The sequence below is a fragment of the Pholcus phalangioides genome, unplaced genomic scaffold (assembly GCF_987345545.1).
Source record: "Pholcus phalangioides strain wild (caught in Gottingen) unplaced genomic scaffold, Ppha-v1.0 ptg000013l_1, whole genome shotgun sequence".
Classification (NCBI taxonomy): Eukaryota; Metazoa; Arthropoda; class Arachnida; order Araneae; family Pholcidae; genus Pholcus; species Pholcus phalangioides.
Genome location: NW_028301606.1, coordinates 1898388 through 1955269, shown reverse-complemented (window position 1 = coordinate 1955269; position 56882 = coordinate 1898388). Strand labels below are relative to the sequence as shown.

General features: G+C 32.7%; 1 protein-coding gene across 5 annotated transcripts; it reads right to left on the bottom strand.

Annotated features, from left to right (window-relative positions):
- Positions 1–2069: 2069 nt before the first annotated feature.
- LOC149078463 (F-BAR domain only protein 2-like) lies at positions 2070–55914 on the bottom strand. 5 transcript variants are annotated; one of them, XM_089240567.1, is made up of 27 exons: positions 55620–55787; positions 47203–47294; positions 47021–47095; positions 43674–43815; positions 43161–43232; positions 42042–42122; positions 39479–39503; positions 38759–38838; positions 36316–36414; positions 36024–36120; positions 33931–34113; positions 31280–31402; positions 25082–25126; positions 23235–23325; positions 23062–23086; positions 21837–21897; positions 19375–19413; positions 18259–18392; positions 11777–11856; positions 10948–11126; positions 9337–9482; positions 6936–7147; positions 6690–6845; positions 6379–6511; positions 3889–4091; positions 3512–3741; positions 2082–2254 (listed from the first exon to the last, which is right to left on the bottom strand). In XM_089240567.1, exons 1-27 carry the CDS (start codon positions 55647–55649, stop codon positions 2208–2210), a joined length of 2880 nt encoding a protein of 959 aa, XP_089096693.1. In that variant the 5' UTR covers positions 55650–55787; the 3' UTR covers positions 2082–2207. The 5 variants fall into 5 exon arrangements, with proteins under 5 accessions (XP_089096697.1, XP_089096693.1, XP_089096695.1 ...); XM_089240569.1 differs by having other exon boundaries at positions 34012–34113; XM_089240568.1 differs by lacking the exon at positions 25082–25126 and having other exon boundaries at positions 55620–55866.
- Positions 55915–56882: the final 968 nt, after the last annotated feature.

The window sequence follows — 56882 nt, the reverse complement described above, 5'->3', positions numbered from 1 at the left end:
ATTGAAGAAATTGTGTGCCTAAATATCATTGAGTATATTTTTCATCAATATTTGAAACATTTTATATGCTGTTAAGAAGTCTTTCTAAATATATTATGATTTTTTAGTATACACACAGCTTAATTAAAAAAAAAAGTATATATAATCCAAGACAATTTTCCCTCATTTTGTATCAACAGTTGCAATGTTTGATTAGGTCATGAAAAGAAAGGACATTGAAACAAAAACAATACACAAGAGAAGCTACACATTAGTGATAATATAAACAGATCTTGATCAATTAGCTTCATTTTAATTAATAAACATTTCACATTTACTTAATGATTATTAATAACTAATGGCACGGTAAGAGCAAATAAATGTAAAAAAAATGAAATACCTACTATTACAATTGGGAAAAACCTTAATACATTGGTTAAGAGAAATAGGAGAGGGTCAACATTTTCATATAATTGTTTTCTAATTTAAAAAAAGCTAAATGAAATTTTATAAAATTAAAATCCCATACTAAAGAACTCAATCCTGTGCACCAAACAAATATACCCTATATTTTTAACAAAGATTCTTCCTCTGGTAACACATTAACTATTAGAAACTGAATAAGGAGCAAAAAATAATTTTAAATATAAAAAAATAAATTGATGTAATATTTTATGAAAACTTAACAATATCATTATCAGCCAGTACAGAACAAACTAACACCAAAACGATACAATTACTATCATTGTGTGGGGAGAGTAAACCTTTGTCTTATACACACTGAAGTACTAACAAATGAGCTTGAATAAAGGCTTCGATTCAGAACAAGATATGGTTGACTAAGACTTTAAATTACTAAGCTCAACTAAGCACCCATGGAATAAGAATCTATCTAATAAATTCAATGGAAGGTTTCAACAACAGAATTCCAAAATATGTAAAGCATATATAATATGAAGGTCAAATAGAGAACTTTAGAAAAAGAAAAAAAAAACATGTTTTTCTTTTTCTAAAGTTATGTTATTTGAAAAGAGGGGAAATATTATATAGAATGCAAACTATTAAAATCTTTCCCCTTACAGAGTTATTGCAAAATCGTAGAAAAATGTTTAAAAAAATCCCTCAGATTATCCCTCAGATTGGTATATCTTCTGTCCATTGATCAGCAAATCTGACCATTTATATAAATTAAAAAACAAAATGAAATCAGTGTGGATACAGAACATCTATTGATGAAAAATATATGGAGGAGTGGAAAGAGATTGAAATTAAAAAATAAATGTACAAAGGAAAAACATTTAAAATGCCCTAGATTCATAATAAGTGCACACATATTTATTTCTTATTTTTCCTTGGAGGAGAATTTTTCAGAAATAAGATGTTTCATGTAGTCAGAGAAACAACAATATTCAACAACCTTACCACATTCATTCAGCACCAAACCAAAACTGAATTCATAGCTAGTCTGAAACATGGATTTATGGTATTTCATGGATTTATTACTGTATAATGATATGTCATAAAAAATAATAATTTACCATCTCACACACAGTTCAAAATATTTTTTTCTGAAGACAGGTTTGAAAATATATATGTATTATCAACACATTTACAATTTTATTGCATGGATTCTACAACTGTAAAAAGCTAAACATTTAATATAATTTTCAAACTAGAGAAGGAAGAAATTGCATATATACTCGTGATCACAATATTTGCATATCAGAAAAAGAGAGGGTTTTTCATTTTGAGCTAAATATGTTCTTGAAAATTTTCTACTTTATCTGTACAGAATACATAAATAGGCCTATATAAAAACAATTATAATGTGGATATTTGACTTTAAAAAAAATAGAGCATATATTTACAATGTGAAATTTAACATTTGAAACCCCAAAAAATTTCAGCTAAACATTTGCCAAATAAAATGAGTCTAATGACTTTATGGGAGAGAAAAAAAAACGGTTTTTTTTTTCGATTTCTTAGTATAAATGATTTTTTTGTACTTAAAAAATTATTGGTGAGAATTCATTTATAAAAAAAGTGATGCATTTAGGCAGGCATTTTAAGCTTTTCTTTAATTCTTTTTTAGTTCCCTTTGTTTTGTATTTCAATGTAATGTGACACACATAATGAAGATGACCAGCAACTTCAGTGTATTCCATTTTGATTTCACCTAGAGTTTCCATAAGAATACAAGTACCCAGATTTGGAATGATTAAAACCGTTCACATATAATTTGCTGTGGTCAAATCAGATTCACATAAATATTTACCTGAAAAAAAAAAAAAAAAACTTTCACATTTTATGTAACAAAACTTCATCATAAAACTAGTTTGTATTGATATGCATAGACATTTTCTAAGAGTTTTTAGTTTTTTTTTCATAGAGCATTTATTTGGGTTGCTGAAATTTTATTTGACATCATATATTTATAGGGATTATAATTTTTTTTTCAGTCACCTAATTGGGTAGTTTGTCTGTCGTAGACTTTGTATTTGACAGTAAAAAAAACTCTCTATTATTGTTTTATTTCATGCCATTACAAGCTCAATATAAGTTGTTTTTAATCTTTCTTATGAAAACTATACGACCTATAATCATACATTAATAAAAATATTTTTAAGGTTAGCCTACTACTACTACTACTTAACAGTACATACACCTTATACACATTCACATTGCTCTGCGGAATTTCTAACAAATTGGTACATGCTGGAATATGTGTTTTGAGTGCACGTGTGAGACCCATAACACTTTTATGATGTAACAGTTGTGCTTGTTTTGTGTTCTCTTGCTGGTGCAGCCATTTGTTTTAAATATTTTGAAGTGAAGACGGTAAATGCTTGAATTTTCACTTTATGGAAATATCATGTTGAAGGACTGCCTGCTCAATTTTTAGATTATAAGAAATTATTATTATTTAGATTATAATTGTGAGTGCTTAAAGACTGTTTTCTTCATGCAAGATGGTAGACCAGACATAAAACTGCTTTGTGCTCACTTTGGAGATGTTTCAGTAATTTTAATAAGTTTTCAAATGCCTGGTCGCTTTGTTCTCATGACTTGAACTTCTATAATTTCTAGTTGTGGGATGAAGGGGAGATTCCTGAAAGATTGTCTATGGAGAAAGCACATTGATTCTTCCTGAATTGAAAGCAAAACATAACACGGCACGTTGCTACAATTCCTCATGAAACCCTTCCCAGCTACTGTTGAACATGTTATATCATGCTTTCAATATATGATTAAAGAAATTATAATGAAAATAAACAAATACTGTGATTAAATAAAGCCATATATTTAAAATTTGTGTTTCCTGTTCTTTATGTGCAACTTTTTCACCCGGTAGGCAAAATTTGAACCATTATTTTTTTTAATTGTAATTTTCTCCTCCACGTGGTCTATTTAATGTATATATTAAGTTCCAAAGATTATGACAACCGGAACAGGCTCTATATGGGTTTGAGTAGGGTCTATTTAATTATAACTCTATATAACACATGTTCAAACATCAGAAATGAACACATACCAGCCGAAACTTGTTTTTTCACAAGAGACAGTCTGTACCCTAAACCACACAGCTCAAATTCAACACCAGACAGTGATGTGCCATTGCACAGGAATTGGGCAGCTAATGCACTTGGGGTAGATGGTCCTGACTTCAAATCAAACCTTGCACGTAATGAACCCAACCCTCCACCTTCTGAGCAATGAGACAATTCGGGCAGTTGCCAAATGGCTCTGTTGAGTTCACTATTCCTAATAAATTGAAATACAATGATATTTAATATTCCAGGCAGATATCGAAAGAATATATTAATGGATTTGAAAATTTTTTAAAGAGAGAGGAACATCAAATATAGCGTTTTAAGATTTGTACTATGTAATAAGATGCAAATAACTTACCAGACAGCTTTGGGTTTCGATTGCAGGTCAGCGACTCCACCATTTACTGGCACAATAATATGAATGTTGTTTATAGGCACAGTGGAAGACAGAGGAGTTGGGTTGTACTTGTAATCTATCCTGAGATCTGTAGACGTCTGCTCACACTTCCAATAAGCAACCAAATGAAGAGGGGTACTCTTTGCACCATGTAATGCTTTTATCTGCTCCCAAATAAAATGGAATAATTAGGTATGTGATACTGACAGTACAGTAATACACTGACTTACCCAACTCAGAGTAATGCAAACTTCAGTGAAAAATGTGAAATCCTCAAATTCAAGCATGATCACAGAATAAAAGTTGAAGTGGTTATGATTATTAAGTTATAATTATATAAGAAAAAATTATATTAGAAGAGTTTATGTACTAAACTACATTGATTGAGAGGTATAAGCTGGTGAAATTGTTGAAGCTGAAAGCTTTGCCATGGTTTTTAGACTGTGAATACAATACAAAAGATCTTTTACAAAACTTCCAAAGGCTGGTGAGGAATCTGCCATTTTTATAGACTGATCACAGTTTCATACATGAAGTTCAACCTTACTGCCTCAAAACAATTTGTTCAATGCAATGCTCATTAATGACAATGCACCTAGTTGTCTGCAACTTTACTCATGCAGTTCGTAATTTACTCATTGAAAAATAATCGGTGAATTGACAAGTGTAACTGAGAACAAAAAAAAAACATTTTATGTTACCTATGAATAAACGAGTTTGGGTTTTAAAAAGTGAATGATTGGAAAAAATGTATGTTATTAAAATTTTATCATCAGTTACAAAACTGTTCCCAAATTTTAATAATTTATAATTATAATATAATTGATCTTAGCTGCTACATTATTCCACTGTCCTGGAATCAGCATCACTGTAAAATTTCTTGGCCATGTTCAAAGCCTGATTTATGGAAACAGTTCATGATCATCCATTATAAAACTGTTTCCCAAATTCTGCTTATCATTCTTATGCTATCAAGGAAACAGACTTTCATTAATGTATTACAATCTGAACTTTTCATACTCTTAATGACGACAAAAATATTCAGATTTTTAAATCTTACACCTTGATCTATAGGTTAAAAAGCATGATCGGTATTAAGTGATACACAGTCTTGATGCACTCCAGCTGAACAATGTCAAAATGAACATTTATCAAAAAAAGAGTAGGAAAAAAACCGAATTTTCAAGCTTTTATTATACCAGGATTATACTATAAATTTCTTTTATAAAAATTACAACCACAATAAGATTATTGGTTGTTTTTCAAGTTTTGTAAAAGATCTTGTATCAAATTTTTATTGCGTAATCCCCACCTGTCTTCGAAAATTATTGCTCAAAAAGTTGACAGAGAAAAGCAAAGTCTGGCTTCTTGTAGAATTTTTCAAAAGTGAATTTGCGCTCACACACAAAAATCACTATTCCCCCCCCCCAAACTTTGAATTGTCCAAAAACAAAATTGAAAAAGTGAATTAAACAAGAAATTTGAACATTAAATTAGTAACAAAACTTAAAGGTAGTTTGTAAAAGTTCAAACTATCCAAAATTCAAATTAACCAAGTTCTACTGTAAGAGATTTTAATTAATTCATAAATATACATTTCTTCACGTAACTATTTTTTAATTAATGGTAGCTTACATAAAGCTGCTGCAATGTGTGTATATTTTTAGATAAGAATAAAAAAGCCGTCTTGAGTTTTCCAACCAGTTTGACTTTGCAGCTTGCAATTCAGCATTCAACCCGCAAAGTCAATGGCACTTAGGCAAAAAAACTCATTATACAAATACAACGCCACAACAGGCAAATTGCCCAACGAGGTGGCTGACTTAAGAACATCATGGATCCCCTACCTACTACTGCTACACCCCCCCCCGCGGAACCCCCCAACGAATCGGTACATGCGGGAATGTGCGTGTACGTGTAGTGCAACCTGACGTAAAGTTTGTTTCTGTGTAATGCTTGTTATGTGTAGTGCTATCATCTGCCCCCAGTTTTACTAACTATGAGTGAAGTGTTATGGTTGAATGATTTATCGTTGTAGGACTGTTGCTCTCTGTGGCGAGACTTTTTAACGGGGAGATCGGCTCGCATTTGCGCCTTGAAGTTGGGAACCACAGAAAACCAACTTCAGCCGACCACCACTGTGGGGTTCGAACCCGGATCCTCGCATCACGAGTCCGGCACTATAACCACTCGACCACCACAGCGGCAAAATTTCCGTAACAGCTGCTTGTTTTAAGTAAGCAACTAGCCATGTTTGAAACAAAATACTCTTCTTATTGGAGCGACAGTGACGGAGAAGATTAGGGCAATGTGCTTGATAGTTTGAGCAATGAACAACAGCGCATAATATCCTAAAAAATTACAAACACTAATTGAGATGGTTTTTCAAATCTCAGGACGAACATAATTTCTGTCACAATCAAAAATAAAGAACTCATGGAAGGTACCCACATGATATTTCAGAATGTCTATGTTGAAATATGATGCATTAGGAGTTCGCTCATATTGCTTGCGAAGTAGTGCAGTTAAGGCAGGCATATTGAATTCATATACCATTTGGTCTGAAGTTCTTTGACTAGGATCTCTAAAAAACACACAATGAAATCAGATTTGAAAAAAAAAAGAAATGAAAATACATATAAAATAACTTAATTACATGGTTATTATTACCATTTGCCTTCTATAAAAAGAAAATTAAAACCATCTTATGATAGTTTGTATCGATAAAGTACACAGCATACATAAGAAAATAAGGTGCTTACACAGTGATTAACTGCTTATTTGGCAATATATTTTCTAGTTTGCTTGCTTTACTGATAAAGAAAGAAAGCTGTGCTGGGGAAGGATTGTTAGCAAGTACATTTACAATTCCAGCAGGAAATGACACTTTCATATCTCCAGTCAACCTCACTTGACACCTAAATTATAGTTAATAAAAATTATGTTATACAAACTACAATGAAAACACTTATGCAAAATGAAAATATAAGAAAAAAGAAGAAACATACTTAGTTTCGTCAGTACCCCGAAAACAAGCATTGACTACTTCGCTGAAGGCTATAGCTAATGGTATTGTGTCACACATGCCTATGGTTAAAGGTGATGGTCCTCTAGATGAACCGACTGGCATAGAAGTGGTTTTAAAATCATTCGTTAAGCTACCTACGCTTTCTGTCCTGGTCATGTTGTATGGCAATGGAGACATTCGTCCACGTGGACCCTGTGAATTTAAAAAAAAGGGAAAAAGTATCAAATCAAAATATTCTGAAAGTAGCATTTACAGAACTGCATTAATCAGATTGAAAAAAAGTTTATTTAAATGAGTTTATAGACTACTCAATAGGTTGTAAAACTTAAGCTCATTTTAGATGTCGTCAATTTCATTAACATATGATAATGATGAATTGTAAACATTTGAATGATACAGTAAAACCTTGTTAAGTCGTCACTCATATTATCAAGAAATTATGATGGCTTAAGCAGAGTGACAACTTAAGCAAACTGCAATAAGTTTCAATGTGCATTATTGTGAAAATTGTATAATTTTAAAGGAATGTAAATTTTATTAAAATATGAATTGAAATTACACTATTAACAAAATTTATAGACTACAAAAAAAACGAAATTTTTACCTTTTTAGAGCTTTTATTATGGTAAAATAACACTGGTACACTTACTCATGATACAAATACAAGGTAAACTTGAACACAGGGCCAATTTTAACTTGGAGTGGGGGTTGTCCTAGGCAGGCAAAGCAGACGAACTCAACTTCGGGAAAAATGCCTGGTTTTTTCAACAAAGATATTTTGTTTAAATTTGAAGCCCCAAATTACAGAGGTTCTGTGCAGAAATTATGGCCAGCTCAAACAGTCCCTGAAGTTTTAAAACTTTTTTCTTTTTTAGTTAGAAAATGAACTTCCCCAGTGTTAACTTCCATCACTTGAGTTGCTCCATTTTGGTACATAAGACTTTTATGATCACTTTTGAACACATGGCAAATCAAGCTCTTTCTTTAAAAACAGAGCCATAGAAATCCTCCCTTTCCCTCTCTCTCAAATTTTACATAGTGATAAGTTACCCAAAATTAGCAACGAATAAACAAGGACTTAATAACATTGTTATCTATGAAAGCTGGATGGGACTGAAGAAAAATGACAGCTTAACTAGAATGATGACTTACCGAGGTTTTTACTGATCAAACGGGAACATACATTAAATACATGCAGCACAATTATACACATATACTAGCTATAATACCCGCTGTTGCCCGGGTTTTCTTCAATGAGGCTTTTTGGATCACGTGATATCTCCCTCTTTCTTTGAGGGACATACAAACTGTGTCCAAGTTGAACTAATATGGTGACTTACTGCACGACTCATGGAAATAAACAAATCTAGATTTAAAGAAATTTAGAAATGAATATATATATTTTTCTTTTTCAAAGGGTGCCAAGTATTTCGATTCCCCCCCCCCCCGAAGTTCTAGTTATTCATCTGCCTGTTTCTGCTTCAAAAAATATTAGAGCTGTGGAATTTCTTTCATGTACTTTATAAGCCCACAATTAATTTTAAAACAATCTAAACTATATGTGAATTTATGCAGTTAGACAATAAGGAGACATTAATTTTCATACTTGAGAAGATATAAATACAAAGTTGAAATCAATGTTATTGCATGGATCTCAACTCAAAAATTGGTCTGGCTAATCACTTCATATTTAATCTCCTGGGCTTCGAATATCTCTAAGCGAACTCAATATTTAAAAAATCTAGAATTCAATAAAATTTTTAAAATTATTGATGTGTGGCTGAAAACCCTGCCAAATTTCCGCATTTCTACAGTAAAATCGACAATTTTAGCACTGATTTCTATGAGGATCACCCTTTTCCTGACTTTCAAAGCGATGCTGATGATGATTATGACGTCTATTCAAAAAGCCTCATTACTGAGAGTATATTGAAAATGTGGCAAACCATTATAAAGGCATAAACTATTATACATATACTAACAGGATTAGAGAAGTGACAAACCATTGTAAAGGCATATACACGTCTGAAGCGCATTGCTAGGGAACTACAGTAACCAAAGTAAACGTTCGGAAAGTGATTGTTGAGGCCCAAAAACCCTTGTTGCCCGACTGTTTTTTGCCCATTTGGGGCATTTGCCCTGCTTTGACGAAATTTTAAAGTAGCCTATCATTCAAGTCGGGTCCCATTTGGTATATATGCAAAATTTGATGACAATCGATTTAAAATTGTAGATTTGTATAGGGAACATACACACAGAAAATCAATTTTATATATATAGATCACTGCAAAGATGAAAGTTTTAGTAAGAGCAGGCACCAAACACAGTCATATGTTCATAAATGTTATTGAAACAGAGGTTGAATGTAACTAAAGAGGTACCTCAATCGCTCGTCTAGAAGCTGGCCTCGGAATAGCTGGTGGTATGATAGAACCAGTAGGTGTACCACCTCTACTATTCGATGGCTGTCTCTGAGGTCCATTGCTGAGAACATCCAATTCAGTTTCTGTGGATGTTTCTGCAGCAGCTAAAAATAATTGATAATAGATATTAGATACACAGTCAAACTCTTATTATTTGGTTATAGAATGCCACCAAAAATTTCATGAAACTTTTGCCATTATAACTGAGATGCTGTTACAACCGAGATTGAAGTTTTTTAAGGCTTTTTATGTATGAAAAATGCAATCAAATGCCATACATGAAATTATTTTATTATGATTACACTGACCATATTTTAAGGGAAGAAAACTGTAAATCAGGAACATGAGACATAATTGATTTTTGCCAAAAATTTTATGATCATCGGTGAAGTTGATTGTTATTGCTTATAAAAAAAACTTGGCAGGCAATAAAGTGCCATGGCAAGGCACAAGCATATTGAAATGCTTTTCTCAAAAAAAAAAAAAAAAAAATCTAACATGAAAAAAATATTGAAGATGAATATTTATATTCATTAGAACACGATTTATTAGAACTATGAAAATTATCTTCATTATTGGTTCCATTAAAGATAATGAATTGATGATTCATTGACAAAAAAGGACATTTCTATGAAAAAAAAAAAAGCTGGAAAGAGCAAAACTTCAGAATACAAGAACTTACTGTACTCAGTCATATGACCACCCAAATTAAAATGAATAACAAAATAAATGAAGTTTTTCCTCAACAATTGAAGATCTTTAGAATAACTTTATTAAGATTCTATCTCACCTGCAACAAATTTTTTTTAAGGTTTAATTCCAAGGATTCTGAGGCTTGCCCTTTTTACAAAGGATGGGAATTAAAAAAATGGGTAAGTTAAGTTGTCAAATGCATAATAAATCTATTATTCATCATTAAGCATCAATAAAACTACAGAAGAATATTCCCTCATTGTGCTGAGATACAATTCTAAGAATTTCTGTAAAAAACATCACTACTAGAACAAAAGTGACAAAAAATGTGTTATCTCTGAGGTTATTGCATTTTCATCAACGTTATAACTAGAGCTGATTTTTATGACCAAAACACAAGGATGCAACTAGGGGGAGCAGGCTGGTCTCGTGCCCTGGGTGCTGGACCCCAGAGGGGCCCAAATTTTATTCTCAAACCTCTCCTTCAACATTACAAGGGAGCGCCAAAATGCACACTTGCCCCGGGTGACCAAACATCTAGTCGTGGCTCTGCCAAAAAATGAAACATCATTGTGGATAGGTTAATAAACCCGAATTTTAAGTTTTTAAACTCCAGTCAGCAACGATGTTTCATCTTTAGGTAATAAAAATCTGAGTCCTAGTTATAACCAAGGTTTATTAACATTCTTTATGGGAATCATCTGATCACAAATTATTGTCGTTATAGCTAAGGTGCCATTACAACCAAGGTCATTATAACCAAGTTCAATCTTCGACTGTATATTATGAGGGAGTAGTTTTTAAAGAAATAAACCTATGAACTCCATAAAAATCGTTAAAAAGATACATAGCAAGAGAGTAAAAAGAAAAACTAACAATTACTGGTCCTGGGCAGTGAAGTTTGAACCTGATTAGTCTCTAAAACGGAAGAGGCATTAGGACTGTCGGCAGTTGGAGGAGGACTGATGAACCCACCAACAGGAGCAGCTCCTGTTGGGGTAGAGGCACTGGATGCACTGGGGCTGAACAAGCTGAACACATCTCCCTCAGCCTTACTGTAATATAACATGAAAAATTAACAAACCTTGAAATTCACATAATTGAATTGAAACATTGATAATTTTTAGAGTACCGTATATACTCGTGTATAAGCCGACTCCCCCCCCCCCCCCACTTCAGGACCACCAAAACCACAATAAATTGAAAACCTGTGGCAAGCTGACCTAAAAAAATCCACGCATTTCAGAGAAAAAAAAATTCTTAAATTTTCATGCAAAATGAATAGCTTACGAAAATTTACAATAGAAAATGATTTAAACTTTTTAATTCATTTCTTCTGAATCTCCAAGCTCATTGTACCAGTTTCTCAAACAGTGCTACAAAAAATACTACTGATTGCGGGGGTTGATATTTTCTCATCAAAAACTGACCCCCCCCCCCAACATGAGGAACAAATTTTTCCACAAAAAAAAACTTGGCTTATACACAAGTATATATGGTATATTAAATTCAGTGCAGAACAAATATTACTTGAACAAAACAAAAAGAGACATTGATTTTTTATCAAAAACAGAAATAGTTTTAGATAGCGCTGATGTGAAAAAATCATAAATTTTTCTTTGTCCTTCGAGTATAAGACAGTTGATGAATATCAGAGCTATATGTTCTTATTCCGTGAACCCAAAACATGAAAGTAAACACTTACTTTAGTGGATTTGTCATAGAAATAGATCTCTTCAGCTGACCTTCAGGTGTTGACCCATTACTGCTCAATGGCCTATTTACCTGAAAAAATACCAATATATTTTATTCAATTAAAAATATCTATACTTTATTTTTTTTTATTTATTTAACACCACGCTACAGAAAACAATCCAATTACAGCAAGGTATGACTGAAACATTGTAAATATAATAAAATCAAACAGAATAGAATGCAATACACAGATATAAAACATATAAAATAAAAGCAAACACTAGTCAATACCAAATAAGTAAAATAAAGGTCTGTATAAAATCACCGGATCAATTAAAAATGAAAAAAAAAAAAATAAAAACACACGAGACGATTAAAAAAAATGAAAAATGAATAAACAAAGAAAATCTAAATATTACTACAGATCAAAATAAGCACATTGAATTAAATGCATTAAATTGAAACGGAAATAAAACACATTATCTCCCAAATGAGCCTGTCGGCTGAGTGGAAACACATTTTGCAATAAAAATTCCCACAATAGTGTTTTCTGCACTTTTCTTAAAGTTCTTAAAGGCTGTTCTGCAGTAGCACTGATTGTTCTGTGATGTACGTCACAGATTTTCGCACATTCTGCTTTGATACATATTACATTCAGGAATTGTGAAATCTTTATGAATGTAGTTCTACTGATATCTCTTGTTTATCATTTAGTTTTGTATTCTAGCAAATTCATAAAATTAAAAAACCCTGATAATGAGAAAAATAACGACTGAAAACTAAATTTTTAAAAGATTTGTATTCATGCAGCAAATTCTCCATGTTGTTTTGCGTTTTATATGATATCATATTTGATGATACTAGTTTAAAAAAAAGGGGGAAAGGGAAGAGAACTAAAGATAGATAGATACTAGGGGCTTGAGCTATGAAGAGACACTTAACAATATGTTCACATTGGAAGAATGCAGGTGTTAGATATGATTGAAGTGTTTAAAATTTTCAATGGGAGGAATAAAATGGGCCATGAGTTATCAATACACCATCAATCAACTGCTTGGACAAGGGAACACCAGTATCAATTGGTAAGGGGATAATTCTAGTTTGTGGTGTCACAGTGAGTTTTTCTATGATAGGGTTGTGAACAGGCCCGTCATTTGGGGGGTCAGGGCCACCCCCCCCCCGGCTTTTGAAAACACACTAAAAATGGTATATCATAGTTGCCAACTTTTGAAAATGAAAATTTGGGAGATTTTCGAGCGAACCCGTATTTTATGCTAAAACCACTCCAAATAAATACAAAAGGGATTTTTCCAAATAAAATAGGGATTTTACACACACACCTTTGGGGTCATTCAAGTATTACGTAAAAATTTTATTTATTTTATTTTCGTAAAAATTTGGGAGATTTAAGAACTTTTCGGGAAGTCGAGGGATGAAGCTAAAATTCGGGAGACTTGGCAGCTATGGTATATGTGTACACAAATATATCTATTCTATAATATAAAATCACAAACAAACTCGAAAAGGGCCTGTTGCTAAGCAACCGAGTGACGGAAGTCTGTTACGGAAGTGGGTTCGATTCATATATCGATATGATATCATATATCGATATTGGGTCGATATTCACATATCGTGACCCATCGGGACCATGTTATGTGCATGTACCAAGAGGCTCCTACATCCTACAGCAGAGCCCTTAGGCTGGAATTTAGATTTCGAGCCCCCAAACCAGCTTTTCAGGGGCCCCCCTGTGATTAATTTATAGTGTGAAAAATCAAAAAGTGAAAAGAATCGTTGTGGCCCCTGTCAGCCCTTCCTTTGTGGGGGGGGGGGGGAGGTCCATGCCGAGAGGTATATATATATGTGTAATATATACACACAACAGCAGTGCTCCCAACACAGGGTCGGGGTACCCGGGGAAGATTTCACGTATAAGTAAAAAGTTTTCATTTCCAGGGGCCCTTGATGGATCTCATTGTTTTCTTGCTGCTTTAATGTTGAAAAATTTCGATAGTGGAAGCAAAAGATATATCCAGTCTGGGGCCCCACCAAAAGTATGCGAATTGGTGTCCCGGGTAATTGGTTGGAGGGTCCTGGATTTTATTCGTTGGTAAAACGAATACAAATGAAAATTTTTCATGGTACTCGCTCCGGGGGATGACCGACAAGCTTCCAAGTCGGGGGCCCCATGTTTACAGGTTTCATTTTGGGGGCCCTGGACGAATCTCATTCTTTTCTGTTGTAGAATTCGCAACAGCGGAAGCCCGAGATAAAGCCAGTCTGGGGCCCCACCAAAAGTATGCGAATTTGTGTCCCGGGTAATTGGTTGGGGGCCCTGGATTTTATTCGTTGGTAAAACGAATACAAATGGAAATTTTTCATGGCACTCGCTCCGGGGGATGACCGACAAGCTTCCAAGTCGGGGGCCCCATGTTTACAGGTTTCATTTTGGGGGCCCTGGACGAATCTCATTCTTTTCTGTTGTAGAATTCGCAACAGCGGAAGCCCGAGATAAAGCCAGTCTGGGGCCCCACCAAAAGTATGCGAATTGGTGTCCCGGGTAATTGGTTGGGGGCCCTGGATTTTATTCGTTGGTAAAACGAATACAAATGAAAATTTTTCATGGCACTCGCTCCGGGGGATGACCGACAAGCTTCCAAGTCGGGGGCCCCATGTTTACAGGTTTCATTTTGGGGCCCTGGACGAATCTCATTCTTTTCTGTTGTAGAATTCGCAACAGCGGAAGCCCGAGATAAAGCCAGTCTGGGGCCCCACCAAAAGTATGCGAATTGGTGTCCCGGGTAATTGGTTGGGGGCCCTGGATTTTATTCGTTGGTAAAACGAATACAAATGGAAATTTTTCATGGCACTCGCTCCGGGGGATGACCGACAAGCTTCCAAGTCGGGGGCCCCATGTTTACAGGTTTCATTTTGGGGCCCTGGACGAATCTCATTCTTTTCTGTTGTAGAATTCGCAACAGCGGAAGCCCGAGATAAAGCCAGTCTGGGACCCCACCAAAAGTATGCGAATTGGTGTCCCGGGTAATTGGTTAGGGGCCCTGGATTTTATTCGTTGGTAAAACGAATACAAATGGAAATTTTTCATGGCACTCGCTCCGGGGGATGACCGACCAGCTTCCAAGTCGGGGGCCCCATGTTTACAGGTTTCATTTTGGGGCCCTGGACGAATCTCATTCTTTTCTGTTGTAGAATTCGCAACAGCGGAAGCCCGAGATAAAGCCAGTCTGGGACCCCACCAAAAGTATGCGAATTGGTGTCCCGGGTAATTGGTTGGGGGCCCTGGATTTTATTCGTTGGTAAAACGAATACAAATGGAAATTTTTCATAGCACTCGCACCGGGGGATGACCGAAAAGCTTCCAAGTCGGGGGCCCCATGTTTACAGGTTTCATTTTGGGGCCCTGGACGAATCTCATTCTTTTCTGTTGTAGAATTCGCAACAGCGGAAGCCCGAGATAAAGCCAGTCTGGGGCCCCACCAAAAGTATGCGAATTGGTGTCCCGGGTAATTGGTTGGGGGCCCTGGATTTTATTCGTTGGTAAAACGAATACAAATGGAAATTTTTCATGGCACTCGCTCCGGGGGATGACCGACAAGCTTCCAAGTCGGGGGCCCCATGTTTACAGGTTTCATTTTGGGGGCCCTGGATTTTATTCGATGGTAAAACGAATACAAATGAAAATTTTTCATGGCACTCGCTCCGGATGATGACCGACAAGCTTCAAAGTCGGGGGCCCCATGTTTACAGGTTTCATTTTGGGGGCCCTGGATTTTATTCGTTGGTAAAACGAATACAAATGAAAATTTTTCATGGCACTCGCTCCGGATGATGACCGACAAGCTTCAAAGTCGGGGGCCCCATGTTTACAGGTTTCATTTTGGGGCCCTGGACGAATCTCATTCTTTTCTGTTGTAGAATTCGCAACAGCGGAAGCCCGAGATAAAGCCAGTCTGGGGCCCCACCAAAAGTATGCGAATTGGTGTCCCGGGTAATTGGTTGGGGGCCCTGGATTTTATTCGTTGGTAAAACGAATACAAATGGAAATTTTTCATGGCACTCGCTCCGGGGGATGACCGACAAGCTTCCAAGTCGGGGCCCATGTTTACAGGTTTCATTTTGGGGGCCCTGGATGAATCTCATTCTTTTCTGTTGTAGAATTTGCAACAGCGGAAGCCCGAGATAAAGCCAGTCTGGGGCCCCACCAAAAGTATGCGAATTGGTGTCCCGGGTAATTGGTTGGGGGCCCTGGATTTTATTCGTTGGTAAAACGAATACAAATGAAAATTTTTCATGGCACTCGCTCCGGGGGATGACCGACAAGCTTCCAAGTCGGGGCCCATGTTTACAGGTTTATTTTGGGGCCCTGGATTTTATTCGTAGGTAAAACGAATACAAATGAAAATTTTTCATGGCACTCGCACCGGGGGATGACCGACAAGCTTCCAAGTCGGGGGGGCCCATGTTTACAGGTTTGATTTTGGGGGCCCTGGATGAATCTCAGTCTTTTCTGTTGTAGAATTTGCCACAGCCGAAACCCGAGATATAGCCAGTCTGGGGCCCCACTAAAAATCTGCGTATTGTGTCCCCGCTACTGGATGTGGGGCCCTGGATTTTATTCGTTGTAAAATTGATAAAAATGAAAAATTCTCACGGGGGGGGGGGGGGGTGTCCTACAAGCTTGCAGGTCAGGGCTTCATGGAAATGTTGGCAGGTTGTAATTCGGTGCCCCTGAATGTATCTCATTGATTTTTGTGGTTTAACATTGTAAAATTTGCAACACATCGGTAGCCCAAGATATATCCAGTGTGGGGACCCACTGAAATTCAGCGAATTGAATCTGGGGACTCCCATGGGGAAGTTTTCTGGGGATACTTGATGAATCTCATTTGTTTTTTGTTGCTTTATTATTATTTTCATTAAAATTCGCTTCTTCAGTAGGCTGGTGCTTTCACACGTCCCTTTCCCCTTTTCCATAGCACGCTGATGAAGTGGGACGAAATAAACAAGATATGTCCGGGAGAGAAGTGGGGGGGAGGGGGGGGGGTTGGCCGCCAAAGGCGGCAGGGGGGCAGAGCCCCCCTAGTATATATATATAATTATAAATACATTGAGTACATGTTCTTTGCCCCCCCCCCCCCCTGGAAAAAGTTGAAATGATGGCCCTGGTTGTGAATGAATGGAATAGCTTACCTCTGAGGGTAGTGGGTCCTATCATAATTTGTGTGTGTGACACATTTAAAAAGAAATACAATATACATATTGGGATAAATTTCAAGAAGCTATCCATACTTAGATGTGGCAACCATAATTTTTTATGGGCAGTATATTTATATTTTATCATAACTATTGTTTTTTTATTGCTCTTATTGGGCTGCTGTATTTTTGACACAGTTCAGATATATTTTTTATGGCCATCTTTTTTTCAGCAACCTTGTTACACACTTTGCCTGTTGTGGCCTTTGTATTGGTATAAATGTACCAGAAAGTTTATACACAAGTGAAAACATGTTAATTTATTTTTCATGGTCTTTTTTGCAGCCATCAGTTCAAAATAATTGTTTTTAATTATGAAAACAGCTTTTGCTAGCAAAACCAATGCTGATAATAATCAATATTATCTGAAGAGTGTTCATCAGAAAATTCAATTATTTCTTCATCACTTATAAATTTAGTGATAATACATAAGTGCTATAAATGCACCAATATGCAACTAGGAAAGCTTGATTCTAAAAAAAATTATGCAGACTGTTACAAGGAATATGGCAAATAACAGATATGGATGCAAATTTAAGCAAAGACAGCATTATAGACTCAAAAATTCCAGCTTTAACTATTTTTCTCTCACACATTTGGAGACACAGAGACTCTGCAATGGCAGCAGACTCTGCGTGAAGAAATTGCACAATTACATCATTGGAACACCGATTCTAACTGGATGTGCCAAAGGAGAGACATCTTCATTCCACGTAAATCCCAATTATCACTGAAGAAATGCCATTCACTTTCAAGCGATTACAGTTCTCGATTCATTTAGCTTTTGCCATGACAATCAACAAAGCGCAAGGCCAGTTATTAGCAGTGGCAGGTCACAACCTACTTGAGCCCTGTTTTTCACATGGACAGCTTTACGTCGCGTGTTGGTAATCCCAAAAATTTGGCATCTACACACCAGATGGAAAAACAAGAAATATTGTGTATCCACAAGCGACTGCCTGAACTTTTTAATTAAAATATTTTAAAATAAAAGTAATTTTTTCTTACTTGATGCAGAATTTTTTTTGATTAAGTAATAATTAAGATATACATATATACTTTTTTTTTTACGGGGCGGGCAACGTCGTCGGGTGTCAGCTAGTGTAGAGTATATATGCATAGAGGATTTGTGAGTTTATTAAGATATCAATATTTTGTAACACAAATATGAATATTTTGGTTAATGACACGGATAAAGATATTTCCACTGTTACTTACAGTTCTCTGAGGGTCAGGTGATAAAGAAAAGGTTCCTATAGAAGCCCTAAGCTCATCTATGCTAGCACTTATGCCAGTGCTATTGCTAACCGGTTTAATTTCGATATGAATCTTCCTTTCCCGTTCTTCCTCTTCTGCAACAGAACAAAATAGGTATATAAGAGATCAACATCCGAAGAACAAAGTGAAAGTAAATAGTTAAAGAACTCAATAGAATTATAATTCCACGATGAAAAAAAGATGAAAGATTAATGGTTTAACGCAACCATCAGTTTCAAATAATTTTGAAGCTATAATGGATTTGGGTGTTTGCATCATGTTACAGTTCAATCTATTGTAATTCCTTCATGGAAAATCTGTTCAATAGAAATTTCTGGGGCCAAGTGGGGTTGGCACCATATCAGGACTCGACTGTAGCACTGATTTGTATTACATTACCATACACATCTTTATTATTCACATAAATTATAATTATTTAGAGTAGTGTTTCCTGGGCAATATCACCCCCGGTGGGCAATGGAATGGTCGGGGTGGGGGGTCAATAGAAGTGGCGGATATAACATTAGATCCAATGGGTTTGAGTTTAGGGTGGTAAGAAAAAAAAATTTTGAAGAAAGGGCAATGGGACAAAAAGTTTGGGAAACTGATTTAGTTTTATTTTTTATGATCTGATGTGAAAAAAGATAAGCACTTGAAAAACATTGCAAATTTTCAGAATAAAAACTCAGCAATTAAAATATTAAGTGTCATGAACAATTTTTTACTAAAAAGATAATTTTAAATTGAATAGTGTAACTGCTTCGCTATGTGATAAAGGCAATCAAAATGATGTAATCTGGAGTGCATAAAACCTAACTTTGACACAGCAAAAATATCAAATCTTTGACACATTTGACATTAAATTTTTTTGAAAAATTTTGAACAAAATAACAAACAAATGAGCAATGTGACGCCAGATGACACTGCACAAGAACAGGGTTTCAAAGTTGGAAATATCAATATTTGAACAAATTCAAAGCATTCATTAATATTTAGTTGCAAAATCATAGGATTATAATGAATGGTACTAAAGTGCAGTAGAATGGCACAGATAGACATACATAATCTGTAACATACCAGATTCATCAGAACTTGAATAGAAGTTATCTTTGCTATCTAAGAAGAGTTAAGCATAAACATTGATGATAGTACTTTGGTGAAAACATTGATTTGAAACCCAATGTTAAAAAATCCATTCACATAGGTATGAAATACAATGAACTATTGAGAAAAACTCCAAAATTTAACTGGCTTAAATTTCTTAAATTAGATTTCATTTTCTTTCGTCAATTGCTTCTAGTTAATTTTAGAATAATGTTTATGGAAACTAAAGTTATAAGTAAGGGTTCATTGATTGAAATTCTTACTGAAAGTGATTCAGAAACATTTTAAAATTCTTAGAGGGAATTTTTTTCCATCACCAAATGTATGCTAAATATTAAATTATAATGTACACCTTAAACAATAGTATATTCTCAGGCATTTCATAATCTTAGAAAAGAAAATACTTTATCTTGAAACATCTCCCTTGCATTGTTTTTGAATTCATCACCTTTCTATCACAAAAGTAATTTTTGCTCCTTATAAATATTCCTACTACTACTTAACTGTACAATGCACCTAGTACATATTCCTTTGTGGAATTTCTAACAAATCTGTACATGTTGAAACGTGTTGCGTGTGTGTATGTATATGCATGGCCCTAATGTATTTACACTGTTAGAATTCTGCTTGTTTCATGTTCTTGCCCGGTGTGTTCCATATTTTGAAGTAAGGATAGTAACTCTGCTTGAATTTTTTAATTTTCATGTTATGTAAGTATCATGTTGGCGGTGCGCCTGCTCTCTGTGGAGAAACATTTTCAAATGGAAGACTGGCTCGCATTTGTACTTGGAAGTTGTAAAACCAACTTCAACTGACCACCATGGTACTGTCAATGTGGTTTGAACATGGATCCTCATGATGAGAATCCAGCTCGATGCCCATATGATCGCACAGCAACTTTATAAATATGACTACAAGATAAAGGATCATTTATTAACAGAAGAGTCTGATTTTTTAATCTGCATTGAATACTTTTGGAATTCATTATATTGAAAAATATTTCAAAAAATTTTCACTTAACCTAAATTTAGGAAAGTGTCGCCCTAGTGTTCCAGTAAAGTCATGTAAAATGAAAGTTTGTTATTTAGCATAACTGCCATATATGCTTTTCTAATGCAGCATTACACAGTTTGTATAATACATATGTATACAAGGGATGGGGCTGGATGAGGGCCTGGTTGACACTGCGACAAAAAAATTATTATTTGTGCTATAAAAATTTTCAGTGTGTAGTTATTAAATTGCAGGCTCAGAGCAACATTTTTTTTTTTTTAAATTTGCAGCAGTATATCTGTCAACATGAAAGAGCATCACTATGCCCTGAAAAAGTAAAAAAGAATCATTATTTTGAACTGTTTTCTTTGGATAAAAAATTTTTGTTACCTTAAAGATTGTTCTGGAATTTAGATTTTTTTGTGATTTGTCCTGTCGCATATTAATTCCTTGACAGTGATGCCAAAGTCCTGTTCGAGCAACAGAAAACTTTTATGTTTGTGATTTGATAATATTTTAAACGCTATTTTACAAAAATATATATAGTGTTTTCTGTTCCATGAAGCTCAAATTGAGTTTATCTTTTTTATTGATATAATGCACAATACAGAAAAAAAATTAAATTTTTGTTTCATTTTTCTGAAATAAGTTGCATTGTCAAGAAATTAAATTGATATGAATATGAGTATTTATTAACATCAAATTGATTTTCCTGCCTGTGTGTATGTAGATCAGTAGCGAGCTGAAATTCATGCAGAGCTTGAATTGAGCTTGCCAGAACATCATTTTTCAATTATTTTATTGACAGTTCTTATTGATTGATGATGATAGATCCACATGTAATTTTTGCCAATTGATTTTTATTCATATATATATATAGACGATTCTTATTTTATTTTTTTTATGTTAATGCAAGCATAGGTTATCAGTTCGCTCTTTTTCTTTTGTTTTATTAATGTACCTCTTCTAATTTAATAAACGCTTGGACTTTCAGATGCACCTATTCCTTGGGAAACATTTCATTTCCTCTTGGTGATTTGAAGTAGGATGTTCCCGGTCCATCAATGTCAATGCGTGTGTGTGTGTGTATGTATGACTATGTTTTCAATACAAACCTACCACCGATCTCTCAACTGAGTTTTCCATACAATAAAGAAGAAATTAACAATAAAAGCTAATTACAAGGAAAAGCCTTCCTTTTTCAAAAAATACTTAGGAAAAGCCAGGAATTCATGGCTTCTATTTGATATCAAGCAAAATATTCTTTATTGCTCCAAGCTTTCCATATTTACCAAAAACAACCCAGTGGTATAGTTATAGACTATAATTTAAAAAGTTTTCAAAGCAAGACTAATGCCCATTATGGTGAAAAGCTGTCCTTTAAGTAATGAATAAAATTGAACGAGTTGCTTTAAAATGAAGTGAAAAAAATCAAAAGATACAGGAATTCTGTCCTTCCTGAGGCCTGATAGTGAAACCTTCAGCATCTACTAATGGACCTTGCTGTAAAAGAGAACAATACACATAAAACTTACATGCTTACAATGCTAAAACAATATCACTTAATATGAATTCAATTTGTTCAATAGTTATTGATTAATAATTGAAATCTGATTTAATCGATGCTATCTATACAGTAAACCGGTTTTTTGTTTGATTTTGTAACATAGACAACAGATGCTGGTTTATGAATGATACTGAAGAAAACACTAGCTACATTGGACATGAAATAAATAATACATTTTATATTATTTTAATAATGAATTTCACAAACTTAGATTGAAATTTACAAAAATTACACAGGTATTATAGCATTGCTGAAAAACATTAAAACCATTGGACTGGACATTTAAAGCATTGTAGATGCCTTATCTTGAAAATTGATATTTTTTTAGCATGTCATAGTTTCCAAATTCAACACTTTCTGGAGCTAGAATTTTCTAAGCCAAAATTAGAGCAAGAAAGTGTTAATTTTGAAAAAATCCAAACATTTATTCAAAGACATTTTACATGAACTTCTGGAATATCACTGATTCCTTATCTGATAAAGAATTTTTTTTCTTAATTTAACAGAAATTATTTCTTGAGCAGTAAAAGGTTAAAAATCTTTAACATAAAAAAAAATTGTTTGAATTTCAATAATATTTTGCACTGAAGCCTTTGGAAATTTTTTTTTGACCAATGGTATAAGAAATCAAACTTGGTTCATCATTTGATAATTTTTGTTGCACCACAGCCATTTTCTGCACACGAGGGCTAATTAGACCGGGACCTACAATTTAGTGGCAATTCCGAATTGCAGGATAGTTTTTTATACTCATAGAGTGGTTGGTGCGCTAACCCCTCGATGGGAGACTCTCAGCGGTAGCAATTTTTTCTGTGGTCATGTCACTGTTTTTTGTTGTACCCGTGTCAGGAAAGTTTTCTGACAAGGACGAACCGGGTATCGAACTCGTGTGTGATACCTCTAAACATCCTTTAGTACTTTAAGCGAGTATTTTACCGACCTAGGCTACCTTGTCCCAACTTGGTTTATCCCATAGGCTAATCTCTCAATTATGTTTCAGTGAAATAAATAGGTATTACACACACTAGAATAGAAAAACATAGTAAAGGTTTCACTAAAATCATTAAAAAAATATTGCTGGTCTTTGAAACATGACTTACATTTTTCAAACGTTCCTGAGATTCCCTGGAAAAAAATCCAATGTTACATTTCAGTGTCTTAATTAGAAATAATAGCTTTATTATTTGTTCAAATTGGATACTTTTACTAGCTAGAACAATAATATTAATGACCCAAGAAAACATTAACAGACTACATTTTAAATTTAGCTTACACTTCATTGCTTGTCACTGAGGTGTCTTCTTTAGTTCCATTGATTTTTTTCTTCTTTTCTCTCTTTTTAGGTCTTTTGCTTTTTAAAAACCCTATTTTAATAATTGAATATGAAAGATGTTATTTGAAATATCTGAAACAGATTGAATATATGTTACCTGAAAAAAATATTGTTCTTTACATTCATTTTGTTTTGTGTTCAAAATTTGTGTGTGGTTTTTTACTAGTATAATTTTATAACTGTGTTGAGTTATAATAAGAAAAATAAATTATATAGTTTAAAAGAAATTTAAAAATTTTCAGACAATTTCATGAAGAAAAAAAAGAATTGTTCAAACTTACAGTTATAGACTAAATCAAAGAAAATGATACTGTTGTATCAATGATATAGTTGTGATGATTTTAACTACCATTTCCACTGAAGTTTATTTTATGTTCTCAGAAAGTGTACCTTTTGTGTAAACTTATATACACTACATATACTGTAAATACTTGTGTATCAACTGTGTTTTTTGTTTGAAAATTTATTTCTATATTAGGGAGGGGGGTTGATATATATGTAGGTCAGGTTTTTTTTTTTTAAAAAGAAAACCATTTTTCAGGATCACCAAAACTGTTATCCCAAAGTTGGGGGAGGAGGAAAAGGTCAGCTTATACATGAGTATAAACAAGAGAGAAGATTATTTCACTAAAAAATATCCCATAAGTTTATTTAACACTGTTATTAGTATTGAAAAGATACTGCCAAACTTGATGCATCATATTTTGGCATTGACAAGTTTCCTCAGTCATTTGAGAAATGAATAGCCAGCATTTTTTGCAAAATTTGTCATATTTTTTCTCTCCATTCTCCCACCCCTCCACTTGAATATGCTGAAAATGAGAAGAAAGCCTATTTTATGTAATATAATACAGCATTTTAAAGAGTATTTAATGGTTTCTACTATGACAACCATAAAATGGACTTGTGAAATGTTAATAAATTAATAAAAGGTTAGATACAAAACCCAAGACTATTTCCATTGTTTGTAACTTATTTTATCAACCATATAATACATTGTAATAGACAATTCTTTATGACAAACTTATCAGCGAAAAGAGAAATTCAAGTTTATCCCATGATAAATAATGATTGTATTTTGTGTAAACCTGAATGCAATTGAAGTGAAAGAATTTACCATATTTGCAAAATATAAAAAAGACATCAATTGAGATAAGTAGCAAAACAGCTTAATGACTAAGGAAAATATTAATTTAATGGTATTTCATTTGATATTAACTTACAGTAGCAGAGACGAGTTAGATTTTTTCCCTTCCCAAAGGAAAGGGAGGGATTAATTTATCATAAAAAACCCTACTGTAATCTTGGGTCTTCAACCCCCCCCCCCCGTACACACTTGTGCTAACTTTAACCCACAGCTAACTTTTCATATGTAAAGCCATATTACAACAACTAGTGTAATTATTATTTCATGCATTTTCAAAATTGATATTCAAAGCTATAGTGTTATTTTTTATTTCAAATCACCTTGTAAGCAAAAATGCATGCAGATCGCAATTAGTAATTAATTAATAATTTAAAACAAGTTTTGCTTTTGCAATTATGAGGTATTGTTGGTTTTATTCTAAATTCCTCAAAATTCAACATTATTGAAAAATCATATTTTTAGGTATTAGTGATAAGCAAACAATCACAAACATGGTACAGATAGATGAAGTTATAGTCCAGAAAGAAAATAAAGTTATGTGAGAAAAAAAAAAGAAAAGGAAAAGTATAGAATGGGCAGAATTTTTTTACACACACATATAGAAAGATGGGTAATTAAAATTAAAAAAAACAGACAGTACTCTGAACACCGCCTGAACTCCAGGAGTTCCAGTAGGCATGCCAATCTGTCTTTCCACACGCACAGGAGCATAAAAAGGAGAGATAAAAATATATGTATAAAAAAACTAATGAATTCAGAGAGAGAGAAAAAAGGATTTTTTTTCAGCAGACAAGACATGTTAGCATGAACACAAAGAAAAAATTATAGCACATTCAAGGGTAATAAACACTTCATGAATCAACAATGTTAGCACACACGACAGAAATAACCAATTCACCATGCAGAATTTATAGATAGATAAATTGGCAAAAGTGTTAAATTTGATCACTCATCTAGTTTTGCTATTCATGCAATAAATGGATAAATTTAAAGAAATAATTACATCTATGTTAATGGTTAATATAGATCCATATTTATTTTGCACAATACCTGCCATAAGTTTTGAAATATTTTTGATGTGCTGCGATATAAATAATCAATACAAGTCAGAGCATATACTGATTAGAAAAATCAGCATACACAATATTTTCACACATAGTTTTTTATCACACCTGGCTGCAAACAACGAAAATAAAATATTACGAAAAGTAAAAATTTCAATCTACACGCTTGGCTCACTGAAATGCCACATAAACCCATTTCATCATGTTGTTATGGTTATTTTATTCTGATAAACACAAATACGCATAAATATATAATTTATTCATGTAAATGTATGTTTCTCAATACTACTAATAAATTCTATTCTGGGAATTAGGTTTAATTATATTCTCAACCGAATAATAATTTTGTGGTGTTCTTGTGCACTTATTCAGTAGAAATTAAAATTCCACAAACAAGCAAGTAGTTCTGTGAGGTGGCTGATGCCACAAATCAGAATTCAGATATAATACAATATAGTGAGAACTGCTGGTCACACATATTTTCTTTCCTGTTATATAAAAGGTTCTTTACTTGAAATTGAGCACTCTAATATATATGGGTCATTCTCATGAAATTGGACAAAAAATAAAAAGGTTATAAAAAAGTCAACCAAAAAATTCAAGAAACAAATTCATGGTAAATGAATTTGGAATTTTCATGGAATGAAAGCAATAGGGAGTTGCTCCAGACCAACTTAAACAGGATTGCAGCATGGGCAAATGAATGGAGCATGACGTTTAGCGTTGATAAGCGCATGGTCGCTCATTTTGGTTCGAACAACCCATGGTTCTCTTACGAGTTGAATGGTGTTACTATCCTGGATGCAACTAGGGTCACCGATTTGGGAATTCTCATTGCCGAGCGACTTAGGTTTTCTGAACATTGTTCAGCGGTGGTCAAAAAAGTGAATAGAATGCTTGGTCTAACTTTCAAAAAGATCTCTTCGTGTTCTCCTAAAGTCATTCTTCCACTTTTTCGAGGATTAGTTCGTCCTGGACTGGAGTATGCTGTAAGTATAGAGTAAAAGTCCTAAGAGTATCCTTAAGGTTTTGGAGACCATACCTACAGAGGGACATAGAATTGGTTGAAGGGGTGCAGAGAAGAGCTACGCTTGTCCTTGTTGGCAGCACACAGGGCTTGAGTAATGAAGAGAGACTTCATTTTTTGAATATTTTTACATTGGATGAATGTAGGTGTCGAGGAGATATGATCGAAGTGTTCAAAATTTTCAATGGGATGGATAGGATGGACCATGAACTTTTAGTACACCGCCAATCGACTGCTTTTACAAGGGGACACCAGTATCGATTGGTGAGGGACAATGCAAGGTTATGGTGTCGCAGGGAATTTTTCTCTAATAGGGTTGTTAATAAATGGAATAGCTTACCCCCGCAGGTAGTAAATTGTAACACAATTGACACGTTTAAAAAGAAATACGATAAACATGTTTGGGTAAATTGAGAAGCTTTCCATTCTTAGAATAAGACAACCATAGGTATTCTTTATGGGCATTGTATAATATTTTATTATGTGTATATATTGTTTATAATTTGTGTTAATTGCATTTTTAATTGGGTTGCTGTTTTTTTTTTGAAATATATGACATCCATATTTTTATGGGCATCTTTTTATCAGCCACCTCGTTGGGCATTTTGCCTGTTGTGGCGTTGTATTTGTATAAAAAAAATTCAAATTTAACCATGTTAAGAGATATGCAAATCTGACGAGTCATTTTGCCTGTTTCAGCACTTAATTTGATATCAATGTTTGACAATCACAACATGCATGTTCCATTTATTTTGATAGATCATTTTTGAATTAGACACGCATTGTTACTCTGAACAGTTTATTTTTGTCAATTGCATTTTATTTCTTTTTATGTGTGCTTCTCACTCCATTTTTTGTCAAGTTTATGGGGGCATTAGATTTCTAATTTGTCTTTGTTTTGCTAGAACATGAGATGCACTCATGAAAATGCAATCAAGAAAAGTCTCCAAATGAAACATTACTGCAGCTTGATGTTGCACCCAAAAAATCTGAATTTATCATCCCCCCCCCAACTTATAATCAAATTTTCCTTCTTATTACCTGAAAGAAAAATACAGCTAGGAGAAATACATTTTTACAAGTTTTGCAACACTGATCACAAACTAAGCATGTTGAAAACATATGTTTTTCAAAAATAATAGACCTAAAACACATGATAAAGAATGAAAATAATTTTCAATTCTGTATTTCTCAGGAAAAAAATACCCAAAACACACAGGAGGACATTTAATAAAAACGCTCCTCTTTTTTCCTGAATAAACTTAATTCGTGAATCAATTTACAATTTTAATCTTTTAAAAAGGTTCAATCAATGGCTACATTATTTTTAAACTTCCCAGGACAAAATTTGATAAGTAGCAACTGATGTCATACAACTTAGACTAATGTTTTCCAAATGGCACAAATGAAAAAAATACCTGGAGAAAATTTTCATTTGGCTGTAAACTATTAATAAAAAATGTTAAAAATTATAAAAAAGATTAAATATAAAAGTATACTGGTCTTAAAAATATATATTATAAAAAGAAAAAACAAGAATATATCTTTGTTTTAGAATAGAAAGTTATTTTAAAATCTGAAAAATGAGCTGGGGACAGAAAGGAAGAGGACATTTCCTTAACAAACAAAAATTCATTCAAGTAAATTTTAAAAATCTATTGAAGGAAAAATTAAAAAACAGTGGCAACTTTTCAGAAGCTAGACCATAAATAAAGTGACGGAAAAAAAGATTCCGTGTCAAATATATTAAATGTAAACTGTTAGGGACACAATTTTGTGAGAATCACCCATATACAAACATTACACTAGTCTACAAGGTTTTTAGCTGTTCTTAATTAATTTTTGGATGCCGGTTTCAGATCTGACCTTAAAAAATGGCCAGCAAGTCTAATTTTTTGTTATATTGTATTTAATGTAGAATAACTTTCAAAATTTACATGCTGAGGCATATATTAATAAATTAATTACATGTTTAGGCATATATTAATATATTAATTACATGTTTAGCATATATTATAATATTCATATATACGTGTGAAATGATACTAGAAATCTTATTTTTATTTTTTGCCATCTAAAACTTAGGGAATAGTAGAGCACTGTTTTTATCTCAAATTACAACTGGATTGCCTGTTTTTTAAATTAAAAGAAAAACGCAGGCTTAATCTTTATGTAGAAACCTTTAGTCAAAAAATGTGATAGCTAATGCCACAGATGCATTAATGTTCCAAATAAGTTTTGCTACCACCAATTCACATTAAATTGGAGCTGATCAGAGGTGTAAGAAGGGGGGGGGGTGTATGGAGGCTTATGTGTCCCTCTCAAGACAATCAAAAATTAAAAAAAACTTTTTTTATACTTTTGTAAAAAATAAAATGTTGAAAGACTTTTAAACACAAAAGACTAATAAGATATCTTTATCAGCTATTTTCATCAATTTCTGTTAATTTAAATGTTTTGAAGGTTAATAACTAAAAATTTATCTGGAAGAAAATCCTTTTGCTCCCCCAAATCTTTTGTGACCCCTCCTAAGTCAATCCTCCATACATCCCTGGGGCTGATGGAAAACATTATGAAAGCTACGGACAACTCTGGCTCAGGTTTCTCACACCTGAAAGAAAATTTTTTCGAAATTAAATAGGACAAAACTAAAAGAATTATCTGTAAGTCCTTAAATACAATGAAACTATAGAGTGATTGTTTTCACATAGAACTTGCTGCATGACAATCATTCACATTTGCAATGAAGGGGTTTTTAGGGAACCACAGAGAGGAAACTACCAACAGCTTATTCAAGACTTACTCTGTTTGTATTTTTTTATGAACAGAGCAGAATACTGAATGACTCCAGACAGGTATTTTTCTTTTTTCCTTGATAACTTGGGAGTAGTCAGTGATGAACAAGGAGAAAGGTTCCACCAAGACATTTAACTATAGGGGGGGGGGGCAGGTAGGAACCCTTCAATGATAAATAATTACTGTTGGTTTTTACAGAAAGAAAACATAAGAGAAAGAGATGAATTATTTTTATAAAATACTGGAAAAATGAATATAAATTTAGTTTTGTATGCAAAAATATGCACTATTGATATTATGCATATGAGGGAAAAAATTAATTTTTTGCTCTTGCATATATAACGATGTATGAATATGATAAAATAACTATCATAATAAATGTGATAATAAATAACTATCATAATAAATGTGATAATAAATAACTATCATAATAAATGTGATAATAAATAACTATCATAATAAATGTGATAATAAATAACTATCATAATAAATGTGATAATAAATAACTATCATAATAAATGTGATAATAAATAACTATCATAATAAAAATATTATAATTTGTTATTAAGAATATGCCAATCATACCTATTTTCAAGATGTGTAAGTTTTTCATAGTGTATTTCAAAAAAATGACCATGCATACAGAAAAAAACTGCATGATGGAGATTTTTTACTTTCAAATTTGAATTCAGCATCCAAAATTAGTCTAAGAAAACTTATTTCACTCATGTTATAAAAAAAAGTTAAAAATTATAGATCAGTGTTATTATAGTTATTTTAAAAAATTAAAAGTAATTATGGGGTTCCCAGCAAAATTGATTAATCATTCTTTTGACCACAACTTCAGAAGTAAAAAGCATAATTCAAAATCTTAACTTTCTGTATTTCAAATTTTTTAGTGTTTTCCTCTGATGTTTAATCATTTGCGTAATTTCCTGACTTTCGCCAAACATTTTAGATTTTCCTTCAAACATTTTTTATGTCATAACATCGTTACATTATCCATACATGACAGGAACGGCAGGTGCTCTGCCACCGGACTTATCCCGTTGCCGAGATCTCTTTCAGCCCAGCTTCGTGGCAGAGTCTGGAACAAAGTGAGTGCACCTAACAGTCTGAGTGTGTTGCTAGTGTTGTGCTTGATATTTCAGTGCTGCCATCTATTCTTCAAATTGTGAATGAAATGTAATGATTGAATATTTGTTACGTTGTAGGCCTGTAGCTCTCTGTGGCGAGACTTTTTAACAGGGAGATCGGCTCGCATTCGTGCCTTGAAGTTGGAAACCACAGAAAACCAACTTCAGCCAGCCACCACTGTGGCGCTCGAACCCGGATCCTCGCAATGCGAGTCCGTCACTATGACCACTCGACCACCACAGCGGCACATTATCCATACAGTGAAATTATAAAATGTCAATCAACTTACATAAGATGAAGTCAATTTGCTTTTCTTCAGTTTTTTATTTATGTAAAAATTAACTGTTATTCACAATAGGGGAACTTTTTAAATGTTTAACATGAAGTTTAAACATGAGTAAGATAATTTTGAACAAAAAAATAAGAGTAAATTCAAATGAGGTGAAAAATACCAAGTTCAACTCTTAGAAAAGTACAGATACTTTAGAAAATAGATTCCTTTGGGGAAGAAAAATCATGTATGAAAAACTTCAGATACATAAAAAAACTTACGAGTTTTATAATATATATATATTGGACATGCAAGCATTTTTACACTGATAAAATAATAGGCAACATATTGATACAACATGCAGCAAGGGAAAAAAATAGCAAACCATCACCGCCGAAGACTGGAGATGTTAGTCTCTGAGGTGAATATGGAGGAATAATCACAAAAACATTACCAATCACAACATTACACATTGGTTAAACACATAAAAGACAGACCAACAAAAGGAGAAATATTTAAGGATCACATAAAAAAAATGATTACATTTGGATGCTCTCGCGTGGGTCCTAGCTAGAACATTATTGTTAAAAGGTGAAGGTTTTTCCACACTGGGTTCATTTGGATTTGGCGAAGACTTAACGGTCACATCTTGTGTTTCAAGATTACCTGAAAAATTGTATGAAAAGAAAGAGCACTACGAAAAAAAATTTAAAGACCTAAAAGTAGAAAGGAGAGGATGGTGTTAAGCATCTTTGAATCAAAAAATGAAATAATTATTCTGAAAATCTACCTTTAAAAAACTATATTATAGAATGATTGTTTGCAGGACGGATGTAAATTTTCCCTTATTAATTTGTTTGGCGAATTTCTCATAGATGTGAAGCATAGGTACTTTTATATGGGAAAAAAAACATTTAATGGAATGTTATAAAGTGAAACAAATGACCTTTTATGCTATCAAATCAACAAAATCATTTATATTTAGGCAAGTAATTGGAACAAAGATGAAACAAAATTAATCAACATTAAACAAAGATTAATTTTGTTAAAGACAATATTCAAAATTAAATTGTAAAACATTATCAAAATTAACTCATTTTAAGTTGATTTCAAGAGTATAATTTGTCTTTTTCTTTGTAAAAATGATTTAAATTAGAACAAGGTTTAACAGTTATTTAGTTCAGTATACAACTTATCATTTTGAGAATACAGTGATCTTTCACTTATGTGTTGGTGCGAGGGAACAAGGCAAAAAGCCGCATAAGTGAGAGAGGTATAAGTGAATATCATTATTATGCTATAGCTTTTCACCGGGAGTGCAGAAAATCCTTTTATAACTAAAAGAAACATATCAGTGAGAGGGTGCATAAATGAGAAATCACTGTATATTAATCAAAATGCAATCTACAAGGACAGTCAAATTATTTTTATATCCCCTCAGGCATAATAAAGGCCTTTGTGGTTCGTAGCAACACCACTAGAATCCATATTGTTTTTAAACATAAATAAAAATATGATGTAAAGAATTTATTTAAGTTCACTAACATTGAATGATATTTCTTCATTCTTTTACAGAACCCCTTTCCCCTATTCTCAGAGTTCCCAAGTCAACACACTGAAACAGCAGCACCTATAGGTGCACATAAGAACTGATGGACATTTGAAGATTTACAGCCAATTACAGGAAAAAGCTTCTCAGGTCGAGGGGATGTTAGTTTAAATGTATTGCCTTTATTCTATAACTGAAAGATAAGGCACAAGATTGGTATAACTTCAGATGGGTGACAGCATTTCTCATCTGTTGGACCAGTTGCTATTCCCTATCTGTGTCATTCTTATTGTACATTTTAGAACTATGCACGAAATTGCACAAAAATTTTCTAAATACAGTAAAACCTTGATTATTGGGGCTAATGGTAGGGAAGTTAATCATGGATAACTGGAAAACATGGTTATATATTTTTCCTGTCAGCCATTCTGCATAGTTCTAAAATGTACAATGAGAATGGCACAGATAGGGAATAGCAACTGGTTTAACATATGAGAAATGCTGTCACCCATCTGAAGTTATACCAACCTTGTGCCTTATCTTTCAGTTATAAATAAAGGTAATACATTTAAACTAACATCCCCTAGACCTGAGAAGCTTTTTCCTGTAATTGGCTGTAAATCTTCAAATGTCCATCAGTTCTTATGTGCACCTATAGGGGCTGTCATTTCAATGTGTTGACTTGGGAACTCTGAGAATGGGGAACCTCTCTCAACTCTGAGAATGGGGTTCTGTAAAAGAATGAAGAAATATCTAGCAAATTGTATGAAATGGAAATGTTTCCACCATGGGTGGAACCACCAAGAACAACATGGATATGGAAAGCCAAACATGAAACTAAAATTTTTGTAGCACAGTTAATCAACTTCCCAGCTGATCCATGCCTGGATAATCAAGGTTCTACTGTAATGGTTTTTACAGCCGTCCTGCAAGGATTATGACAATCACACATGCAAAAAACATACTGAATTAATGGATTAAAAAGTATGAGTAACTAGCAGAATAAACTTTGGAAAATAATTTCAAAATTTATAATTTTTCCAAAATCAGTCACATTTATAAATTAAAGTGTGACGATTTAAACTAAAAACTTTTTTTGTGACTTTTTGTTTAGAAGCAATTTGCAGTTTTTTGCACAAAATTTTGTTTTGAATTGCTCTTTTAACTTTATCAGATGTAAATATAGAAGGGAGGGAACCCAGCAGATACACTGTTAATTACATTAAAATTATTTTCAACAAAAAAAATGTTAAATGGAAAATTTTTGGATAAGCTCTGAATAGCATCTCTTTATTTAAGTTTGCTTTTTAAAATCATTTTGATATCTGACTTGCATAATTAAAAAAACATCCACACACACACTCTACATAATACTTTTTTCTTCTTATTCAATGAAGTATTAATATAACAGGATTTTTTTTTACTTATGTAATGAAATTGTGATGTGTTATACGATTATGTTATTTTTATAGTAACAAGGACATTTAAGGAAAATATATTAAAAGCACAACAAAGGAGGGGAACACACATTAATATTAAGCTCTAACAAATACTCAAGATAGTGCACATGCTCAATCAATATGCATGAATAGAAAAAAAAGCAACAAATTGTAGGATATGAGGTGATGCATGGCATGCAACATACCAGGGGATGATGAAAAAAACAAATCCAATAAGGAAGTGGTTCGGCGGGATGGTTTGCTTTTGCGTTGGACTGATTTTTTACCTTCTTTTTTGCCAGATTTCTCTTCTGACTGTTGCTCAGAGGCATCTGGGCTTTGCATCTGGTTAAGAGGAGAAAGATTCGCCTCCTCAAAGACAACAGCGCCTTGTAAAGCAAAAATTTCTAGAATCAGCAATAGACTAGTACTAAAACTCAATTGAAAAATTCATAAAATGTGGCAAACCTGCTGAAAAAATTAAAAAAAAAATATTGATTAATAACAGATTGATAAAGCTTTTTATGCAGGGCTCAATTTCCACATGGGCAACATGGGCATTTGACCAGGGCCCCATGTTTTAAAGGAGCCCCCAAATTTATAATGGTATACAAATTTTTATACATTTTATTTTGTAAAATCAAAGAATTTTCCCTAAATTACATCGTACTATTATAGGGTTTGTTAATGATATTAACAAACCCTATTAAATATCAATTTTAATATTATATCAATCAGTAGTAGACTTTACACATAATGCACCTATTGCAATATTAAGTCTATGACAAAAATATGTTTCAATGTGTCACAATCTTTTGTTTGATTACTCAGTTTCAAATCTTTTGACCCTAAAATTATTTATGAAACGATGGCCAAAACGTTTGTATGTTTGATCAACATGAAATCCTTAAATCTTCATGAAGATTCTGGATATTTGCAATGCAAAATTTTATGCTTCTGATCTTCCGAACACGTTTTCAGATGAACTGTAACAGTTTTCATCCTTGGCTCAGGTTGGTGACACAATGCCACAAATGAGAACCGACGTTTCCAAATATTGAGACAACACTGACATCACCAATATCAAACTGTTCTAAAGAAAGATCATTCACAGAAAAACTGGCATCTTTAGCTTTATTGTGTATTGAAGCTGAGATAACTCAAAAATCAGAATTTGATGACATTATCAATGATTTTGCTCACATAAGAGTGCAAAAAATTGCATTTATTGTACAATATTTCATGGAGAATTTTACATTAAATTTCTCATTTCAAATAGTGCATATCTATTTGATGTGTTTACAAACATGTACTGTATTTACTGAAGTATCAAACCTCTTTGACTCACTGTCGGGCCCTCTTTCCCCTAGCTCTTTTGCCAGGGTCTCTATCACGTGAAAGTGAGGCCCTGTTTTCATAGATATTAAAATAAAAATGGTGAAAAGTATGTTTGAAAGTTTAATTTCATATGAAATGTGAATACAGTAAAACTGATTATTAGGAATGTTCTGATAACTGATGCCTATTTTCCTGAGTGATAATATTTCATTAATGATGAAGAGATTATAACTGACACCCAAAATGAAAGTGATGAGGACCTAGAAATAAAGATACTTTCTAGTGATATTGCTTTTGGTTTGAGCAGCAAAAATATTGAAATTAATCAGAAATAATGTCGTAAAACAGTTCTTCCTCTCCGGAATTTCTAATGAATCGGTACATGCTGGAATGTGTTGTGTATGTATGTGTGCAGGGCTGAGATGTTTATGTTGTTAGACTTGTTGTTTCGTGTTCTTGCTCTGATACAGCTGAAAAGCAAGGGGGTCATTTAACTATCAGTATGTGTGTCTGTCAAATATTTATTGAATTATAATTACTATAGAAGATTTAACTTGATCTTTGCATTGATGTACATTTGATTTTCCAGAAGTTTTGATGTCAAATAATCAAGACTGCAACTTACACCTTTCAAACTTTTTTTGCTTAAAAAATTTGAATTTCCTTGAAAATGAATCACACTGAGAAATTGTAATTTACGTATTTTTGCATGCTGCGGATAAAAATATAATTTTTAACATTGAAGATTATACAGTCAAACTTGAATTATTCAAAAAATTGAGAAAAAACAAGTAGTCTCTACAGTAAATTGAATAGAAAACTGTTCATTCATTCAAATTCATAGAACTTGATTCATCATAACAAATTCATCATAACTTGAAAGCTTAACCATACTCTGCTTTCCATCTGCTAAATCTAGATTTAAAATATTAATTAAAAAGCTGATATCTCAAATACTTACAAGGCTTCTCAGTGCCAGTTCCCCGACAACTGACAACCTCTTCTAACAATTTTTCAACATTCATATCATTGCATTGCTGTAGGAATTCTACATGAACCTACGAAAGAAAAATGACAATCTTATACACTTCTTATCTTCACTGCCAAAATCACTGTTTTTGTAAACAATTTAAACATGTTTTGTACTTTTTAAAATTTTTTAATTATTTGTTTCAAAGTAATTTGACAAGTTACTTTGGTACTACTGCAATTGAGTAGAAGCTGGAAAGTGATGGAATAAATTGAGAAATTACCTCTCCAATTAAACTATGACCATTTTGTAAAACTTGAGCATAACTTTCCAGGAACACTTTCAACTGCTTTATGTGAGCTTCTTCAATGTTCTGAAAGTACTGAAACAAAAAAAAAAAAAAAGCTTAAAATATCCATTACACAGAATATATGTTTACAAAATATGTGCCTCATCAAAAAATTAGATGCGTCTCCTTATAAAAACTCAGTTGACACATGTAAACAGCTTTCCATGTAATGACATTTCCGAATGTTTGGGAAAAAAATTTTTAATTTTGAAACTTATATAGACAGCCAAACTTGATTAATTAATTGTAAATTTTTCTATGAAGTTAAATATATTGAAGTATAATTAAATTTCCATTCATATCTATGCTATAATACAGGTGGCAGCAATTTATTAACACTGAAAATCAGCTAATTGTAAGACACTGAGGCAATCTTTAAAAAAGGATATGTAAAAGATAAATCGTCCATGCTGACAAGATATCTTCTATGTAAACTTCTGGGTTTACATACTTATTTGTGTATAAATCTGGTATAAACTTCTGGGTTTACATAGCGCTTCAGTCTAGTTTACATAGCCTAGTCTTTTTACATTATTTTCTTTTATTCGAAGAAAGGTTTGAAGTTTTTATATTTGCTCATTGAAATTGTTTATTTGCTGAATCTCACAGATTTTATAATTAAAAATAATAGCTTAACACATTAATCACTGTAATGGTGAGCCTTTGGTCTAAACTTTTGCACTAAAGTTAAAACAAAATGCTAATTCATTTATATATATAAAAAAAAACTTTTTTTCTTTTACTTTAACCTAAATAATAACCAAATGTGTGTCCCCTATAATGATTCAAAACTTATTTGTGTATAAATCTGGTATAAAGTTAGAATTTCTCTAAACTACGGTATTTTTCAAAGCAAGGCACTACAGGTAATGCAGGATTTGATGTGCATGTTTTGTGCAGATAGCGTGTTTCTCGTCAAATTTGGTGGGAATTACAACTTCCATTACACTTCCATGTTGGTGTAGCTTTAGTTGATGCTGCAGGTATTTTGTCCATGTAATGTTGACCTTCCATTCGTGACATATCCGAAGACTTATGATGCATGAAGTAATTTCTAGGAACAAGTGTACCCTTAAGTTGACTAGAATTTAGAAGCAAACATGCATAATTTCTTTATATGTTCAAAACAAGATGTGAGGTTGCTTTCCACCAACTTTGACATACAAAACATGAATTGGGAACTGCCATATCCAAATGTTGAAACAACTTTTCTGTACCATTTTCGTAATTTTCACAATAGTGAGTAATAGGGAAGCAGTTGATCAAGTCTGCAAATATTTTGCCAAAGCCCTGAAAATTGTGCTCTATTAGCACCCACTTGTAGGAATTTTATGAAAACAAAATAATATGGACTGGGAGGTACTGAAAAGTTAATAAATGAGTCGCTGGACACACTGCAATGTGAAAAACCTAATGCAGAAAACAAGTTATCTTGTCGCTAGTGCTTAGTACAATGAATGTGTTAATTCCAAAGTTTTCTGGTGATCATAAATGACAACTGCAATTCGAAAAATTAAAAATGAAGTATTTGATCAAGGCTTTTTATTTTCATGCTTTAAATTTCATGAATTTTTTTTGAGTAAAATGATTAGACATTCTGCATTTATAGCAGTCAGGGCTGCCCTTACCAGATGCGGGGCCAGGTGCAAAAATAATAGTGGGCCATAGTTGTCTTAATGGGTAATTTTGGGCCGCCCTTGACCCGATTATATATATTCTGTGGGGGAGTGTAATCAGCATCCAAAAATTTATACATCATTACATAATATACAGGAATGCAAAAAATATCCATACAAAGGAATAGACACACATTAACATAAATTTAAAAAAGAAAATTAATGTAAATTAAAAAAAACAAAATTAATACAAATTTCAAACAGAAAAAAATTCTAAATTGATGAAAAAAATAATAATTCCATAACTGATTAAAATTGTCCTAATGAATGAAATTGTTTTAGAACTAATTAAAACTGAGAATCAATGAATCAAAAATGAAAAAATTAATAGATAATTCTAGCTCCTATTTAAATTCTGAATAAATAAAAGAAATTCCCCTAATGATGAAAATTCAGAATTTATTAAAGAATTCCAGAGAATTTTCTAGATCATAATGCAGAATTAGAGTTACTTCTTTATAGATGAAAATGCCAAATTCCAGAATTAAGAAAAATTAAAAATTTGTGAAATAATTCCAGTAACGAGGAAAATTCAGATTTCTAAAATTGATGAAAATTAAGAATTTATGACAGAAATGATCATAAGTGTGGATTCCCCCAAAAAGTGGGGCCTGGTATAACCGCACCTGTAGAGCACCACTAAGAGCAGCTCTGATAGCAGTAGAATTATATATCTAAAATAAAACTTTAAAAAGTCATACCACACAGGAACTTGTCATTTTGTTTTCGAAATCATCTCTGATGGCAGAATACTTTTCTATGTACATCTTGTAATCTTCACCTGAAACAAATTTAGTTGCCCTTTTTCATATGACATGAAAATATTTTATGAAATTTAGTCATAAGTAATTTAAATCACACAAGCATGATTTTCAAAATATTTTTACGTTTTATTTTTACAAATGACATGAATGCATAATTTTTTTTTTCATTGCAAAGGAAGCCAATCTTTTTATTGAAATGAACTAGTGAAAATGATTGTTTTTTAGAGTCATGCACATTTGAAGGATCAAAAGCAAATGGATGCAAGTAAAAAAATTTGCTAAATATAAAGTGCTTAAAGTGGTTCCTTTACCCAACACATTTGACTACCGGCAGACCCATTCCATGTACTAGTGCTGCTTTCTAGTGCCCCCAAGTTCAACTAATAAACATCATTTCTAATGTTACAATAACTTCAAAATTGATTTTCTCGAAACTTAATTTTGATCACTTGCATCCCATTGTTTCTGGCCCCCACATTTATAAATATGGAGTATCGTGATTTGATGTTTTTCATGTTCCCTCCCCCATCACCAATATATACTAAATTAAGTATTTTTTATCATTATCTGTACTACACGAAGAAAGCCACCAAAAGAAAAATCATGCATAACTGATGGAAAGTAACAAAACCAATGGAATTCAGAAAAAATACATACATGCTTTCTTGCACTTTGACTCAGCCTGTGAAAGAAACAGAATACTAAAATTACTTTGAAAATACAGAAAAATTAGGCCTATTGTTTTGAAAACAAAGTACACCGCACATGTTCATTTATTATTGAAAATTTGATAAAATGTTCATATTTTTGAAAGCCTATAAAAATTTAAATATTTATAGCTCTATCTATTCCTTAAAAATGCTACCAACACAAATTAAATCATATATTCGGTTAGCTTATACATACTATTATACAGGGTTGTTTGGTTTAAACCACGTTGGTTTAAACCATGGTTTAAACCTTGGTTTTAACCAAGTGGTTTTTTTAAAAAAACCACTTCAGTTTTTTTTCAAAAAATCAAATAAAAGTTGCCTAAATATAAATTTTTTTCCTTGAAAATATCATATTGGTTCATTATTAGCCAAAATGTTTCATTTTTACCACATTTTATATCCTTGGGGTACATTCTGATGGTATATCTTTAAATGACATAAGATTTTATAAGTGGTTTTTTTCAATAAGTCTCATAAAAGTGGCCAGAATATATATATGTTTTTCATATGAAGTATCTTAAGTTATTTAAAGTTATGTATAAAAGCCTAAATTTCTCATTCTTACAACATTTTCTAACCTTTGGCTACATTCTGATGCTCTATCTTTAGCAAATTCATGAATAAGGATTGCATCACACATCTAAATGTAATGGTGTATTATCTCATAGGGTTTCTTTTTCCCTTCACAAAGAAGCAGCTACAGTAGTGACACCATCATGCTAGGGGCAGGTGGTCCTATAATCCAATAAAGACACCAGCTGTCCTTAAAGGACAGACTAGTGTACTAGTTCTAACATTACCTCACATACATTTTCATTTTCTTTCCCATACAAAGTAGCACATCTCCTACTGTATATCTCCCAGTCTTAATATTCTCTCTCAATAGTTGTTTTTTTTTATACTTTCACACACACACTGTTAAGCCCAATTAATCAAGGTTCTACTGTATAGTAGTAACAGATTTCTGAAAAATAATCAGCTATATACTGGGTGATTATAATTAAAGTTTTGATTCCAAAACTATACAATAAGTACTGATCAGAATGACTTGAAAATTTGCATGGATACTCCTGAAGCAATGGAAGTTTCTTTCGCAAAAGAAAAAAGTGTAAAACGTGCAAGTAGATGATGCTGTACTTGGCCAGCAGTATAATCTATTTTGTGCAACCACATCATTTCGGCACTTCCACAGCATCAGTGTGTGGATAGAACTTCTATCAAGATGCACATTGCAATACCAGCTGCTGAAGACCCATTTTGACAGGATGCACCTTAACCCTTGCAACTTCTGGCTGTGGGGATACCTCAAAATGTTATAAACAGTGGTCAGATTAAGTGGTTTAATAAAGCTGAATTGCAAGCACATCCACATTATGACCATGGGGCATACTCTGATTCTGTTGTTGAACAAGAATTTTTGTGCTTTCAACCTCATAGCCAGAACACACGGTGGACAACATATTTAACATTTCTTAAGTAAGTTGTAGTTATTTATTCAATTACTTCGTTTTTTGTGATGTTTCCATGAATTATGAAATCGTGAAATGTTATAATTAAGGTATCATTCTGCCATGACTGTCTATCGTTTCCATTCTGCGGGCAAATTTCCCGTGTTGGATGATATCATTAATTTTACATTTTTAAGTACTTTTTCCCCTTTATCAAATAAAATTGAATTTTTTCAGGAATATTCATGTCAATTTTCAAGTCATTCTGACAATCGTTCTTTTTTTACAGTGTTTTGAAATCAGAACCTTAGTTATAATCACCCCGTATATCGTAAACCATTGCTAATTAATCTGCATTATTTATGCTTCATTAAATACATTATATTCACCTAATTTTTTTACTTTTTGCAAAATAGCTTCCTAATTAAGTATACTGAAAGTAACTGAAGTGAAAAAACCTTTATATATTATATGATTAATAATAACATTAAAAGAATTTTCAAACACTCAGTAATCCATTGAGTTAAGCAAAAAATAATTAAATTGCAAAAGTTGGTTTTTGTTAAAATGTAAGAAATATTTATTGATTAATTAGCATGGGAATAGTGTTAATTATATTAATAAACATTTTATTTTAGTTAATTATTGGAAGTTTGAATGATTTTTCAGATATTTTATTGTTTTTAATGTTAATACTATTTAAAACAAAAAAACCGGTTTAAACCAAAAAAACCTGGTTTAAACCAAAAAAACCCGGTTTTTTGGTTTTTTTCAAAAAAACCGGTTTTTTTACCAACCCTGCTATTATATCATAATACATTATCATCATACTATATCATACTATTTTAATAAAAACGAGTAATTTTATTATGATATTATTGAAAAGCAAGTTGGAGCATGGTTTTAAAAAAAATCTATGCATAAATATGATGGGTGTTCATTCATTCACACATGAATATTTTTATTAACAATTAATAATAATTCACAATATTTAGATTGATGGTATTCAAAAATCTTGATATATATACATGATTTCAATGTGTTGAGAAAATCACTAACCTTTTCAAGGTCTTTTAAAGATGCATTATCTTTTCTAAGTTTTTCATATTCTACTGCTCTAGCATTGAATGATTCCTTTGCCTGAAAAAAATGAACAGTTTTGAAAAAATTGTGATTTTGACGACTAAATTTTTAAAAATTATAAAATATTTTGCAACTCTTGTTCTATGTTAAGTTGCACACACCATTTATATAAAAAGCTTCTCATACATCAAAATGTATGTATTCATCAAATGTATTTAATTGAAAACGTATCAAAATTTTAATGAGTGAGAGAAAAAAAATTAAGATTATGACACTTTCTCAAAAATTGCAGTAAAAATCATGCAAAAGATGCAACTACTTTTTAAGTGAAGCTCACAGAAAGAACAAAATGTTAGTAAGATTGCATATGCAAAAATCATTAATTAGACATGAACTTAATTTTTCAACAATTGTACGTATGACTTAAATACCACAGTTTCCTGTGTATGATTCACATAAGTTAATTTCATTCATTAAAAATGAAAGGGTTCTTGGTCACATTTCCCTACAATGCGACTCATCAACTCTTATCTGTACACCATGAAGACGATAAATCTTTAAAAAATTACTTGTTTGCAAACTAATTGAAAACGTTTTTGCCAAATTTTTTTTTTCAGATAAAAAGCTGCACATAATATATAGCGGAATGTAATCTACACTAAGAAATTTTTTATGTTCATTAAATATAAAATTACATATGACAGAGCACTCGTCCGGCAATCGAGGGACCCGGGTTCGACTCCCGGTAGAGGCAGAGATGAGTTTTTTCCTTCCTTAAAAAAGTAACATCTCAAATAATAAATATCTTCACAACATCCAGTCTTCTATATATCTTGTATAAAATTACATGTTATAAGCAGGAAAAATACACTGGTTCTTTAACCATTTGTTTCCCACCTTGCTTAGGCAAGCTATTTGAGTTTCCCGTCAATTTCAAAAAGTTTCAAACATGCAAACCCATGAATTGAGAAACAAAGGGAATTACACCATTGGAATTATGTATAGTAAATATCAACACATTGTAAATTAAAGTCACTTATTACACATTGTAAATAAAAATGGTTTAAAATTTAGAACTTTATGCATGCTACTAACCTTTTGTAAAGATATGGTCAACTGCTGAATGCTTTGAACAACATCTGATGTTCCAGATTGTTCTTCTTTGCACTACACACACAAAACAAAGAACATTGAGCATTATGCTGAGGATTGACTAACCACATTCAATGAAAACAAACTTGAAAAGAAAGATATATACAAACATCAAAATATAAAAACTGCATATGGTGACACGAAATGCTTAAGCGAGCGATTCACAATCTACTCTTCAAATTTTGAAAACAATGACATGAATGTAATGTAAATTAATTTATAATTTTCTTAAACAAAAATTTAATTTATATAAAATAATATATTTCTATGAATAAAATTTCTATGATTCAAATTTTTGATACTCAAAGTAGTAACAACTTCCAGAAACTCTTACATATGCACATTGAACTTTGACTGTACTACAAATTATAATTTATGTACTTAATGAAAAGTATAAGTATCATTTTGCTTTCATTTCACACAATTCCTTTGATCAAAAAAGTTTAGTAAATATACCAGCTTATGCCTTCTATGTTGCTCATCTGAATATCTGATGACCTCCTTGACCAGTTCTTGGAACTTTTGCACCATTTGAGCATGCAATACTGACAGCTTTTCTGTGGAATTCTTCAGTATCTGCCACAATGGAGCGAATGATCTGCAAGAAAATTTTTTCTCTTGTAATTATAAGATAAATATTTGTAATTCATGTAAACAAAAACATTTTTTAGAATTCAATGGTTTGATATTTATTTTTATTTATTTATTTAGACGAGACAAAATCAAAAACATACAAGACAGAAAGACAAAAAGAAAACTACAAAACAAACACTATTTGACCCAAAGGGATATAATCCTTCCATGGGTCAAACAGTAACACGAATGGGACAATCTTCTCTGCAACCTTGAGAGAAAGTGTACAAAAACAACAATACTCAATAATATTACACAATAATATTCAATATCAAAACTAACTTTTTTTTAGAATATTACTTAAATGTTACCCCTCTCTCTCAAATTAGTGATTATCAAATAAAATGAACTATTCAATATTCATTATTTCAAATATGCAATTTATTATAGCTCTTTTAAACATATTAAGTGAAAGCTGTTGCCTATTAATACCATTAAACTCATTGCATAACCTTGGAGCAAGAAAAAGATTTTTTATAAATTGTTTTTCTTGCTAATGGTATACGATATAGATTTTCTGTTCACCTAGTACTTCTTTGTGTAATTGCTCTGTTGGAATATCAGTCAGGATTTTTATACATGAACAGCAATACTTTGTATAAAGTTGACATACGTTAAAATGAATTAGTGATACATCACATTGCGTGAAATTATTGTTAATGTGTAGAATATCTTGTAGAAAAAATTGTATAAATGGCTTAAAGATAGAATAGAATATTTGTATGTTCCTCCCCAGACAGTTAATCCGTATATGTGGGAATAACCATGCATAGAACACTTCTCTCAAACTGTTGTATGAAGTAATTGATTTTAGTTTAAACATCAAACTCATAATTGCTCTTATTGACAATTAACCCATTTGCATCATAAGCGCATATATGCGCAGAATTTTCCTGGCCATTATCACCAAAGCGCATATATGTGTGCTAGTTTTTTATGCGTAAGAACAAAACACTAGAGTACTATCATACTGTATAAAACTATGAAAACTTGATTTTTCAAATTATTTTCAATGTATATCTTCATTGAACTAAAGTAACATTATGCATTCCTTATGTACGCCATTTTGTTTTTTGGTTTTTTTCATTTTGAAATATTTCTAACTTTATACAATAAAAAAATTTTGGTGAAATGGGCCAATTTTCCACTTTTTCAAATGATGCAAATGGGTTAAAGTAGTATGATCTTTCCATTTCAGGTTGGATGAGATATCTAATCCAAGATATTTATAATTTATTACTCTTTCTATATAAGCATAGATACAAAAAATATCAGGATGAAAATCATCACATTCATGAAATTTAATTTCAGTTATCTGTGTGTATTTAGATTCATTAAATTAAAATGCATTCATTTGGTTTTACTTGCATTAAGCTGCAGTCGAAGGCTCTTAATTCATTTATTTATGGTGTAAATGTCATTTTCTAAATTTATCAAATCTTCAGTTGTGTCAACAGTACAAATTAAGACAGTATCATCTGCAAATGACACCAAATGACCACAAATATTAACATTATGTATTTCATTTATATAAATTAAGAAAAGTATTTGTCCCAAAACCGATCCCTGGGGTACACCTGTATTTATTATTTTAAAATCACCTACACTGTTATTAATTCTTACCGACTGTTTCCTATTTGTAATAAAAGATCTAAACCAGTCAAGGGGCAAGTCTCTTATTCTAATATCTTTAAGTTTTTCTAATAAAATATCCCAATTGACTGAATCAAATGCCTTGCTACTATCAATAAACACAGCTGCTACCTTTTTATGATTATTTATATGATTTGTTATGTAATCCATAAATTTAGTCGTAGCCATTTCAGTGTTAATTTTTTCTCTAAAACCAAATTGACAATGCAAGTAATAATAGCTTTTAAATAAGAATTAAGTTGTTTAATCCATTTTTCTATTAATTTAGACATAACATGTAATATTGAAATAGGTCTGTAGTTGTTCAAATCCTCTTTGTTACCCGTTTTGTATATGGGTGTGACAATAGATTTTTTTTGAGTTCAGTAAAAAAAATTTCGGTACTTAGAGATTTGTTGATCAGAAGAAATGCTAAAATATGCTAAGAACATTCAATTCAAGTGCATTTAAATGGTAATGGATAAATTTTTTCATAGCAAATTTATGCTGGTTTTATTGAATAAAATATTTAATGTGCATTTTGCTGTGTAAGCCATAAGAAAGAATATGCTTTCATAGTAAAGATAATAAGATGAAAAATGTTGCTATTTATTATATAAATACAAGGGCCACAACAAACAAAATGTTCAACAAGGTGGATGCTGCTGCATAGGCGAAGCTAGACTTAAAAGGCTGGGAGGGGCACGATGATGTTAATTCATATATAAAATTGTTATACGCCTATATGTTAGCTAAGTCATTAATGATGGGGTGGGGGACATTGCCCATGGAGAGCATTTAAATAGAAAAAAATTGTATGTCAAGGCATACAGCAGACAAGTTACATAACATAGGCAGGCAATATACATTAATTCATCACATTAACCATACTATACTAGATATATGACAGATTGAATGAATTTACAAAAAAATACCTGCTGAACATGCTGAACACATAGTTAAACCATATCCTTGGAGAATTTGAACACAAAACTTGTATAAATGAATATCTTTCAAACAATTTTAAGATGAGTAAGCTCCAACATTTTGTTAGGTCAAAAAATAAAATTAGAAATTTTAATATTTTCTTCCTATTGCAACCTTTGTAAGAAAAAGAATTTGGCATGCTGATCAATGGCCAGATTTAACTGATGAATTAATATAGGCTAAGTTATATGTATTGATGTCTCACACAAGCAAAGCAGTCTGAGCTGGATCAGAATATTTTTACTTCTTTCTTTGTTCCACTGAAAAAGGGCCACGTTAGATGCTGAGATGGCTGTTTGGAGTTGTATGTAATGTTAAGCTATCAAAACCAGAGCTTACTCATTTTTATCAAGTCTGTGTTCTGATTAACTTACACATACTACAAAAAATGAACAGATAGACAAAATTTTATAGACATGAAAAATGCAGTGTGGGATGTTTATTAGATCTCACACACATATATATACATACATCATATATATATATACACACAACTCAATAAAATTCAAATACAAAATCCTTGTATTAATGTATACACATTTTCAACTTACCCTTGAGAGCAACAATTACTTGCATGCTTGGCTAATTTTGCTAAAAGCTTGGAATTGGACTCTTCAATGACGGATCTGCAAATGAAATTGATTTAGTGGTTCTGTAATTGATATAAAAATTTTTCCATGCATGATCAAATGAAGTAGAAAGAATTTATTATAAACATAATTTTAAACATTACCTTTCTTTTATGAATTCAGCAAGATCTTTGGTGGTCACATACCCATTCTTCATGTTACGATAGAGGACATCAAAGCCATTATTTCCTTCACCCTAAAAAATCAAAATAAACAGATGTCATATATAGTCAGCTATAGATAGCACCTACTACACAGAAAATCAAGTAGAATGATTTAGTTCATACATAATACACAGGGTAGCTTTTATGCAGGGCTTGGCAAACTAGAGAGGGAAGAAAAAATTTAGGAGCTGGCCAAATTTTTATAAGGATCCAATTATATATTTTTTTGAGAGAAATGGTCTTGAATAATCTTTATTTTTCCATGTTTGTACACACGCACAGTAACAATAATTTAAAATATCCACACTTATAAAACTTTAAGCACATTTAATACCAATGTTTTAACTGCAGTGGTCACTTAGCATCTGAGATTTATCAAGTCCTAGCTATAGGCCCTACACATAAAAAATAATCTTCAAAATATTGCAATAAAATATACTGTCCCAACTGCTTCACTCAAAAACGGTCAATTTTGATAAGTTGCAGTTTTGATTATTGTGAAGTAGTTTTAATCTTCAAGGTACTATGAGCTGCAGGGACCCCAGGAAAGATAAGCATCTGAGGCTGTGACGTTAATTTTTCTATAAGCCAATCTAGCTTGCTTGTCTTGAGGATGACCCTAAAGGTCAGGGTCCAAGCTATCCCAGTAGTTATACAGAGCCTTGGCATAATATATCTCTATATATAAAATTGATTGTGTGTGTGTGTGTTCACTGTACAAATCTACAATTTTAAAGCAATCTTTGCTAAATTTTGCATATATACCAAACAGGACCTGACTTAAATGATAGGCTGCTTTAAATAAGCAGGTTATCAGAGCTAATATCATATTTGGTTTATCAGAGCTAGTAAAATGCCCAAAATGGGTAAAAAACCCATCAGGCAACAATGCTTCATGTCTCAGCAATGACTTTTGGAATGTCTACTTTGGTTGCCGGGGGTTCCCCATACAATGTATTTCAGACATGTTTATCCCTTTACAATGGTTTGTCACTTTTTTAATGCTTCCAGTATGTGGAGAAAACCCTATTTTTGCTAGTTTCCTATACAGATGGAAGTTTATTAAATTTCCAGAAGAGTTTCAGGATATTGAAACTCAAATTTATAAACAGTCTTATATTCAAACCTTACTGGCACTGCAGTAAGGTTTGGCTGAAGTTGGTTTTCTGTGGTTCCCAACTTTGAGGTGTTAAAGTGAGCCGATCTTCCCAGTTAACCCTTTAAGCTCGAGCTTGAATGATCGTGCGGGTGAAATACTTAACATTCAAATTTCCCGGTCTTAAAGGGTTAAAAAGTCTCACACAGAGAGCAACAGGCCTAGAAAAGGTAAAAATATTAATTCATTACACTCCACTTACAATTTTAAATATAGATGGCAGTACTGAAAAATGTGACACTACACTAGATACATACTCTGCCTGATAGACACACACTCACATTTCCAGCACAATGCAATCTGTGTTAAAGTGTACATGAATAAATCTGAAATTTTATAAAACCTTGGACTGTTTAAACTCTTAAAAATTAGTAGTTGTATTAACAGAAATGCCAACATTGGCTTGAAGCTTGTTAGTTGTGATGAATGTGTTCAGCTTTGCCATGGGGAAGGGACTACCCCCCCCCCCCTTCGGGATAACATAATCATAGTACAATTAAAAAAAATCACTCAAAAGTTTAATTTTTAAAAATTTTTTAATTGAAAGTTAATTAAATACAGCACCTCATTGGCACTGGAGCCTAGAAGGATCAGTCCACATGAGCACCCCCCCCCCCGAAGAAACTTGCCAAGTCCCTTGATAATCCATGAATATTCAATGCAATTCCAACCTACATATGCTCTTGTGCCATTTGATCATTTTTGTTGCGCCACGGTCATTTTCTGCACACGAGGACTAATTTTAGACCGGGACCTACAGTTTATTACCGATTCCGAACGGCAGGCTCGTTTTTACACTCATCGAGAGGTTGGTGCGCTAACCCCTCGATATGGGACTCCCTGCGGTAGCAAATCTTTTTTGGGCCGTATATACGGACGTCAAGCAACCCTAGACTCCCATCTTCGTATCAGAGCACCTACGACGAAACATTCTTTCCGACACAAGTTCCGCGAGCTCAACCATGCACTATGCAAATGAAGCCATGTCCAGGCCCGCCGCGCTGAACCACTCAAAAACCTGTTTTTAGCCCACCGCGTGGAGCGGTTTTGACGGAAACAGGTTTTTGCGCATTTGGGCATTGAGTAGAGCGGCAGGTTTAGACCCGGCTTTACAGATTGCCTTCCGCACACACACAGACTATACCGATCAGCTCCAAATTTCTCTCGAACACTCTCACATGCGTATATGAATTCATCGTTATGGTAAAGATCCAATGCAATTAAAAAAACAATAAAAATAAGTAAAAAACCGCAAGAAAACTCAAACACCTGATTTTTTTAAAACCCGATTTCCGTAGTGTTGCCCGTAGTTTATAGCGGCCGTCCGTAGAAAGTACGGACAATCCGTAGGCAGTTGGCAACTGTTTTAATAATTTTTCAACAATTGGAAAAAAATAGGAAAAATAACCATTTGTGAATATTAATGAAAATTTGTTTTTATTTTGAAAATTTTTTTCATCAAGGAAAAAAAATTAAAAATGTTTATTGACAATGGCGATATTTGATATTAAGTAACTAAATTATTTAAGTTCATATTAAAATAGTCGAAATGATCCTGAAATTAGATAAATATTATAATTCAAAGAGCTAATTAACATAATTCAACCAGAAGCCTTCACTTGTCAAGTACCTCTGAACTTTTATGTACTCAATTTCAGTCCTTTAAGAGAAACACTTATAAAAAAAAGACGAAAAGCTCTCAAGTGCTTTGGGTTGCACAAGTGTAGCGTGTGGAAAAGCACTTCATTTTGAAGATTAAGACTTTTTTTATACTAAAAAAAGTCACATGATGTTATTTCTAGTAATGACTACCTAACAGGGAGTTATTTTTTTTTTAAGTGGTGCTATATCCACTCAAAACCCATTCATACAGTGTGTTCCGAGAACTTAAAATTAAAAAAAAAGCTATTTACATGTTTCTATAGACACTTATTTCGATTTGAATAAAATTGTAAGTAGTTTAATAAAAATCATTTTGGCTATGCCGGATTTTTACAAGAATTTTATTTAACTTTTGTAAAAGAAAAAAAAAAATCAACATTCCGAACGATCACTTTTGAATAGTGACCAAAATTAATTGAAATGTTTCAACTTTTAAAGATTGAAAAGTTTCTTAATTTCTCTCCAAAAAATAATAGGCTATTTAACTCTGTTTTAATAAAGTTAAATGCATTATTATATGTATTGAATAAATTTGAGAAATTTTCACTACAGGTAAACTCAGGGCTTGACAAATTCCAGGTGCCAGGTCACCATGGCAACTAGGTAATTGGTATTGGAACCTAAAATTTTCAAAATGTGATTGCTAAATTGGAGTCTGGATAACACACAGTATTTTGATTTCGTCATGATGCATTTTTTAACATAGGAGGGAGGATACTAAAAAAGTGAAGAAACATTATTTAGAGGACAATTTTTCTTTAGCAAACACCAGGTTTGGCTCTTAAGAAATTTGACTGGCACTTGTTCTTAAATTTTTCTTTGATTTGTGAATTCCTGGGTAAACTATTTCTGAAACAAGGGTCCTCTACAAAAAAAAATTTGATGACACCCTTTCCCAAAAATGTAATAACCCTTTCAACGTTAATGATCTACAGCAGCATTTTTAATTAGCAAAACTCTTGGGATCCCTTATTAAAAAGGCAATGAGAATTATAAACACCTGCGATACTGAAAGTACTGAATTTTTTGTAATAATAAAATGATTGATAATATAGTGGGCGCTCATTTTTACAAACTCAAATGAAGGTGAAATTGAGCAAATTTGTTTATAAAATTCTATCCTGGGATTATTCTGCTGCAATACTGATTGTTCTACGACGCACACCATAGTTGTGATGCATTCTGCTTTGGGACAGAAGAGGAGTGTCTAGTGAAGTCATTTTCAACCTGTTGCTTGTGTGCACATGGTGCTCCCTGTATCCAAGAGTGCTTAATGCTAGTGTCTAATTTCATGCTCACAAACACTTGGTCAACACTTTAGTTAAACTTCTTGTAAAAAAGAATGTCCCTAATTGGGGAAAATTCTGTGACATGGAATATTGTTCAGGACCAGAGGATTAAATTCTTTAAAAAGTGTGTCTGTTTGTAAAATCAAGCAGTAACTGTATTAATGCTGTATGTAAGATGACCAGCTATTCTGGTTTGAAGTACCAAACCAGTTGATTTTTGAGTTGTTTTAAGGAAAAATGATACAATGTGGAATTCAATTATTACACAAGCACAATTACCCTTTTTTTCAGAATCATTAAGGCAAAGGACAATTATGTTTAACAAATGGACAACCAGGATAGCAGCCATCTTCTATGAGAAAATCATTTCAATTTACAAAGCTAAGGATGCAACATAAAATTCTAAATATTAAATTGAGATACTGGCATTATGATGATAAAATGAGTTGAGTTAAATGCAAATTATATAAATGGTGACTGTGTTTAAAGGGCCACAACTGAAGTGCAGACAGGACAGCCCTAAAGCAGAATGTTTTGCATTGTTCTGCATTGAGCCGTCAGCTGACCGGAAATGTTGTGGCAAAAATTTCCACGATATTTTTTTCTACACTTTTCTTAAAATTCTACTTGGGATTATTCTGCGGCAACACTGATTGTTCTATGATGTACATCATAATTGTGACGCATTCTGCTTTGGGGACAGAAGAAGAGTGTCTAGTGCAGTCATTTTCAACCTGTTGCTCGTGTGCACATAGTGCTCCCCAAATTACCAAGAGTGCTTAATGCTAGTGTCCAATTTCATTTCATGCTCACGAACACTTGGTCAACACTTTAGTTAAAAATCCTGAAAAAATTTCATTCAAGGATTTCAATTATGTAGATTTCCGGCTGTCAAAGTTGCTATACATAGTACTCTTTATTTGATGATGGGCTTGTGACTCGAGAAAGGTTGAAGACTCCCTAGCCTAGTGCAATGAATATCAAACCAGAGGAAAGCACACAAATTCTTTCTTTGCTTGCTTAATAATAATATGAAGAGGATACAACACTTCTTTCAAGCTATTTTTTTTTTCTGGTTCACACAAAATTCTAGATACAGCAGAACAGGTGCGTTGGAAGTATTTCTAAACTGTGGGTGCTCATCTTCAGCTTTATATCGGAAATTTTAATTTCTGAATCAATTCTGGGGGTGCTCGGATCCATGCCACAAATTACTGTGGGTGCTCAAGCACCCACAGCACCCCAGCTCCAATGCCACTGCAGCAGAACCTCTCATAACAGATACTACACATTAGTAAACACCTCCAGTTTTAACAGACACCTTTTCAAGTTATGCTGACAACAGGCCTCAATGTATTTTGGTATCCATTAACAGATAAAATTTTCCCCATACGTGTCTGTTATCGAGAGGTTACTCTGTAATGCAATAGAGCTGTATTTATTTTGCTGTTTTGTAAATTTATTGCTATTGTGAATTTTTTTTTTGTTATTTGTAATTTCTGTTTTTTTAAATGTGTTTTATTGATGTGCATGTAACATCTGTAATTTATACATATAAATTATACATATAAATTACAAATGTGTTGCATACATGATAATAAAACACATAGAAAAAAAAATACAGAAAAAAAAGAAAAATTACAAATACCAAAAAAATTCACAACAGCAGTAAATTTACAAAACAATAAAATAAATACAGCTCTACTTCATTACAGAGTGTACATGCTTTATAAAGCACTCAACACTGTCCAGCCCTTCATCTGAAGCAATGGCTAAAATTGCCAATTGTCGATAAAGTCAGGGTGGCATACAATACTAAATGTACAGTCGGACCCACTTATAGCGCGAACATGGATTTTTCCATATAACAAAGTTCTTTCGTGTCCTGTGAGTTTTGTGATGCTTATCTATGCTGTTTTGATTACTTACAACAAATACTGATTTCAGCTAAGTACACCTATAACCATTTTTTTTTTTAAAACATTAACGATTAAAGTGATCCTCACGTATTCCTAAAGAGATCAGCATGATCCGTCCAGGAAAAGAATTCCATCTAGAATTTTTGACCGATTTTCACACATGGAATTATCTTGAATTTATTTGTAATCTTATCTCAATCTTCTTATCTAAGATTTACCCTTTTGCAACTGATGTCTCCTTTCTTTCCTTGGAAGACATTCTAGTAAAGCTGTTCTAGGTACTGTAAAATCCTATTTTGATTTTTTCCCCCCAACCTTTCTCTGCTAAATCTTATTTTTGTTTGCAGAAATTTTCATTGGAAACAAAGGATTGGGGTTATTTCTTTTCAAGAACCTAACCTTCAAACCACCTTTGGCATTCTTAAGCTAGAAGCAAACATCGGATGTGATGGTTTCATCGTGTGCAAATTAATTTTGAGAATGTCTAAGTGTAAAGTACTACTTAGTACTTGAAAAACTAGCTAGGCTGTTTTTGTTGAAGGCAAAAAATAGAAAAAAAGTGAGGTATCAAAAAAAAAAAAAAAAAAAATTGGGGATTACTCAAAGTTTGTTATTCATTCTTCAAATGGTTCGAAAAAATGAGAAGAAAATTTTTTCCAGTATCTGTGATTAAAAACTATTTAAAATTAAAAAATATTCTGCAAAACAATCAAAATCGATAAAACTCTTAGGAAAAAAGCAATGATTGTCACATATTTCTGTTGATTTATTCAATTACGTGAGAGTTTAATTAAATTTTTAATCTTTATTGAAATATATTATTTTAATATATTAATTTTAAGAATGCTCAGAGTAATGAGAAATGCATAAGGGGCATGTAAAGCATTTCATTTAGCTTAAACGCATCTTTTTTCAAGCTGGTACATATAAAACGAAGTTCACATATAACGAATAGTTTTACTGTTTCTTCAGATTTCATTATACATAAGAAAGGGGTCTGACTGTATATTTGAAAAGTTTTCATTTGCTCTTCTTCTTAACTGTATATGCACCTCATTTCTAATGAACTGGTATACATTCAAGAACATATTGTGTGGCCCTAACATATGTATGTTATCAGAGGTGCACATGTGTTTCATGCTGTAACTGGTGCTGCCATCTGTCTTGCATATTTCAAACTAAAGATGGTAAATGCTTGAATTTTCTAGTTTTTATTTTTCATTACTAATTTCTACGAGAATATAAAATTCAGATTTACCAAAGTTGTGTAAATTGAGATTCACTAGTCATACTAACTAAAGCAATCATATCCTCACAAACAAATGAAATCAGATCATTGTGATGAGGGTTTGACAAATCCCAAGGACTAAATCACCACAGCAACTTGAAAATCGGTATTGGCATCCAAACATTTTTGTGTGTAATAGGTAAATATGGAATAATGTGGTATAAAATATTCTAATTTCATGGCGAAGTACCTTCCAACATGCGAAAGGAATAAATCAGACATTATCAAGGGTAGTTTTTATTGAGAACGTAATATTTATGGTTCCCAAGAAGTAGGGCTGGACAAATTGCAAAAAAATCTAGGCACCAAAAAAATTTTTTTAGGTGCTAAAAGCTAAAATTTTTTTGTCCTGAAGAAAAAGCCAAAAATAGTGCTTCTTTTGCCTTTTTCAGAAAATGGTGACCCTCTTTCATGTTGGCAGATATGCTGCTATAAATTCCATACATTTTGTGGTGCTCTCAGTCTGCAATTTAGTAACTACACAAAGGAAATTTTAGGCATTAATAAAAATTCTTTCACCGCCCTGGGGTTTGTCCAGCCCATGCCTTCCAAACCCATATGGGCAAATATGGTTCATATGAGAGCATGGTTTAAAAAACTTCTTCATTGAGTATGGTTGAAGATATTTCATACAAAGTATGGTTTAAAAAACATTGTTACTGGTTAAGTCCATTCATGGAAAAATTTTATATGTTGTCCCTCACAATAAGTTACGTCAATATAAACAATGCTAAATAATTACTTATTTCTAAAGAACAATTTTATACAAATTAATTGTCCCAGTTCAACAATCCATGAACAATTACGCAATTTAAAAAAAAAAAAAATGGGCTGGTCCAAATAAATGCCTGACCTAAAAACACCCAAAGCCGATCCCATGGTAACACGGCAATTAAATCAGCTGATAAACAATACACATTTTCAACACAAATTAAGTAACAATCAAAAATATTTTCGAGTAATTACAAAAATGAAATGATTTCAAAAAAATGCGTTTCGCAACAATGCAATTTATATAAAAACAAATAACTGTTATAATTTACCCAAAAGTTGTCCCGAAAATCGACTGGCATTCTGTAAACATTAGTGTTTAAATAATTATTTTATCGAAGAAATACAGCTCCTTATTTTTTCAGTTCGTTTCCAAGTCCGTAAACAAAATTAGCAATATTTACACTTTTCACTCTTATTGTTGATACGTTTCCCACAAACGTTATGTTTAAATTGAACTTTCTCCAAGTGTTTGGTTGGAGTTGCGCAACGCCCCTAAAAAAATTTTTATTGGACAGGAAAGGCTTAACGACCGACATGCAGTTATGGTTGTCGAGAAAAAGGAGCTTCGATGTTATTGGGGGTTTTCTTTTCCCACAGAGTGATATGGGGTGTTTCCCAAGACATCGTATTACCCAATCAGAAAGTGCGTATGATGATCATGACTCATACGTTATCCAAAAAAACAATTTTGATTTGTTACTCGGTCCACCACCTAGTATCAATGGAAAATCGTTAATTTCACGTAGACGTGGGTTTTAAAGACAGGACGATTTTATAGACAGGATCAATATTAATTCAAGCGGTATCATGATTCACCATGTAATGAGACTTTCTGGTTATTAATGACCAAAACATTAATATTGTGGTCTGGAAACATTTCTCTATACTGTCGCCATCTGGGGGTCTATTCAATAGGTCCCACAGATATCTCAGAATTGAGCCCATTGGGTACTTCATTTGGATAGGAGGAGAGACTCATGTTAACGAGACATGCAAAACAAAATAGTGTCTAATACATGAAAAAAATATTTTGAATTGGGATGGCTGGCCTTTTCATCTGATAGGAGGACGTGTCCAGACAATCTCTTCACCCGAGGTTTCATAGTGTTGTCAAGATCATGCCCCCTTCCCCTCCCATAGAAAAGGCTGACAGGGCTATGAGGGAGGCCTCATATATATATTTCCAATATTTAAAAATACAAATTTTCGTGAAAATCTACATAAGCATCCAGCTAAAAATTTTAGTCCTCATTCAAGGATGATGATGCTACGGAGGGATTTACAATTAGAGGCCTATGTCATCAATATATCAACAGAACTTCAAGTTGTGGCTTTTAAAAGCAGTTATTTAGTTTGTATAATACGTAATCAATGTAATATAACATTGCCCGGTGCGATCGCCCCTTCATACGCTGCTCAAGTCCAGTCCTAAGCATCAAGTGCTCCACCGATTCCTTGGCGCTCATTAAAGATAGGTGCTTGAATGGCAGAACTTTTTTTTAAAACCTCATTATGTTTGAATGAAGCACAGG

Excerpts from the sequence above, each read along its gene's own strand:
- LOC149078463 (XM_089240567.1), bottom strand. The coding sequence starts at position 55,649 with ATGCCAGTCGATTTTCGGGACAACTTTTGG. Across the intron at positions 47,096-47,202 it reads GCTGAATTCATAAAAGAAAG|ATCCGTCATTGAAGAGTCCA; the intron begins GTAATGTTTAAA and ends TTTCATTTGCAG. Across the intron at positions 19,414-21,836 it reads TCAGGAAGGACAGAATTCCT|ATAGCAAAGATAACTTCTAT; the intron begins GTATCTTTTGAT and ends AACTCTTCTTAG.